The following is a 72089-nucleotide window of genomic DNA, read 5'->3' as shown; positions in this document are numbered from 1 at the left end:
AAGTCCGCCTGATTTTTGGCAAGCAAAGGTCCGATGGAGCCCACATAAGATCGAATTGTCCGACTGACTCGTTCTGTCGGACCTTTGCTGTCAAAAAGTCCGCTCGTGTGTACGCGGCATAAGTCAGCCTTTTCAACCTTTTTACTCCAGTGGAACCCTTAAAATAATTTTCTGGTCTTGTGGAATTCTTGCTAAAACCAATAAATTTGGAGTTAGTGAAAAGAATGTCCATACATTGGTGGTCAACGGTTAAATGTCTCCCTTACATTGGTGAGCAGTAAGAAGTGTAGCAATGACACTTTGGACAAGGTGTCTGTCATGTACAAATTTATTTTTTTGCCTCAGAACAGTAAAGGGGTTCGGAGGGTTAATTGTGTAGGTTTAACTTTGACATCAGTTTGGCTGGGCTGTGTTAGAGTTCTGCCTGGTCATGTGTACAGTGAGGTGCACATGACAGGCTCAGAACCAGGCCTGGTTGGACGTTTTAGGTATCAGGTTTCCCCGGAGCCAATCAGTGGGTGTGCCGGGCCCCGCTGAGGAGTCTGGGGAAGGGTACTTAAGATATGAAAGTCATGTATTCTAGGAGGTTCGTGAGGCCTTAGCGGTCTGTTCCTGATTCTGGACCGGGGTAGCCCCACGAGGGGTCCCGGTCATGGGAACGTTCGTTGCTCCGCAATGTGCTTCGGTTGGCTAGCCCCAGTGGACCCGCCTGGTCTGGGGTGGGGATCCGTCTGTTCTCGAGTCTCGAAACCGGCTGGTCCGAGGCGCAGTAACGGAGGGAGGATTCAAGGTGTCTGGGTGTGCTCTTGGCTTGGAGGGGCACCGCAGCTCATGTAAGTGACCGGAGGAGGGCCAACAAGCTGGCATCCTGAGAAGTGCCTGGTTGCTGAGTTCTGAAGGACACTGACTAATTCACGCTTTTTCCAGTACTGCCAAGGAGACAGAGAACATTCCAGGTACTGAGGAAAAAGGTTCCTGTTCACTTTCTGTTACCAGTTACTCAAGGTCAAAGATTTCACAAGTTCTGGATCAAAGTGCTGACTGCCATAATCTCTGGCTAGAGATGTGTTCAGCCTTGAAGTGCCCAGCTGCGAGTGGCTACTCTCTGGGTGGTACTAGGGACTTTCTGATATTAGCAGTTCAAGGTGCCTGAGTTTCTTCACCCTTGCCCTCTGTTCCCATATGAGACTGTGTTGTTGGATGTTGCCCCTGCAAATAAAAACCTTTTCTAAAGGACTTTTATGATGTCAGCGTCCAAAGTGTTGGGTACTAACTCTGGGAACCCCTAGATGTGGAGGAACCAGCCAAGCGGAGGTAACCGGTAAGCCCAAAAGTTCAGGCCGCCCTGCCAAGGGTTATGGCCGCTACATAAGAATGTTCTTTACATAAGTGGCCAATGAGAAGAATGCCCCTTACATTGGTGGTCAATTGCAGCCATGGTGTTGCAGCTTGTAGCAAAAAATCCACCAATTCACCCTGCTGCCAGACTTCATACATCACTTCCAGAGACAATGAACAGTCTTTTGCTGGTTTTGTTTTTGTTGTTTTATTGGGGGAAACAACTTGGATAGGGATTGGCAATATGGGATGCTCATGAAACAAATCATTGCCATCATATTTTAAGGTTTAAGCACAACAGTACAAAGTTAGAGCCAGAAGATTAGATGTACATTTAAACTGAGTATGAATTTCCTCCTGCATCTCCATGCAGACTGTTACCCCTCCTCTGCTTAATCTCTGCAGACTATTCCTTTAAGAATTCCCCATCCATTACCATGTGAGGGATGAAAACACCACTTTTGACTGTGTAAAAATGATGGTCTTAGAACTCCTTCTCCTCCTGCATAAACTTGTTTCCTCCTGCACGAACTTAATGTTACTGAGTTAAAGTATGTCACATCTTCTTCTTTTGATAGATAAGGACTCACTCTGAATAAGCCCCTCATCCAGCTGTGGTTGCTCATTGCTACTAGGCCTGAGGCCAGAACTACCCCTCCCCAGAGGCCAAGTAGTTTAAAAGCATGTATTTATTTGGTGGACTACTGCTCCCAGCCAGCCCAACTTGCAAATCATGTGCCCTCAGACCACATCGACTTAACACAACTCCCCACAGTCTCTTCTCTCATCTAGGACTCCACATCATTCACCGTGTGTATGATGGAGACTCTGCTAATGACCGTGTAGAAGCAGAGTTCCCTCACAGACTTCCTGGCCCATCCAGCCCTCCACTGTGGTCACACTCACTGACCTTTCACCACCCTGAGTCCTTGATGAGGAACTTGACTGGACCATACGTTCCGACAGCTTCACCTGCCCTTCCTGCTCCAGGAGTTCTTTATCACCGACCGTGTGGAGACAAAGACAATGCCAATGACCGTGTAGAGGCAAAGTTCCCTCACAGATTCTCCCTGGGCTTCCTCCTGCGATTGCCCCCCCTCCCCCCCCCCGCTGCTGCCTAGTATTTAGCTTATATATATATATATATATATATATAGGAGGCCCACCCCCTGCCAATACCAGATGGGGATTGGTGCTACTCTGACCACTCCCAGTCCCCAGATCAAAACAGACAGGCCTAGCTTGCAGCATAGGCCTGCCTAAATTTGCCTGTACTGACTGACCCTAGTAAAAAAAAAAAAATTACTAGCACGTACCTATTTGTAGAGGGTGCTACATTGGGTTAAGCATTCCCCCTACACTGGTGAGCAGTAAGAAGAATGTTCTTTACATCAGTGGTCAATGGGAAGAATGCTCCTTACATTGGTGGTCAATGGGAAGAACAACCCCTTTACAGTTGTCATCAGAATGTCACCCTTACGGACAACTAAAAAAGTCATTGGTTTCATACAGCTGTCCAGAAAGACCTGGATTACAAGGCTATTTGAGGAAAGGAAGGGTGGCTCTGGATCCCAAGGATGGCTCTCTTTTCTTTAAGGTAGTGTGGAAATGAGGGTGTGTAGCGTTTAGTCTGGCAGTTTTCACATAAAGAAGGGCTCCAAGAGCCACCCGGGAATGAAACTGAAGGAATAAGCAACGGGAGCACCACATCAGAATGTTAAAGTCTAAAAGTGGTAATTCCAGCAAAATATGTTTATTTAGCCAATGTATATAAGGGAATCAAAAGGGTCACCTCAGTCAATGCCTTGGACGGGGGTCCAAATCCATTGAGAGAAGGACTGTTCAGATGATACAGAAGCACAGGTGTCATGGAGGTACACCGAGCACACTTGGAGTCACTAGATGACACAGGATGCTCTAGGGTGCACTTTGAATCCCAGGAGTGTATAGGAGTCACAGAAGACCAGAGGCTAAGGTGAGAACATATGTTGCCAGCAAACCATGGATCTGTAATCAATGGCCCAAACGTTAGTTGAAGATATCACATCAAAAATAGTGTCAGTGCAACATTTCAAGACCACACAGGATCTCTTCATCTCTTCATCGGGCATGTGATGAGTCAATGGATCCCATGTCCTCATGACCCTGGGTCAATGAGCAGAAACAGACCCTTTGCTTTGATGGCCACCAGGGGTGTTGAGGGGAGAAACCATTCAATATGTCACACAATTGACTTGATGATCTAGGAAGCCCTTAAAATCATGGAGGCGCACAGAGATGCACTTGGAGTCACTAGATCAGTGGTTCTGAACCACGGGGCCATGGCATGCTGCCTCGCCTTGGTCTCCATGCCAGCTACAAATCTCTTGACTAGTGATGGACGAACTTCCGACGGGACGTTTCGCGAACGCGAAACGCGAACGGACACAAACGTTCGCGAAAACGACCGTTCGCCGCGGGCTCCATTGACTTCAATGGGAGGCGAATTTCGCAAACCTTTAGGTCGAATTTGCGGCCACGGGGTAATTATTAGGGGGTAGCACGTAGTCCCACCACCTGGACAATAGCATAATACATGTATGAGGTGAATTTGGGATCGATAACTACAAGCATTTTTTTTTTATTTGGGAAATTGTTCTGACAATTCAGGACTATGGAGCTAATGAAGACAATGGAGGAGAGGGAAGGTCAGGGACCAGGGTAGGCAAACAAGAGGGTGCAGGAGATACAGAGCACTGACAGCAGCACCGTAATACAGAGCACTGACATCAGCACCGTGACATACAGCGCTGACAGCAGCTCCGTGACATACAGCGCTGACAGCAGCTCCGTGACATACAGCGCTGACAGCAGCTCCGTGACATACAGCGCTGACAGCAGCTCCGTGACATACAGCGCTGACAGCAGCTCCGTGACATACAGCGCTGACAGCAGCACCGTGACATACAGCGCTGACAGCAGCTCCGTGACATACAGCGCTGACAGCAGCTCCGTGACATACAGCGCTGACAGCAGCTCCGTGACATACAGCACTGACAGCAGCTCCGTGACATACAGCGCTGACAGCAGCTCCGTGACATACAGCGCTGACAGCAGCACCGTGACATACAGCGCTGACAGCAGCTCCGTGACATACAGCACTGACAGCAGCTCCGTGACATACAGCGCTGACAGCAGCTCCGTGACATACAGCGCTGACAGCAGCACCGTGACATACAGCGCTGACAGCAGCTCCGTGACATACAGCGCTGACAGCAGCTCCGTGACATACAGCGCTGACAGCAGCTCCGTGACATACAGCACTGACAGCAGCTCCGTGACATACAGCGCTGACAGCAGCTCCGTGACATACAGCGCTGACAGCAGCACCGTGACATACAGCGCTGACAGCAGCTCCGTGACATACAGCGCTGACAGCAGCTCCGTGACATACAGCGCTGACAGCAGCTCCGTGACATACAGCGCTGACAGCAGCTCCGTGACATACAGCGCTGACAGCAGCTCCGTGACATACAGCGCTGACAGCAGCTCCGTGACATACAGCGCTGACAGCAGCTCCGTGACATACAGCGCTGACAGCAGCACCGTAAGCAGCCCCAGGAGGAAGTCAGCACAGCACAGGGATGGTGTGATCCCCTCATAATAAGAACCCCCAGGAGGAAGTCAGCACAGCACAGGGATGGTGGGAGCCCCTCATAATAAGAACACCCAGGAGGAAGTCAGCACAGCACAGGGATGGTGGGAACCCCTCATAATAAGCAGCCCCAGTAGAAATATGACACCGCTCAACCTCTTCAAAGAGGAGGGTAGGGGCATATAGTACGGTGTGCTTTTTTGGGTCAGGGAAGTGAGCCAAATGAATTAAGAAGGTCTGTGTGCTTGATTCCAAAAATTGTTTATAGACATATACATGGTCTACTGATCACATGTGTTGAATTCCTCCGAGATCCATGCCTCATTCATTTTTAGAAATGTGAGGTAGTTAACACTGTCGTGAGCTAGGCGAGTACGCTTATCGGTCACAATCCCCCCTGCTGCGCTGAACGTCCTTTCGGACAGGACACTGGATGAGGGGCAAGCCAACAGTTCGATTGCAAATTGGGCAAGCTCTGGCCAGAGGTCAAGCCTGCCCACCCAGTAGTCTAGGGGTTCATCACTCCTCAGAGCGTCCACATCGGCCGTTAACCCAATGTAGTCGGACACCTGACGGTCTAGGCGTTCCCTGATGCTGGATCCGGATGACACCTGTCGATGGGTCGGCTGAAAGAATGACCTCATATCCGAAGTCACCAACACATCTTCAAACCGGCCTCTTCTTGCAGGCGCTGTTGGATTGGTACCCGCAAATCCTTCTCTGGGAGTGGGAATTGCTCCTCTGCCAGCGCACGCAAAAGCAGAATGCAGCATTTCTCGAAGCAAGGCCTGGAAGTGCTGCATTCTGACAGCCCTCTGCGACGGCGGTAACATTTCCGCCATTTTGTGTTTGTACCGGGGATCTAAGTACGTTGCCACCCAGTACTGGTCCTTGACCCTCATGCTTTTTATACGGGGGTCCCTATTAAAACACTGGAGCATGAAGGCCCCCATTTGCACTCAAGCGGAAGGTATGTGGTGGTGGTGGTGTTGTTGGTGGTAGTGTCTTTGGGGGTGCACATAGCAGAGAGTGAAGAAGAGGGTGCAGATCGAGAGGATGAGGAGGGTGCAGAAGAATAAGGCTGAGTGAGCCACTCAACCAAGTCTGGTGCGTCCTTTAAAGTAATTGAACGCACCTTCTGCAACTTCCCACTTTGGCTCAAGGCTGTTGCTCCTGCCCTACCCCTACCACCCCTGCGGAAGGGCCTGCCTCTTCCTCTGCCTGTCATTTTTTAAATCACCCTGTGACAAAACTCTTAGTCCCTATACCGCTGAAGGACTGCTGCAGTATAGGGCAGCGGTCAGCAGTAGTGCACGTCAACCCTATGTATTGTGGACCGATAGCGGTCCTTACAGAACAGCAGACTGTACTGCACTCAGGCCTATGTACCGTAGCACCCTATACCAAGTTACCAGTCCTTATAAAAACTTTTGTGGACCAAGCAGGTTGTGTGTTAGTGTTTAGCAGACTGTGCGTCAGTCCCTATACCGCTGAAGGACTGCTGCAGTATAGGGCAGCGGTCAGCAGTAGTGCACGGCAACCCTATGTATTGTGGACCGATAGCGGTCCTTACAGAACAGCAGACTGTAACGCACTCAGGCCTATGTACCGTAGCACCCTATACCAAGTTACCAGTCCTTATAAGAACTTTTGTGGACCAAGCAGGTTGTGTGTTAGTGATTAGCAGACTGTACGTCAGTCCCTATACCAATGAAGGACTGCTGCAGTATAGGGCAGCGGTCAGCAGTAGTGCACGGCAACCCTATGTATTGTGGACCGATAGCGGTCCTTACAGAACAGCAGACTGTACTGCACTCAGGCCTATGTACCGTAGCACCCTATACCAAGTTACCAGTCCTTATAAAAACTTTTGTGGACCAAGCAGGTTGTGTGTTAGTGTTTAGCAGACTGTGCGTCAGTCCCTATACCGCTGAAGGACTGCTGCAGTATAGGGCAGCGGTCAGCAGTAGTGCACGGCAACCCTATGTATTGTGGACCGATAGCGGTCCTTACAGAACAGCAGACTGTAACGCACTCAGGCCTATGTACCGTAGCACCCTATACCAAGTTACCAGTCCTTATAAGAACTTTTGTGGACCAAGCAGGTTGTGTGTTAGTGATTAGCAGACTGTACGTCAGTCCCTATACCAATGAAGGACTGCTGCAGTATAGGGCAGCGGTCAGCAGTAGTGCACGGCAACCCTATGTATTGTGGACCGATAGCGGTCCTTACAGAACAGCAGACTGTACTGCACTCAGGCCTATGTACCGTAGCACCCTATACCAAGTTACCAGTCCTTATAAGAACTTTTGTGGACCAAGCAGGTTGTGTATTAGTGTTTAGCAGACTGTGCGTCAGTCCCTATACCGCTGAAGGACTGCTGCAGTATAGGGCAGCGGTCAGCAGTAGTGCACGGCAACCCTATGTATTGTGGACCGATAGCAGTCCTTACAGAACAGCAGACTGTACTGCACTCAGGCCTATGTACCGTAGCACCCTATACCAAGTTACCAGTCCTTATAAGAACTTTTGTGGACCAAGCAGGTTGTGTGTTAGTGTTTAGCAGACTGTGCGTCAGTCCCTATACCGCTGAAGGACTGCTGCAGTATAGGGCAGCGGTCAGCAGTAGTGCACGTCAACCCTATGTATTGTGGACCGATAGCGGTCCTTACAGAACAGCAGACTGTAACGCACTCAGGCCTATGTACCGTAGCACCCTATACCAAGTTACCAGTCCTTATAAGAACTTTTGTGGACCAAGCAGGTTGTGTATTAGTGTTTAGCAGACTGTGCGTCAGTCCCTATACCGCTGAAGGACTGCTGCAGTATAGGGCAGCGGTCAGCAGTAGTGCACGGCAACCCTATGTATTGTGGACCGATAGCGGTCCTTACAGAACAGCAGACTGTACCGCACCCAAGCCTATGTACCGTAGCACCCTAGACAGACCAAGTTACCAGTCCTGATAAAGAGCTTTGTGGAACAAGTGAGTTGTGAATGATTAGCAGACTGCAGCAGAAGGGCAGCAGTCAAGTATAATATTCTTTCTATATTTGGAAGAAAGAATATTATACGTGTACAAGCCTATTACCGTACCACTGATACCAGTCCTGAAAAGAACCTTTGTGGAACTAATAGTAACAGCAAGTCTTTAAAATTATCCTCACTGCCTGACACACTGCTTCCTGCCTGTCCCTATACAAATTGGCAAAAAAGAGTAGGCTGGAACGATTAGCTGGAACAGCTCTTTTGTGGACCTGATAGTAACAGCTAATGATGATGATGATGATGATGATGAAGAAAGACTAATCTGGCTGAGCTGTCCCTAAAATAGCAGCATACAGCGCTCTGTCCCTTTATCTAAACTGACAAAAGAAACTCAGGCTGCTGACCTAACACCTATACCAGTCCTGAAAAGAACTTTTGTGTACCAAATAGCTAGCGTTTTCTCTGTCCCTACTCCACACAGGATCCTTTCCCTACAGTGACAGAAGAAAGAATGTAAAATGGCCACCGGATCGGGTGTATTTATAGGTTAGGGGGAATGTCCAAGTGTCCATGAGCTGTCATGTCTCAATTGGTTGTCCTGTAACACATGATAAACGTGTCACGAAAGGTTAAAGTTCTTGTATACATTAAACACGTAAGTCCGCCGGGGCGAACGACGGAAAAAGGCGTTCGAACCCGCGGACGGCGAAAGTCGGAAATTCGCCGCGAAACGACCGCCGGGCGAAACGTTCGTCCATCACTACTCTTGACTTCCTAAAGTGTTTCCTAGCAACTGTATAGCCCCCCATCCTTCTATTATTTTTTTTAAGGGTAAATGTATTCATATTTCAAGTAAGAAAATTTACATTATTCAAAACATTCCTGTTACTGTGGATAATATCCATCGAATGAAGAATCAGTAACATACAGATTCGTAAGGATTAGCTTCAATGCCACAGTGCTTATATTACTAGCATGCTGTATATTCAGCTGTGTTTAATTCTGACCTCCTTTATCTCCGGGGGGAGTACCCCTGAATACAGAGCATGTAAATTAAGAAAACTAAACAAAACTCAACATTGTAAATGAAGTAATCCACTTTTGAAAGCACACTAATAAACTCAGTACCTTTGCTATGCAGAAGTATTTCTTTCGCTGATGAATATATGAACCATTCCTGGTCCCGTCTGACCTGCGTTTACACCTCTATATCTCCAGACACCAATTTAATCCAACTAGCCCATATTTTGTTAAAATTTTTTGGGCAACCCTTGGAAATGTAACCATTAACCAGGTCCACCCAGTAGAGGAGGGACGGAGGCCTTGTATCCTTCCATTTTAGGGCCAATGCCTTTTTAGCATAGAACAAGAGTATTATTAAAAGAGTCTTTTTTGGATTCGGACAATTCCTCCTCTCAAAGTCACCCAGTAGGCATCTGACTGGAGCACATATGTTTGGAAGGGATCATTTTTCCTCTAAGAATTTCATAATTTCTGCCCAAAACTTCCTCACTTGAGAACAATGCCATACCATATGAAAGTAATCCCCACCTCAGCCCTGCATCTATGACATTCATCAGGGTGAAGTAATATCTTGAGATAAGTTTTGAATGGCCTTCTTCTAATAGTAATTTCTCTAGCTCAGAGTGGGCGAGCTGGACCTCTTGAAGACCAAATTGGGCTGCCACAGCATGGCGCAATTGCAGATACCAGTAATAATAGGCATTGGGGCATTTATAGTCAGTTTGAATATACCTGAAGGTTCTAAAAGTTTGGTTCCTAAACAATTGATAAACATATTTGAGACCATACCAGGCACAACATACCCCATCAGAGATTTTATGTATTTCTTTTAGCTGGGGTCGTACCACAGAGGAGCGTTAGGAGAAGAAGTCAGAGGGCTACTCCACGCCCCATCCTTCTATAGTGCACCACACTGCTCTCAAATCTCCCACACTACCCCTATCCTCCCAGAGTGCCACCCAGCTCCCAACTTATATTGTGTGAGTATAAACCTTTTTTTTTTTTTTTTTTTACTGTGGGGGCATGGGAAGTTTTTGGAAGAATTGACTGGGCCCTTGTATCAGCAAGGTTGAGAACCAACTGCACTAAATAACACAGGATGATTCGGGGTGCAATTCGGAGTCAGTCACTGGGGCACACAGGAAGGGCAATACAATGACCATTAGCTACTGAAAAAGAGCAGAGAACACAGAGACTGGTGTCAAGGCCTTGATTGGAACCCAAGACGTTTACTGGCGTGTGTCTGTGTGCTGTGTCTCTTCTTGCTGAGCCACCTGGAATGCTGGACAGCACCCTGGACAATTCCTTAAATGATCCTGCCTTGTACCTTGTTTGTCTTCAATCTTAAACTCTTTGCTCCTCCCATGAACTTCCTGATTCAAGCCATGCCTGTGCACTTCCTGTTTGCCATATTATTGTGCTCTCTCCAGCCAATATTTTGCTCTTGTCCACTCTTATCTTCATTACCACTTGTTACTGACCTTTGGCTTGTTCCTTGACTACGTTTCTGCTTATCCCTGGGACAAGGGGTGGACAGCAGGGGAAGTTGCCCTGGTGCAGTGAAGCAAAGGGGCAACAAAAGGACACAGGGTGGTACACCCATTCTACAACATGTATTAAAAGTGTGTGTGGGGGGGGGGGGGGTATTCTGGATCCTTGCACTGGGGGCTGGACAACCCTGTCCCGGTACTGTCCCTACCTGCTATATCTGCGACTGAACCCTGGCTTCCTCGCCTTCTGGTTAATAGACGATGGTACATAGACAATGCACCTCAGGTGAGCCCACATCATCTGCCAGGTTGACCTGTTTGAATACCTGTCTTGCTGGTTAGTGACCGCTGCTCTGCTGCTATACCTACTGGCCTTCGAGCCTGACTCCAGTCCGTGACACTTGAAAGCTGGCATGATGGACAAGTAAGCTTATTGCAGAAGGGGGGCTCAACTTTGTTGTAGTGTCATGTTGCTTGAACATTGAGCTAAAATCGTTTTCCCAATAAATAGCAGCACCAATCAGGAGAGCTGTCTTCTCATTGAATGTGGCATTGATCAAGAGAACTGTCTCCTGATTTCCTGTAGAGCAATCCAGGTGAAACCCATGCGGCATCCATGCACCAAAAAGGAAACCCATGCTGGATCACAAGCAAGGGAGAGCGTGATCTATGAGTAAAATATAAAAAATATTCTCACTATACCCAGTACCACTTATAGTGCCACTCAAAGTGCTCTGGTAGATCAGGTGTCTCACAGAAATATAAGGATGAAGGCTGTCTTATGCTTACTCCAAAAAGCAGGGAAGTATGAGGCAAAGAGAGACACTGCTTACCACTAGCTCAACAGATGAAAAGAAAAGTAAACAGCCTCAGCCTTGAGCTCCTCTTGAGCCCCGTCACTGATGCATTTCACCCCACCGATTCTGGCCTAATCACAGAGGGTAAAGATTAATCTATGATTAAGCCCAGAAAGGTGGGGTGAAATGTATCAGTGACAGGGTTCAGCGGGAGCTCAAGGCTAAGGCCATTCACTTTTTTTTTTTACCTGTTGATCTAGTGGTGTGCGGCAACTCTCATCCCCTCATAAAAAGATGTATGTTGATGGATTGTCAAATGAAGAAAAACCTAATATATGCCTTAGATATGAAGTGAAACTCAACTTTCTCCACCCCAATGGCTTTTTTCCTCACTTACCTGTAGTGCTTTAGTGTTCTTCAAAGCACATACCCACACTGCAAATTCAGATTTGTTCCTCTGTTTGGATGGCACACAGTTGGTCCCGCGCCACCCTCTGGGTCCTCTTCAGCTGGTTAACACTTCTGTGTGTAGGCATACAGCTCTGGTGATGCACTGGACCTGCTCTCCGGAACACCCCTTGGCCAAGCTGTGTGACAATCCTGCAGCCTCCTGGGAGATGTGACATAAGTATCACAGGAGGCTCCAGGAACAGGTATACATAATTCTGATAACTGATACAAAGACAGAGCTGTGCCGCTCCAGGTGGGAATGATTTCTCCCTTCAACCTTGTGGTTACAGGCAGGGCCATCTTTAATATTGATTGGACCCAGGGCAAAACTTTTCTTGGGGGCCCCCTCCCCATGCAGTTTCACTCTACACCTGCTCTGAGACATACAATAAATAGCAGTTAGACTCTAAATCAGTTTACTGAATCAGATCAGGCAGCTATTGCGATTGGTTGCCAGAGGTTTCAGTGTATCATTACCGCTCACTGACTGGTTGCTAGAGGTTACAGAACACATTACAGCTCACTGGTTAGTTGCTAGAGGTTACAGCACATGATTTCTGCTTGTTGATTGGTTGCTAGAGATTACTGTGGATATGACCTCAGGGGGGGCATGATATACATATCAATGCCGTCGGCTGCCTCTATTTACATATGAATGCTGATATTTTACATGTAAACACAGGGTCTACAGGTGAGTCATCTGGGACTCAGCACAGGACTAAAACTTTAAGGGGCGAGCGAATTTAAACCAGGATAGTTGGCAAGTATGAAGCAGCTGCTTTGGGCCCCACAACAATGACAGGGCCCAGGGCAGCTGCCCCTTTTGCCCTGCCTTAAAAACGGCCCTGGTTACAGGTCCAGTCTGCAGCCTGGATAAGAGCCAATGGTTCAAGAAAGCTTGACTGCACTCCCAGGTATGAAGCAGCGACGATTACTTTATTGAAGATAAAAATCCATCAAGATACATCATAAGACATCATGAGACCTCTATGCAGGCATGGCAAGATTATCTTGCCATGCCTGCAAAGAGGTCTCATGATGTATGTATCTTGACGGATTTTTATCTTCAATAAAGTAATCATCGTTGCTTCATACCTGGGAGTGCGGTCAACCTTTCTTGAACCATTATACATAATTCTGATCTAGGCTGGAATGGTGGCAAGGGGCAGACCTAAACGTTTTTAAATATTTTTAAACTACGGCAAAGGCAAAAGCAAAAACATTTCAAGCAAATCTGTTTGCGGAAGGGGAAAGTGTTAAAGTGGAACAAACTCCCTTTTGGGAGTTTAGTTCTGCTTTAAGCAGACACACTGAGCATCTGGTTGATGTGTGGAAGTTATCAAGAAGGCCTATGGGCCGAGCGATTGAGCGGGTAACATAAAGATCCAGTCCATTGGATTGTGGCCAAATGCTAGTGTTGGCTCAGACACGGATCGCATGTAAAATATGTCTGGCTGGACATGAAACCCCGCACAGCTCTGCTTCTGATAAAGGTCACATGATACCACCATCTGAATTTGGCAAAGTCCAGTTTCATTATTTCTTGCAAACGTTTTTAATAAAAGCCATTGTATCAGCAGCGGGGTTAGAGGGGAGATGAAATGATCTGATCTCGCTTCAAAGCCACTCGTATTCTCTGTTTAGATTGGCCGACTCTCTCGAACTGTCCAAGTTGGCTGCTCTTGAGTCAGGACATGGTTTTTGCCCATCCCGGGAAAGAGGGGGTCAGTCCTGATGTGGCTTGAATGTTGTTTTTCTTCTTTCTTAAATAGAAAAACACGGCTCACAGCTGCTGCCGAGGAGACATTTGAAATCAGCGTTGAATTACAGGCCGGGGTCGGGGCGTGGGTGCCGGCCAAGGAATTAAAGTGGAGTTAACAGATGACGGCTATTACCCAGGACTTCTCAGTGGGGAGAGTCTGTGAGCGGCTGGATCACATTGCTGACTGGGGGAACGTGTTAGATTAATAGTATACCTGAGAATGTAATCCTTTTTTATAGGGAATCCAAAGATTTCCTGACTGTATCACATAAAATTTGCAATGAAAATGAACCCCTTTTTTTCACTTGGACAAGGTATATTCCTGATAATACCCAATTTTCTGGATAAAATATAAAAGAGCTTGCATCAAGTGAATACATACTAAACGTGTCAAGCCTTAAAAATATGAGCATCCTTGAAACAGTGACATCCTATGGTACCCAATATTTTCCATAGGTTACAAGCTGTTACAGGTCATCAGTTTGGAATTCAAGTGTTACTAAACCCAAAAAAGTAAAATCAGTCTTGACTATGGTAAGACAGATGCAAACTGCCTATACCTATAATACCATAAGGGCCGGTTCACACAGGGGGCGACACGAGGCGACACGACTTGCCTCGCCGCGACCTGACAAGTCGCCCCCGTTCTGTACAATGGAACCGTTCTGAGAGGAGCGACTCGAGTCGCTCCGACTCAGAAAAAAGGTTCCTGTACTACTTTTGGGCAACCTCGGGGCGACTTGCATTGACTTCTATACAGAAGTCATTTGCAAGTCGCCGCTGAGGTCGCGGCAGGTCGCGGCGAGGCAAGTCGGTGTCGCCTCGCATCGCCCCCTGTGTGAACCGGCCCTCACCCTACTTCACCTATAATAACTAGACGACAACCATTTTGGAGTAGTTGGCCGCACTGGCCATTTTATTAAAGCGGGGGTCCGCCGGGAGTCCGCCGTTTTTTTTTTTTAAAAGCCAGCAGCTACAAATACTGCAGCTGCTGACTTTTAAAATAATGACACTTACCCGCCCAGCACGCCCGCAATGTCGGCACCCGAAGCCGATCTCTCGATTGTCTCTCGGGTCCTGCCGCCGCCATCTTGGGTATGGGAATTTAGGAAGTGGAGCCTTTCAGCTTCATTTCCCGGTTCCCTACTGCGCATGCGCGAGTCGCGCTGCGCAATAAGGATGGTCCCCGCTGTCTCTGGGATCCGTGTGTTTCCCAGCAGGCAGCGGGGGACCTTCGGAAAGGGGCGTAGATTCTGCGGAAAGGGGCGTACCTTCTGCAGAATCTACGCCGGAAGTGGGTGCAGATACCTGTACTGTACCCCCCTCCCCCCTGAAAGGTGCCAATTGTGGCGCCGGAGGGGGGGAGGGTTCCAATGAGCGGAAGGTCCACTTTAGGGTGGACCTCCGCTTTAACATTTAACCATAACATTTATTTACAAACAATCCTTTCACAGATACGTTGTAACTGTGTTGAGGATCATTGAAGGCACTGACTAAATTTTCTTTGTTTCAGCGTGGCCACACAGGGTCCCCAGTTGCTGCAGATGACCAGATGGTCCCCAGTCATCTCTATAACCATCGGAGGCCCAGGCTCGACGTTACTTCCAGGCCGGTGGAAGTAAACAATGACGGGGATGCGCCTGGAAAGGCCGAGACTTTTTATTTATTTTTTGATATCGGTCTAGCCTGAAGGAGAGATGTGGGGTCTTATAGACCCCACATCTCTCTATAAAGAGGACCTGTTTGAGGAAAATAATGATCCATTTTGGAATAAGGCTGTAACATAACAAAATGTGGAAAAAGTGAAGTGCTGTGAATACTTTCCAGATGCCCTGTATGCTGCCAGTCATGCGAGGTAACACTAGCCACAATAAGCACAGACGGGTAGGTGGGCAGCTCAGAAAGTGGAGTCTATTATGGTAATAAATCCTTCTGTGTGGTTCAGATTGGAATAATAGTGGAAGTTATCACTTTTATTTTTTTCCGAGGAGTCACGTACAGGGCTCACCCCACATTTTGCATGAATTTCCCTTTCTTACAAGTTCACTTTGAGCTGTGTGTTTTATAGAAGTGAATATTTGCATGTGGGTAGAAGCTCACCTCAAAGACTGTCCTGTTTAGCGTGCCAAATCATCCAATAGATTAGAGGATAGAACTAGTCATGGAATTTCTATTTAGGGATCCCTTTAAATCTAGGGATTTAAAGTGTAATTCCACTTTTGTTGATAAAAATAAATAAAAATCCGTCCCCTCTGGGTCATCTACAGTGTGTATATTGCAGGGATTTTAACAGACTTTGCAGCAGGTTCCTACCTTTCTCTGTTCTGAAGAAATGGTTTCATCAGACTGATTGAAGACAGGTTCTGAATGGGAGGGTCTGGTTCATTCTAATGACCTGGTGCTCTTTAAGTGTTCTCATGAGAAACGTTTCAGGGTCTGCATCCAAATAGAAGTATTTAACCCTAGTGGAGTATCTCACCAAAACTGAAATTTGTATTGCAGAGGATGCCCTAAAATCTAACTTGTATCTTAGGAGTGGTGCCCCCCCCCCCCAATCCATGTTCCTGGGCCCTAATCTGGTGCAGGTTAGCTTTTTTTTTTTTTGGAAGCACATGATTAGAGCCTGAGGCTCTAATTGGCTTCAAAAAAGGATGGGCTCAGGGCACATAGCACTGCGCCCTGACCCCACCCAGTTGCGTGAGAATAGCAATTTGATATTCGCTATTGTCTTTCTGATTATCCTCCTGGTCAATCATGAAGCGGGTTCTGAGACCCGATTGGCCAGGGATTCTTAGGACTCCCGGCCAATCGGGTCTCAGGACCCACTTCCTGTTCGGCCAGTGGGAGAAGCAACGCGTGTTGGGCCGGGAAGCCTGGAGAGAGGAGCAGCTCCTAAGGCAAGGCAGGACTGGACGCCACCTTCCTGTCTGTCTCCTGATTAAGACCTGATAGGCCAAGAGAAGCGGGAAGGAGCCGAACTGGCCCGTGACCTAGATGGGGCAAGTGCGGGGCTGGTGGGCGGACGATCGAGCGACGGGGGATCCACCGAGTGACAGGGGTGGGGGCTCACCCCCTGGAAATTTTTTTTTTACTGTAGACTTTTGAGAAAATCAGTGAGCCAATCACAAATTAAAATTCAATTTTACTTGCTGGTAAATGACAGTTCCCTACCGCTACCTTCTGGTGGTAAGCAAAGGGGCCAGGGAATTCCTTCATCTATACCAGACTCTTATCCTATATGAGGGTCTGATATAGATGTAAATTGGAACCCTATCCAAAAAAAAAAACGTGGCACGGCTTTGAGGGATGGATCAAATATGGCCATGCTCAAATTTGGTACATGACATCACCCAGGACACTACACCCTCTTGTTTACTTTAGCGGTGAGGACTAGGAGATGTAATTTGGTGCCAGGAGTGGATCTTGTCTGGATTTTTTTTTAGCGCATTGGTGGACATTATTCATTAAGATTGGTGTAATTGATTGTAGATTGGGACTTTTTTTTTTTAATTAAAGGACTCGTGTTTTTTGGGTAATTAAGTACTGTGTGGCAGCCCGTCTATTGGGGGCGCCCAAGCGCCGAGCCCTCTATCCACGACTGACGCTTTTACTGATGCTTTAGAGGTGCTTTTGACCACCGCTACTGACCAAAAAAGGGTTAAAAGCGCCCGCAAAGCCCCACTGATGAGGAGCTTTGCAGGCACTTTGGTGGCGCTGCCCATTGATTTCAATGGGCAGGGGTGCCTTAGGGGTGGTGTATACCAGTGCAGTGCCCCAGTGTGAAAGCCCTTGAGCTTTCACACTGGGATTGCAGATGAGGCATTTTTCAGGCACTTTACAGGCGCTATTTTTAGCCTGAAAAATGCCTCCAGTGTGAAGGGAATCTAAAAGAAAACCTTCCAATGGGGACTCAAGTTGTGGTGACCTGGGGGGCCCCAAGGAATTCTGGAATTCTCTTAACCACTTCAGCCAGGGAAGGATTTCCCCCTTTCATGACCAGGCCATTTTTTTTGTGATACGGCACTCCTTTTTTCCCCACAAATAGAGCTTTCTTTTGGTGGTATTTGATCACCTCTGCGGTTTTGATTTGTTGCCCTATAAAACAAAAAAAGAGTGACAATTTTGAAAAAACAAAAACAAATTTTGTACTTTTTGCTATAATAAATAACCCCAAAAAAATCTCTTCCTTAGTTTAGGCGGATATGTATTCTTCTACATATTTTTGGTAAAAAAAAACTTGCAATAAGCGTATATTAATTGGTTTGCGCAAAAGTTATATCGTCTACAAATATGTTTATGGCATTTTTTAATTATTATTTTTTCACTAGTAATGTGTTTTTAAGCGGGACTGCGACATTGCGGCGGACAGATCAGAGACTTTTGACACTTTTTTGGGGACATTTATACAGCGATCAGTGCTATAAAAATGCTCTGATTACTGTGTAAATGTCACTGGCAGGGAAGGGATTAACAATCAAGGGGTTAAGTGTTCCCTGGAGTTGTTTCTAACTGTGGTGGGAGGGGCCTGACTGGAGGAGGAGAGAGATCATTGTTCCTAATCACTAGGAAGAGCAGACCTCTCTCTCCTCCTCTGTTGTAACGGGAATCTGTCTGTTTACACTGGTACATTTGAGCGATCACGGGTGGCTGGCGGTTTGCGCAGGTGTCCCAACCTGCCGCCGCATAACGATGTCGGCTGGTCGGCAACAGGTTTGTTTGTTGGGATTTCTTCTCACTCCCTGTTTGGCTGTGAGACAGGAAGTTAAGGGAAATCTCTGCAATCAAAGATGGCAGGAAAAAAAAGCCCTTTCTTGCTCTATCCAAATGGTTCATCTCACCCCTGTAACTGCAAGAGATCTTTTCTGTTGAAAAGCAACAGACTTACTGGTTGGATCACCAGATCAAAACAGAAGAAAGAAAGCTGGAATAAAATGTAAGCGAGTGGAAGGAACTACCAGGCTATACCAGGTTAAAGTTATGGGGTTGGATATAAAAGTCTAAGGGGGCTCTTACCTGATTGGACGAGCTACGGGGTGATGGGGTGGAGCTGGATAGATAGTAGTTGAGGGGAGGAACGAAGGGGCGTCACTTGCAGATTGGAAATCGTAGGAGGAACGTCCCTCCCTCCCACCCTGGTGAAGAAGTCTGTGTACAGTTATGGCAGAAGATGGTCGCTGGAGGTTGGGGTCCTTGACGTGGGTATACAACATGAGGTACATTGATGAAACAGCGGGACCCATCTCAGGTATGGAGTCCTCCCGGTTGGTCTGGTTCAGTCTAGACTGACCAGGTAGTTAAGGTGGTAGGGGTCTGTGGTCCTGTTAGGGTAGTCCTCGAGGCAATGTTTGGCGGCTAGGGACAGAACCTAACTTAGTGGTACCACAAAGTTTTAGGAGAGGGTGTCGTGAAGGATCTGCAACCAGTTGTTCATCTTTGAGCTGGAGTATTTAAAAAAAAATGTTTTATGTTAATTATGGTTTTTGGTTTAATAAAAGGCCGAACCGGCCATTTAACTCCAACACTGTTTCGGTGTCATTATTGAAAATAAAGGGTGGTGGTAGAGTACAATTTTGAGTTATGGTAGTAGGTGTGATCTGAACTACCCTAGTCATGTTGCTGACTGTGTCATCCCTTTATGACTACAGTGTCCCCATCTTCTGATGGCTCCTTCCAGCAGGATAATGCACCATGTCACAAAGCTCCAATCATCTCACCACTGGACAATGAGGTCACTGTCCTCCAATGGCCTCCACACTCACCACATCTCCAATGGCCTCCACACTCACCAGATCTCATCCAATAGAGCACCTTTGGGATGTGGTGGATCATGGATGTGCAGCCGACATATCTGCAGAAACTGCGTGATGCTATCATGTCACTATGGAGCAAAATCTCCATGAGGAATGTTTCCAACACCTTGTTGTATCTATGCCACCAAGAATGAAGGCAAAAGGGGGTCCAACCTGGGACTAGCAAGGTGGACCCAATTAAGTGGCCGGTGAGTGTAATAAATGTTTGCTTTTGGGTTTAATATCGCTTTCATTTTTTTCTCGCCATTTTTATTGGAAATCTCTTTAGGGTCTGCAGTTTCCAAGAGGCTGTAACTGCCACTTCTGCTTCTAACAATCACTCTATGATCACACTTAGATCAGGAATTTATCCCATTGTAATGTTTGATGGAATAACAATGAAACCACTTGACTATGTCTGCATGCTTTATGAATAGAACTAAGCTTTTTGCTATTTTTGCTATCAAAATGGTGCACATAATAAAATGTCCACGAAAATAGTTTTTTTATTTTTTTATTTTACTATCTGCTGGAGGGCTGAGTATTACTTCTTGTAGAAAAGTATTGTGTCACCTATCCCATCCTGGGTGGCACACCCTGATCTCCTCTATTGTAACTACTTCGGTGTACTTGTTCAGACTGTCTCATGGCCACAAAGCCCCAGGCTCTCCTGACTAAATCTGGACGCCATTAACATGAGCACCCATTAAAAGCAGCTGATCCCGGCCCTTTAAGATTCTAACACCAATTCTGCCAAATGAATCCCCTGATAACGGAAAAACAAAGGTGGGGACGGGATTAAAAAGGGATATGTTTTGTTCCAAGCCGTGAAACAGATCAATTAGTGACTTTGAAGATAAACTGTGAAGAAAAATAAACATGATCTCAGCAGAGCGGAGGGGGCTGCCAAATATTTTCACTGTGTCATGTAAACAGTGGGTTGGCGCGGTGCCACGCTGGGCACGGCTTATTCAGGCTCGGCTTCCTTGATTTCATATGGCTGACTCTGGGGTGTTCGCGACCCAGAGGACCAGGGTGGGGCAGGGGACTCTCAGGAGAACGAGAGGGTCCTCTAATCGTGGTACAATATTAAGGGGTGCGGTTTTGGATAGAACTATAGAGGCAAAAGACCCGGGGGTGCTCATTTCACGATTTAAAAAATTAACCAATGGTGCAGCCTTGCAGTGGGGAAAAAAAATACAGTCATGGGGTACATAACTAGAGGGGTCACCAGCAGGAGAAAGAGGTCCTGATCTTCCATACAGAACTTTATATAGAGGGATCACCAGCAAGAGGAGGTATGTCCTCCTGATCTCCCATATAGATCTTTATATCACTAGAGAGGTCACCAGCAGGAGGAAGGGGAGGTCCTGATTCTGATTCTTTTATTTATATATATATATATATATATATATATATATTTTTTTTTTTTTTTTTTTTATATCACTAGAAAGATCACCAGCAGGAGGAAGGAGGTCCTGATCCTGTAAATAGATTTTTATATCATTAGAGGGATCACCAGCAAGAGTAAGGAGGTCCAGATTCCTCTATATAGACCTTTATATCACTAGAGGGATCACCAGCAAAAGGAAGGAGGTCCTGCTTCCTCTATATAGATCTTAATGTCACTAGAGGGTTCACCAGCAGGAAGAAAGAGGTCCTGATTCCTCTATATAGACCTTTATATCGCTAGAGGGATCACCAGCAGGAGGAAGGAGGTCCAGATTCCTCTATATAGACCTTTATATCGCTAGAGGGATCACCAGCAGGAGGAAGGAGGTCCTGTTTCCTCTATATAGATCTTTATATCACTAGAGGGATCACCAGCAGGAGGTCCTGATTCCTCAATATAGATATATATATCACTAGAGGGGTCAGGGTCGTCTTATCAGCATCAAGGGCTCCTGGGAAAAGTAGTGCACTGGGGCCCCTACCAGCCCACTCCAAAGTAATGCACTGGGGCCCCTACCAGCCCACTCCAAAGTAATGCACTGGGGCCCATACCAACCCCCCCAAAGTAATGCACTGGGGCCCATACCAGCCCACTCCAAAGTAATGCACTGGGCCCATACCAGCCTGCCCCAATTTACGCACCTACTCACAAGAATTAAAGTATAAATAGTTGATAGAATTAAACATATATTTATTAGTACTTTAGAATTGATTTTAAACAGTAAGAAAACATGCCATAAATCAAAGATTAATCAACAAAAAGGGTGCAGAAAAGGGGGTGCAGAAGGGCACAGCACAGGGGGAGTCAATACTGGGGTCAGGGGGGCACAATACAGGTTCTGGGATGCTGTCCGCCATCCCGAGACAGCTTAGTAAAAAGCGTGACCGTCCTGGCAAATCTGGGACAGTTGGCAAGTATGATATAGTTCAAGATTATTATGGGACCCCCATGCACCTTGGGCCCCTGGGCACTGCCCAGGGGTGCCCATGCATTAAGATGGCCCTGAGAGGGGTCACCCGCAGGAGAAAGGAGGTCCTGATTCTTCTATATAGATATTTATATCACTAGAAAGATCACCAGCAGGAGGAAGGTGGTCCTGATCCCTTAAACAGATCTTTATTTTACTAGAGCGATCACCAGCAGGAGAAAGGAGGTACTGATTCCTTTACATAGATCTTTATATCACTAGAGGAGTCACCAGCAAGAGGAAGGAGGTCCTGGTTCTTCTATATAGATCTTGATATCACTAAAGGGATCACCAGCAGGAAGAAGGAGGTCCTGATTCCTCTATATAGATCTTTAAATCTCTAGAGGGATCATCAGCAGGAGGAAGGAGGTCCTGGTTCCTCTATATAGATCTTGATATCACTAGAGGAGGGGATTTACTAAAACATTTAATGTGAAAATGGCTTAATGTAGCTTAACGAAGTCTAATAAAGTGCCTAAACTTCAATCAATTGCCCTGAAATTTTGCTACCTTAAGCCATTTTCACATTAAATATTTTAGTATGTCCCCTAGAGGAGTCACCAGCAAGAGGATCAGGAGGTCCTGATTGCTCTATATGGATCTTGATATCACTAAAGGGATCAACAGCAGGAAGAAGGATGTCCTGTTTCCTCTCTATAGATCTTTATATCTCTAGAGGGATCACCAGCAGGAGGAAAGGAGCTCTGATTCCTCTATATAGATCTTTAGTTATCACTAGAGAGATTACCAGTGGGAAAAAGGAGGTACTAATAACCCTATATAGATCTTTAGTAAAACAATTTAGTGATAAGATAGATTTCAGTGGTGGGCAACAAAAATGGTGTAAAAAAAACAAAAATCCTATTTTACTATGGCAACAATGTATTGCGCCAGTCGCAGTGTGTAAAAAAAAAAAAATCTGAAAAAAAAGAAATGTAATAAAAAAAAGGAAAGGGCTGAGTATTTCTTCTTGAATAAAAAAGTGATTGTGTCACCTTTAGCTTTCTACAGCAGATCAATACAACAACCATGCTATGACACACAGACTCCAGCATGAAATATCAGCCACCGCTTGAAGAAGAATTCCAGGCTGTATCTAACTTGTCTGAAAAGTGCTCCCTCCCCGCTCCTAGCCAGGGCTGGTGCTACCACTAGGCAAACTTGGCCGCTGCCTAGGGTGCACTGCTGCTCAGGGGCTCCCGGCCACTGGCTTCCCTCTGTGTTTGCATACTCTGCAGGCTGCAGCATGTAACTAACTCAGGTAGTGTAATTAGAGGTGCAGCACAGCACTGGAGCCAGCTCTAGAGGAAGCAGAGCCGATGCTTCCTATATAGCGGTGCCCTTCTGTCACATGTGCAGGGCAAAGGGGGTGGAGTCAGGGGTGGAGCCAAAGACGTTTTGCCTAGGATGTCAAAAATTCTTGCACCAGCCCTGCTCTTAGCACCTATGCTGTCTAACCCGTGTAAGAAAGATGTACTGTGTATACTTACCTATTTTCAGACTGCTTCTGCCCTGTCATGTGAACCCCTGTGTCAGCCAGTGGCGGCTGCAGGGGAGAGGAGAGAGCTCCAACAATGGATGGGTGATGTCACCATTCCTGTAGTTCCCAACCCTTGTCAAACACTCGCTGTTCTCCCCTGCAGCTGTCATATATGTCAGAGTAATATAAATGTACAGTATAATAATAATAGTGTGTGACTGTGGTAGACATTACAATATGGTACCCATTCAAAAATAAATAAAAATACATGCAATCCTTCGATCACTCTATGACCATGGTATGTCCTCTCTGGGATGGAATTCTTCTGGTCTATGATGCTGTATATTAGGACTCAGCTGGTAAGTGCATTTTGCCATTCTTGTATATCCAATATAACATTAATACCCGTGGAATTACTGAGCTCTCTGGAGGATAGGGAGAGGTTTGCAAAGTACAGGACAAGGTCAGATTAAAAGGGGGAAATAGTTTAATTTGTTAAGGTCTTGGTCCCCCATTACATAATAAATATATATATATATATATATATATATATATATATATATATATATATATATATATATATATATACTGGATGTACCATTAGATGTGACCTTCAAAATAGCCTTGAAAATAATCCATTTGACGTACGATTCTCTAACTAACTATACATAATTCATTGGACATTGCATTTCAATGAATGTGCAGCAAAACCTTATTTCCTTCTGTCACTTCCTTCCTTCCTTCCTTCCTTCCTCTTCCTCCTTCCTTCCTTTCTCTCTTCCTTCCCCCTTCCATCCTTCCATCCTCCCTTCATTTCTACCTACCTTTCTTATTTACTTCCTCCCTTCCTTTCTCTTTTTCCCCCTCCCTTCCTTCCTTCCTTCGTTCCTTCCTTCCTTCCTTCCATTCCTTCCTTTCTTACTTACTCCCTCTCTTCCTTCCTTTCTCTCTTTTCTCCTTATTAAATTATTTCCTTTCTTCCTTCCTTCCTTCCTTCCTTTCTCTCTTCTGTCCTCTCCTCCTCCTTCCTTTCTCTCTTCCTTCCTCCCCTCCTCCTTCCCTTTTCTCTTCCTTTCTCCCTTCCTTCATTTCTCTCTTCTTCCCTTATTTACTTCCTCCTTGCTTGTCTTCCTCCCTTCCTTTCTTCCTCTCTTAATTTCTTCCCTTCCTTCCTTCCTTCCTTCCTTCCTTCCTTCCTTCCTTCCTTCCTTTCTCTCGTCCTTTTTCTCTTTAAACCAGGAAAGACGCTTCTGGTTCAGGAGTGGCTTGACACAAGGAATGCGAAAGTTGTAGCCCATGTCCTGGATGCGTGTTTGTGTGTGGTGGCTCTTGAAGCACTGAAACCAGCCGTAGTCCACTCCTTGTGAATCTTCCCCAAATTCTTGAATGGCCTTTGCTTCCCAATTCTCTCAAGCAGTGGCGGCCCATCCATTAGGGGCGTGCGGGCGCTGCCACCATCCATGCATCTGGCTTCCTGATCTAATTGCAGGGCGCAGGGGCGCTAACCCCCCATCCGTACGTCCAGCCCCCTAATCTACATGTGGGGCGCCAGACGCATGAATTCCAATGGGGGATTATTTTATTTGAAGCACCTGATTAGAGCCAGAGGCTCTAATAGGCTTCAAAAAAGGTGGGTTTGGGGCACAGAGCCCTGCGCCCTGAGCCCACCCAGTTGTGTGACAATAGCGAATGCATTTTCGCTATTGTCACACTGATTCTCCTCCCAGAACAGAAACAGAAAGCAGAATATGAGACCACATATCCTGATTAGCTGAAAGGAGGAGCAATCTTATTGGCCAAGGAGGAGGAGGGAGGAGACACATGACTGGAGGAGATGCACGGCCAGAGGAGAAGCAAGGGAAGCCCCTGGCGAACAGACCGACCAGCTGCCAAAGTGACTTCAGGGATGGCTCGCCAGCAGTGGCTTAGCCATTCAGCACTCCCCGGCTCGGACAGGGGAAGGAGGAGGAGGGTAGATTGAAAGGAAAGGTAAGGAGGTGTTGGTCGCCCCCCCCCCCCCAAATTATTTAGCACTAGCAGCCACTGATCTCAAGGCTGCGGTTATCTTTGTTGCTTTTGCACCTTTTTCTACCACACTTTTTCCTTTTACTCAACTTTCTATTAATATGCTTGGATACAGCACTCTGTGAACAGCCGGCTTCTTTAACAATGACCTTTTGTGACTTGCCTTCCTTGTGGAGGGTGTCAATGACTGTCTTCTGGACAACTAACATGTCAGTAGTTTTCCCCATGATTGTGTAACCTGCCATTACCACCATTGAGAGACCATTTAAAGGCTCAGAAACCTTTACAGGTGTTTTGAGTTAATTAGCCAATTAGAGCGTGACACCACGAGTCTACAATATTCAACTTTTTCACAACATTCAAATTAGATGAGATACTAAATTGTGGGTTTTCACTAGCTGTAAGCCATAGTCATCAAAATGAATAGAAAGAAATGCTTGAAATATTGTGTAACGCATCTATATATAATATATGAGTTTCACTTTTTGAATTGAATTATCTGAAATTAATGAACTTTTTGATGATATTCAAATTTTGTTGAGATGCACCTGTAAACTGACGACATATTTGTACTGTTGAGTCTTAGCACCATATTAGCTATAAATAAATTGTATCCTGATATCACTCTGCCTGCAGTTGGAATTTCAATGACTATCTATTTAAATGTTACTTTTCCTTCCTTTCTCCTGTAAATAATACTCCGCCGGTGTCAATGTGTCAGCTGTTATTAGTAATTATCATCAGCAACCAGTTTGTGGTTCGAGCTGATCTGGAACTTGGTCTACTCCCGGAGGACCCGCAGAATGGGCCCAGCTTAACTGTACTTGGAACTAATGCAGAAATGTAAAGTGGCGCTGAGCGGGAGCGAACTAAAACAGTCATAAGAGGAATCGACCGTACTTGGAGGTAATACGTGTTTAATATACACTGGCTTCAGTTCAGTAATCCCGACCTTTGCTGTCTATTAATAGATATATTCAGGAGGATGAAGGAGAGGGGAGACGAAGGTTCCCAGCTGCTGTAAAAGAGGGATATTAATAGAGAAGGGCGACCCGAGCAACTGTCTACACTGCACTCTTCTTTCTTCATGAGCCAGAACTGTGAATCCTTCTCTAACCTTAGATCAGTCCATTCATTAGTCTTATACAAATGGAACTACATCTGTTGTATATACACTCATCCTGGCCTATAAGTATGAACGTTGGCCACAAATGTGTTTATCCTCTTGCTGAGCATGTAAGACAGAAAGGACGAGCCTTACCTTCCACATGCCACACATATGCGTCTAGGGTGGCCGAGGTTTTGGAGGTTTCTAAGGCTCCCAGCACAGTGACCACGCTGTCACAAATACATTCCAGTCTCTATTTGTGATTGAATGTCCAGGATCCCCCTCATGTGACCACTGTGACAGCCAATCACAGTGATCGCTTTATCTGAAAGTCTGCCCCACCTCCTGAGAACCAGTGAAAGGGTCGCCACGAGGTGCGAAGGTTAAAAAAAATCACATGGGTTTGTCGATAAACAAAGTAAACCTCAATCCTAATGCCAGTGTTAGCATTAGGACTAGAGTCAGTATTAGAACCAGCGATAGAGTCAGTATTAGAACCAGCGATAGAGTCAGTATTAGAACCAGCGATAGAGTCAGTATTAGAACCAGCGATAGAGTCAGTATTAGAACCAGCGATAGAGTCAGTATTAGAATCAGTGATAGAGTCAGTATTAGAATCAGGGATAGGGTCAGTATTAGAATCAGTGATAGAGTCAGTATTAGAATCAGCGAGAGTTAGTATTAGAACCAGCGATAGAGTCAGTATTAGAACCAGCGATAGAGTCAGTATTAGAATCAGGGATAGGGTCAGTATTAGAATCAGGATAGATTCAGTATAAGAATCAGGGATAGAGTCAGTATTATAATCAGGGATAGAGTCAGTATTAGAATCAGGGATAGAGTCACTATTAGAATCAGGGATATAGTTAGTATTAGAATTAGGGTTAGAGTTACAGGTGCTCTGCACTGCATCCGCCCACAGTGCAGGTAAATCGCAGAGCATCTGTGAGTTGATCTAACATTTTAATAAACTGCCTATTGCTGCACTACATGGCGCTTCACTTTCTTTACTGGGTTCACACACACAGGAGCGGTGAGGGGAATCGTATGCAATTCGGACTGCAATTCGGACAGGAATCGCACTGCATTCCTGTTCAAATACAATGCAATTCTTTGAAAATCCATTTTCTATGGACGCAAATCGCAACGCAAAGTATCAGTACTCAGTATTGGTGAGTACTTGACCGAAAGTATAGCCAATATAAAAACAATATCAGTGCAACCCCTAGTTTCTACAGTATTAGAGGCTTGTGTGACAGGGTTACAACACAGGACCACAAATGGGAGACAATAGACAGAGAATTATCACCCTATAATAGGAAGTACCTGAACAAGGACCTCTTTCAATAAAGATCTGAGAGGGCTTGGTGATAGGTTTTGCTTCCTACCCCTAATGCATGCTCCTGTGTACCTTGCCATGCTATACTGTTGCTGATTCCCTTGCTTGGATTTTGGACTACACTTTAAAATCTCTTCCTGCCTTGACTTTGGACTATTTACTAGATACACTTACTTGCTGCCTGCCCCGACCTTTGATGTGTCTACTGGATTACTCTTGCTGCCTATCCTGACCAAAGACTGTTTTACTGGATTATGCCTAATTGTCACCTACCCTGACCTCAGAGAGTTTACTGAGTTTATTTACGTTGACTTTCTGCCTGCCCTGACCTTTGATTTGTCTACTGGATTGCACTTGCTTGCTGCTTACCCTGACCTCGGACTGTTTACTGCATTATACTTGCTTGCCGCCTGCCCTGACCTCAGTCTGTTTACTGGATTACGCCTGCTTGACACTTGCCCTGACTTCAGGCTGTTTACAGGACTATGTTTGCTTGCTGCCTGTCCTGACCTCATACTGTTTACTGGATTACACTTATTTTCCACCTGCCCTGACATCGAGTGTTTACTGGATTACGCTTGCCTGCTGCCTATCCAGATCCTGGACTGTCTCTGTATTACACAGTGAGCCACCACTAAGCCTCTGGATTGTTGAAAAGTACTCCTGCAGCACTTCACTCCTCATTAGATCTGCATCAAGATTTCTGGGACTTCTTTGTTTCTATGATTAGTCCGGATGCTCACAGGAACTGCAGCATCGCATACTAAGACTGCGGGCAACCAGGTACCGGTAGCCTGCTTGCCTTATGGGAATGGGGGCTGCTATAGATGGAAGAAACACTTCTAGCTATAGTTTCTGACCCATGCATTGGGCTGAGCATCACAGCCACATGGCTATATTAGAGTTGATGTCATTGACCACCTATTATGGTCCATGTGGCCATACTAGGGCAATGATGTCATAAGCATTTCCACACTTTGTGTACATGGCCACAGCTGATTGGGCCAGGGCTGACAGATTCTTTCTGGGATTAGCCAAACATGGGTTTGGACCGAATCCATGCTGAACCCAAGCCAAATGCCTACCCTATGGTCTGGTGGGCACATGTGGTAACTCAGTTGAGGTTGAATGCTGTGATCCCAGGGACATGGCCCAGGACACAGAATCTGCAGCACAGTGGGCTAAGATGCGGGACTGTTCTGAAAATCTGGGACAGTTGGCATGTATGGATTTGGATCCAGTCTAAAGATAAGAGCTAAGAACACTTGCAACTGTGGGGATTTGACTAGTAGACTACCCTGTCATGGCAGTTTATTATCAAGATGAAAATGATATCACAACGCCATTGTGATGTGTCCTCAGTGTCACTTTAAGTGGAAAACATACACGTTTGACCAGAAGGTTCCTTCAGCAAACTGGCTGTTGCAGCAGAGAAGTCAGGTTAGGCTCTCGGCGGCTCCTGTCTCCCTCCCCCGCCCCACTGAGAGACACTTTTATAAGGTTGATGCGGCCCGATCAATGTGAATTACAAGCAATCTGATAAAGACTAACAAAGGGGCCGCCACAAGTTCCCCGATGCCTACAAATGTTCAGGCCGCTCGTGATTCAGGGGTGTAAATTATTCATTGGCTTTATTGATCAGCTAAAGCTAAAAAAAAATACCAATCGCAGAGTGAGCAGCGGGTAAACGTCATCTTTTTGCACTACTGAACACGCCGCGGGATTGGGACAGAAGAGTCGTCACAGCCATTGAGCCGCTCCAGGGGGGAGAGAGACACTTCCAGGAGAAAATTAGAAAAGTCAGACATGTGCTTTAAAATCATTTGCAGGTACTATAAATCCCAGCATGCCCGGGAACAGAGCCTGCATAGTCTGCCATCTTTGTAAAGGGCATTTAAAGAAATGAAAGCTGACAGGAATGAAATATTACAGATCGAGGTCACATTGCCATCTACTTCCTTTCTTCAAGGTTGATCAGGTTATTGACAATAGAACAATTATGTAGCCAGTGGGCTCATAAACCTACCTTAAAGCGGACCTGTCAGTGACTTTACAAGTCTCCTTTTCTTACTAAAGAGCTATCTTTGAGCTCCATCATTGACTTGCCTAGGCTAAGACGATGTCATCAGTCTGTCGCAAAAGAAGGAGGACGTATTTCCTCAGTCTCCTCGGCCCCAGCGATCAGACTGCACATGTAACTTTGTAGCAAGTTACAAATGTATTTAAAAAAACAATACAATAAGATTTTTTTTTTAATAAAACCTTTCCGTTTCATTACATACCTTGGGGGTTATTTACGAAAGGCAAGTCCACTTTGCGCTACAAGTGCAACTGAAAGTGCAGTCGCTCTAAATCTGAGGGGTAGATCTGAAATGAGGGGAAGCTCTGCTGATTTTATCATCCAATCACGTGCAAGCTAAAATGCTGTTTTTTTATTTTCCGTGAATGTCCCCCTCAGATCTACATCGACTGCAATTCCAAGTGCACTTGCAGTGCAAAGTGGATTTTCCTTTAGTAAATTACCCCCTTATTTTAGACTCAGTGATGACATTCTCCAGATGAGCATTTCCCAACATTTATTTCAACCGCGGCACCTTTAAAACTATGCAAAATTTTTAAGACATCCCAGTCTACAATGTAAAAAATGTAAATGTTACTTATTAATGGAATACCTGAGCCTGGAACAATACACACAACTGTCTTGATGAAATTAAGTTTACATCAGAGGTTCCCATCACATCAGAGATTCCGCATCATATCAGGGGCCCTCCTCATCACATTAGAGGTCCTCTCATCACATCAGAGGGCCTCTGATGACATCAGAGGCCCTCCATCGCATCAGAGGTCCTCTCATCCCATTAGAGGTCCTCTCATCACATCAGAAGTCCTCCTATTACATCAGAGGTTCCTCCATCACATCAGAGATTCCGCATCATATCAGGGGTCCTCCTCATCACATAGAGGTCCTCCATCACAATCAGAGGGCCTCTGATGACATCAGAGGCCCTCCATCGCATCAGAGGTCCTCTCATCCCATTAGAGGTCCTCTCATCACATCAGAAGTCCTCCTATTACATCAGAGGTTCCTCATCACATCAGAGATTCCGCATCATATCAGGGGTCCTCCTCATTACATTAGAGGTCCTCTCATCACATCAGAGGGCCTCTGATGACATCAGAGGCCCTCCATCGCATCAGAGGTCCTCTCATCCCATTAGAGGTCCTCTCATCACATCAGAAGTCCTCCTATTACATCAGAGGTTCCTCCATCACATCAGAGATTCCGCATCATATCAGGGGTCCTCCTTATTACATTAGAGGTCCTCTCATCACATCAGAGGGCCTCTGATGACATCAGAGGCCCTCCATCGCATCAGAGGTCCTCTCATCCCATTAGAGGTCCTCTCATCACATCAGAAGTCCTCCTATTACATCAGAGGTTCCTTCATCACATCAGAGGGCCTCGTATTGATGTCAGAGGCCCTCCATCACATCAGAGTCCCACCAACACATCAAAGCCCCCCTTCACATCAGTCTCCCCCAACACATTAGAGTTTCTCATCACATCAAAGACCCCCTTAGACATTGGAGGCCCCCATCACAGAGTCAGAGGTCCCATCACATCAGAGTCCCCCAATCCAGAATCCTCTCATCCATCTCTTATTCATGGCAAACTGGGACTTATGCTCATGGCACCCTGAAGGAACCCATATGGCACCCCTAGGGTGCCCCAGAATTGGTTCAGAAACTTGGTTAAGAAAAACTGTTCTATACCAGTGGTTCTCAACCCTGTGCTCAAGTACCCCCATAGGCCATGTTTGCAGGTTTTCCTTTATCTTGCACAGGTGCTTTAAATCAGAGTCAATGGCTTGGTATTTTGGACAGCTATTTTATCTAAGAGAAATTCCCGAAACATGGCCTGTTGGGGGTACTTGAGGACAGGGTTGAGAGCCACTGCTATATACAACGCAACAGATCATAGCTGGTGGAGGAGCCAGCAGGGTGCTGTACATAGTCTTCTGGAGCCGAATTGGTTAATTGAGCCAATTCTTCACTATGAAGGGTTAATGTGCAGCATCGGGCGCTCCGCCCTGGGTACATCTTTGGACTGGAATCATTTTGCATTGCCAGCAATAATCGTTGCGCCAGTTGTAATCTTTGCAAAGTTTCACAGAAAGCAAAATGCAAAACAAACAGATCATCTATCTAAACAAATCGCAACCCAGCATGCAAAACCGCAGAACGCTCCGGGGGGGGGGTGGAAACGACACCTGCTGCTCTCCGCCATACGTCCTCCATTGGTCTGATCAATGCTCATAGACTGAGCAATGCCGGGAATAAATAATCCATCCCAGACTCTGCATGGAGGTCTATGGGGCGTATTCAGTGTCAGCTGACCATACAAGATATTATTAAATCCCTCCTCGCCTGCTAATTACACCAGACACTTTTATTTACTTATTGATTGATTTTTATATCAGTTTTGAAAATGTGAGGAAGTGTTATTTCTGTCAGCTTTTTATTTTTTTTCACACGTAAGGTTTTTCGAGAGCACCAGACAAGAAGGTCTAGAAGTCCAAAGTCTTCAAGAATTGGTATTAGTTCCTAGCAGGTTAACTTGAAACAGCCAACATGTTTCAGGGGGTTAAAGATCTCCCCTTCTTCAAGGCTATGAATTAGCTATAAAGATAACTATAAACATGAATTCCTGAATTGATTCAATTTACTATATATTGGGGTTAACAACTCATAAAAAAAATAAAAATAAATAACAACAAAATCATTTATGAACATATAAAAAAAATGTATTCAGTTATAACAGACAGTAATAGTAGTGGAGAATATAAAAAAATAAATAAAAAAAAAAACCTCAGTGAAAGCAGATGTTACTAAAACTAATAAGATAAAACTTGTTTTTTTTTTTTTTCTAAAAAATAAGTATATAGTCCATTTTCGAAAAAAATAAAAAAATAAAAAAATAAGTGTTTGTTTAGGAATATGAAGGATAGGAAAAAATAATATTTTTTCCTATCATTGCAACAAGCAATTTTTTTTTACTTGATAATTTTTTTTGCTTCTAAAAATTAGTTTTTAGAAGCAAAAAAAAAAATAATTATAAACATTTCTATTTTTCATTCTGCCATTCGTCATTTTTTTATTTCCCTTGAATGAGTGGACAGGTTTAAGATAGACTTTAAAGGGTTTGTTACCCCAGCATTTAATATTCCTGATATGTGCCTGCTGTACCATTTTTCTTGTATGAGAAAGTCTCCTGTTCTCTTTGTATTGCTTCCTTTATGTGACATTCCTGGTGCTCCTGGCAGTCCACTGCTTTCCTATTAAAAACTGACCACACTAGGCAGGAGAACACACTGTGGCCAGTTCTCTAGCTATGCCGGGAACTCAGTGTACTCTCCTCCAATGATCAGACTTGTCCTGACACCCCCCCCCCACCCCAGCTGCATAGTCTTTCACTGGGAAGCTCCGTGTGCTGTTGCTTCTCCTCCCCCCAGCTCCTATGTAGCTCAGAACAGCTCCCAGCATAGACATTCCATCACTCTATTTGCAGAACCTCATATTATTAATTTTAACCTTATGCAAGTACTCTACCAAAAAAGTACTACCTTTTTGCTGTTTGGGTCAAACACAAACACTAGACCTATTGTCATCAATGAAAAAAAAAAAAACACAAAATACCTGCGCTTGTTAAAGGACTATTAAATAAATCACTTATATAAGCAGCTATCACAGTTTTGGGAAAATTTAATAACATAAATAACGACAGAATGCAATGCTTATTCTAGTAGAAACAGAATCCACCAGGTGAGTAAAAGATTAAATAAAATGGATATTTAAATAAAAATACAGTCCATAATATCATGAGCCATAAAGTTAATTAACAGTCCAGTGATGATTTTCCAAACAACGGGGGTCACAATGAAGAACCACCACCGATAGGAAGGACACACACTGACCCTTACCTCAAGTGTTGGACTACCCGGATAAAAGTAGTCCATAAAACCATTTATTACAATGGTAAGCCCGAAGGCCATCAAACTCCTGAAACTTCTTAATAGCTATAAACATCAGGTTATATCTTCTTCCAAGATGTTGAATCGAGTCTCCTGTATTGTAAAGGCAAACAGAAAACACTTCATTGCGCAGTATTACTGATAAAAGTGTTTTAATGGAAAAATGTCAAGGTACTCACAAACATCATAGGTAAATTTCCACATGTGTCCAACTGACAACAGAAGAGAATGAAAGCGACTGTTTCCAACCAGCAGGATGTCCGACTGAAACACGTGGTGACGCCACGTAGCTCAGCTCTCTCTGACACGTTTCGTCATCATAGACGTCATCAGGGGTGACGTGTATGATGACAAAACGCGTCAGTAGGAGCTGAGCTATTGTGACGTCATCATGTCTTACAGTCGGACATCTTGTTGGTTGGAAACAGTCGCTTTCATTCTATTCTGTTGTCAATTGGACACATACGCAAATTTACCTATGTGAGTACCTTGACATTTTTTTCATGAAAACACTTTTAACAGTAATACTGCGCAATGAAGTGTTTTCTGTTTGCCTTTACACTACGCGAGACTCGATTCAACATCTTGGAAGGAGATATAACCTGATGGTCGCTTTTAGTGATGGACGAACTTCCGATGGGACGTTTTGCGAACGCGGCCAAAAGTTTGCGAACCACAAAGTTTGCGGCGGACCCCATTGACTTTAATGACAGGTGAACCTTAAAACCTCCAGGTCATATTTTCAGCCAAAAATACTTACTAGCTGTGCACACATAGTCCCACAACATGGACACTGACATGGTGCTGGCACTGCCTGCTGATTGGCTTATCCACTGCTATCTCCCTCACTGTCTGAAACCAGCACCGCGATAGAGACTGAGCACTGACACCAGCACTGTGATAGAGAGCACTGACACCAGCACCGAGATAGAGAGCACTGACACCAGCACCGTGATAGAGAGCACTGACACCAGCACCGAGATAGAGAGCACTGACACCAGCACCGAGATAGAGAGCACTGACACCAGCACCGAGATAGAGAGCACTGATACCAGCACCATGATAGAGAGCACTGACACCAGCACCGTGATATATAATATGCTTTCTATATTTGAAAGAAAGTATATTATACGTGTACAACCCTATATACTGTACACTTATACCAGTCCTTAAAAGGACCTTTGTGGACCTAGTAGCTAGTGATTTGCAGACTGTCTCTGCTCCAAACACCAAACTGTCCCTCAGTCCCTACACTGATAAAAGACAGCTGCAGAATCGGGCAGCAATCAGCTCAGCAGTCAAGTATAATAGGCTTTCTATATTTGAAAGAAAGTATATTATACGTGTACAACCCTATATACTATACACCTATACCAGTCCTTAAAAGGACCTTTGTGGACCTAATAGTAATAGCTAGTGATTAAATTGACTGTCCCTGCTCCACACAGCATCCTGTCCCTACACTGACAAAAGACAGAATGTAAATGGCCGCCAGATCAGGTCTATTTATAAGGTGGGGGAATGTCCAATTGTCCATGTGCTAAAATGTTTTAATTGGCTGTCCTGTACCCCATGATGGATGTGTCATCATGGGTCAAAGTTCTTCACAATGTAAACAAATAAGGCCAGCGCCAGAAGTCCGCCGATTTGGCGAATCGTGAACTAGCAAAATTTGCCACGAACTGACCGCCGGGCGAACCGCAAGGCCATCTCTAATCGCTTTCATTCTCTTCTGTTGTCAATTGGGCACACACACACATCTATTGGCAAAGTCTAATTTCAGCTAATACTTTTCTAGCAAATATATTTTTTTCTTTTCTCTAAAAGATTTAAATCCTAAATAATAATATTAATAATAATAATAATAATAATATCTTAAAAAATTAAACCATAAATCTAAACCATAAATTAAATTATTATTAACAAAATAATAATAATAACAATGAAATACACTCAAACCATACATTAAATCATCGTTATTATTATATTATTATCATCATTATTATTACTACTATATATATATATATATAATATATATATATATATAATATATATATATATATATATATATATATATATATATATATATATATATAGATAGATATACAGATATATATGTATGGATATAGATATATATATCTATATCTATCTATCTATCTATCTGTCAAGATTATATATATATATTATATCAAACCATACATTAAGCCATACATAATATAATTTTTTATTAATAATAATATTAAAAACAATAAAACAATAAGAATAACAGAATACAACTATGCATTTAAACCATAAATAAAAGCTGACTTGTTTATAACCCCCACAGGAATGTTATATGGTTTGTTCCAACCCCTGGAACTTTCGCTCATCAGCTTGGTCTGCACTGCAGCAGGGTTGCCAACCAACCACTGCATTTTTTACTGACACAGAATGGGAAATTTACTGACAGAGCACTTTTCTTTTTTACTGACAACCTAAAAAAAAGACAGAACTCCTAATAAAAAGACAATCAATAGTTAAACAGTATAAAACACAATACATAAACACTGACGAATACCCATGACAAGTAATTTGCTTGGTTTACACTAAAATGTCAACACAGGATGACAATTATCAGCCCCTGATATGTACAGACAGTTGTAAAAATTCTTGATTTTTTTTACAAACTGTCCATAAATTTACTGATGGTTGGCAACCCTGGTCTGCAGGTAAACGTAGATAAAAATGTAAATAAAAAAACCGGAATATAAAAAGAAATTCTTATGCCGCGTACACACGACAAGCTCACATTGAACATTTCCTGTCGCTGTGTACGCTGCATTAGACTAAATATTAACCACCTACACTTTCCAGAATACAATATTTTTCACTATAGGGGACATTTATTAATTGGTAGGAGGTGCCAGGATTAAAGGGGGATTACCTGAGAAGCAGTATATTCCCGAGGGCGGACTGAGCGGGATCCAATTGCCCCTTTTCCATTTCACGAAAAAAGTCGATCAACTCTCTGATCGGCTGAATCTCAGTTTGGGAAAATTGATTACTACTGTACTATCGATCACTGTACTTACAATCTCTAATAATGTACTTGACGTCTAGATAACCCGCCAGCAGTACTTAGCAGCATCAGACCAATGAAAACTCAGTCCAGCTAAATACATCAGAAGACATTAAAACAGAGATTGAGTATTAACTTGTCTGGGGATGGTTTGCTGTGCGATAAATTGGAAATAATAGCCTGTTTATATTGTTTAAGTGGTATTGAGTATTGATACCCGGAGAGGACGAACCAGGCCCTTATGAAGATGCGATGAGATATCTACATCATCTATTATTACACACAACTGGAGCATGCTGAGTAATTGATGTTGTGTCAATGTAAGTTGTATATGAGCCCGGCCTTGTTTGATTAACTGTCTCCATCTTGTCCTGTCTGTATTGATCGCCGGTGGCAGCGATAGGGAAATCTTATGTCATTCTATAATAGCCTGGAAGATCAAACGTTGTCCTTTATAGATAGAAATATGTATAGAAAAGACCATGCGCATAGCAACTGTGACATCACAGGGGGAGGAGTTAAAAGTGTAACTAAACTCAAAAACAAAAATGTAGTATATTGCATCATACCAGTCCTTATGGGGGCCATATACATTTTTGTGGGGGGGGGGGGGGGGGGATGTTAATGCATGTTGAAATAAATGGGCTTCCAAACTTGCTATAAATTGGACATGCACAATTTTTGGCACCACAATACATTACCATGATTTACCGTAGTGTATTGGGGTGATGTAGTGCATTGGGGTGCCAGAGTGCATTGGAGTGCTGTAGGGTATTGGGGTGCTATAGTGTATTGGGGTGCTGTAGGGTATTGGGGTGCTGTTGGGTATTGGGATGCCATAGTGCATTGGGCGCTGTAGTGTATTGGGGTGCTGTAGTGCATTGGAGTGACGTAGGGTATTGGAGTGCTGTAGTGTATTGGGGTGTCGTAGTGCATTGGGTGCCAGAGTGCATTGGAGTGCTGTAGGGTATTGGTGTGCTGTAGGGTATTGGGGTGCTGCAGTGTATTGGGGTGCCATAGTTCATTGGGGTGCTGTAGGGTATTAGAGTGATGTAGTGTATTGGGGTGCTGTAGTGTATTGGGGTGCCATAGTGCATTGGAGTGCTGTAGTGTATTGGGGTGCCATGGTGCATTGGGGTGCCGTAGGGTATTGGAGTGCCGTAGTGCATTGGGGTGCTGTAGGGTATTGGAGTGCTGTAGTGTATTGGGGTGCCATAGTGCATTGGGGTGCCGTAGGGCATTGGGGTGCCGTAGTGTATTGGGGTGCTGTAGTGCATTGGGGTGCTGTAGGGTATTGGAGTGCTGTAGTGTATTGAGGTGCCGTAGTGCATTGGGGTGCTGTAAGGTATTGGAGTGCTGAAGTGCATTGGGGTGCTATAGGGTATTTGAGTGCTGTAGTGTATTGGGGTGCCATAGTGCATTGGGGTGCTGTAAGGTATTGGAGTGCTGTAGTGCATTCGGGTGCAGTAGTGTATTGGGGTGCTGTAGGGTATTGGAGTGCTGTAGTGCATTGGGGTGCCATAGTGCATTGGGGTGCTATAGGGTATTGGAGTGCTGTAGTGCATTGGGGTACCATAATGCATTGGGGTGCTGTAGGGTATTGGAGTGCTGTAGTGCATTGGGGTGCCGTAGTGCATTGGGGTGCTATAGGGTATTGGGGTGCTGTAGTGCATTGGGGTACCATAGTGCATTGGGGTGCTGTAGGGTATTGGAGTGCTGTAGTGCATTGGGGTGCCATAGTGCATTGGGGTGCTATAGGGTATTGGAGTGCTGTAGTGCATTGGGGTGCCATAGTGCATTGGGGTGCTATAAGGTATTGGAATGCTGTAGTGCATTGGGGTGCCGTAGTGCATTGGGGTGTTGTAGGGTATTGGAGTGCTGTAGTGCATTGGGGTGCCGTAGTGCATTGAGGTGCCATAGTGCATTGGGGTGTTGTAGGGTATTGGAGTGCTGTAGTGCATTGGGGTGCCGTAGTGCATTGGGGTGTTGTAGGGTATTGGAGTGCTGTAGTGTATTGGGGTGCCGTAGTGCATTGGCGTGTTGTAGGGTATTGGCGCATTGCTCTGAGTTGTGAAACATAATTACAGACTTAAAAATTGGAGTCTCAGTCTTCAGAGTAAAGCGTTCATGGCCAACAAAGAAAACAGGAAACTTTTACTATGCATCGCATAGTAGCCCATTATGTGTCACATACCTGAAACTGAAGCCTGCAATGTAACCATTGTCCCCACAAGCAGGGAGTGTCGATCTTCGTCCCTCTTCCTTCCGGGGCCGTGAACTCTGTGACTGGCCGGAGTCGTGTGACGTCACTCCCGCGCATGCGTGTGGGTGCCGCCAGTCACGGCATGACCCCTATTAGAAATGCCACGATGTGCCCTTTCTAAACCGAGCATGTGCCGTAGTCATCGGCGCTCCGGTCTTTCGTAAATATCTCCTAAACCATGGAGGTTTAGGAGATATTTCAAGCACCTACAGGAAAGCCTTAATATAGGCTTACCTGTAGATAAAAGTGGTTGTACAGGGTGTACAATCACTTTAAGGGTACTCCAGACTAAAGCAAGGCCCCCATACAAGGGGAGTTTTAAATATTTCCCAGAGTCCAGCTTTTAAACTTTTCCCCAAACTTTTAAAAGTTCTCATATGTCTCCTCCAAGAGTTTTTTTCTGATATATGACCAGACCCCCGAACCTGAATGGTGAATCAATTTATAGACAGTACAAAGTACAGGAGCCCGCGAGTGGGCGGGAAATTGTCTCCCTTAATTAAATTCGGCATAAAAAGACAAACCCCGGCAATATCAAATATCATCAGTAATCTTTACAAGGACAGGAAGATGAATGGCCTCATCCTCCCTTGTTTCATCCAGACAAAGGGAAGAAAAAAGTCTCCAGAAAATCCAGCTTATTATCAGACTCCTGTCAAGGTCTAAAATATGTTTCCATAAATCTCTGTACTAAATTAACCTCTGGTTATTCAAGTTGCAGATTAACAGTCATCAATTATCCATTACTTAATGACTTTTTAAGCATTGGAATGTTCAAATGGCATTTTTAATGCAGCGTTGATTGAGGAAGATTTGCAAGAAGGGGACGAGCCGTGTGAATCATTCATTGAATGGAAAGTGTCCCATGCATATTTTATGGCACGAAGGTATTTGTATGATGCTTGTGTTGTTTTATCCATTATCACCCACATCAGATATTAAAAGACATTAAAGTCCATATTGTGTTCTTTTCCCATCGCATTTGCCTGGTCGAAATATTAAAGTGAAAATGTTTATATGTTATTCTTCCAGCACTTCTATTTTTCTTTTAACCCCTTCAATACCGGGCCAGGGGCGGACTGACCATTCGGGCACTCGGGCACTGCCCAAGGGCCCCATGCCACTAAGGGGCCCCATCAGGGTTGCCAGCCTCAATAAAACCAGGGACAGTATGTAAAAATCTGTATTTTTTTTTTAAATCCCAAGATTATAGCTGCCCCACCTTTCCAGTACCTTTTCAGTGTGCGTATGTGTATTCTGTGTGTGTATACTGTGTGTGTATATTGTGTGTCTGTGTGTGTATACTGTGTGTGTATATTGTGTGTCTGTGTGTGTATACTGTGTGTGTGTATACTGTGTGGCCCCATAATCTATTGCCTGGGGGCACCATAATCTCCTATTGCCTGGGGGCCCCATAATCTTGTCCTATTGCCGGGCTGCCCCATCATCTTCTCCTATTGCCTGGGGGGCCCCATGACTTGTCAGTCCGCCCCTGTACCGGACACTTTCACCCCCTTGCTGCCCAGGCCAGTTTTCAGCTTTCAGCGATGTCGCACTTTGAATAACTATTGCGCGGTCGTGCAACACTGTACCCATAATGCCCTGTACACACGGTCGTAAATTCCGACGGAAAAGGTCCGATCAGATTATGTCGTCAGAAAATCTGATCGTGTGTGGGCTCTATCGGACTATTTCAGTCGGAAATTCCGACGGAAAAAATTTGAGAGCTGGATCTAAAATTTTCCGACAAAAAAAGATCCGATCTGACTTTTTCTGATCGTTTGTAGAGAATTCCGATGGACAAAGTGCCACGCATGCTTAGATTAAATTACGAGACCAAAGCTATTGGCTACCAGCCTCTACGTAGTCCCGTCGTACGCAACGAACGTCACCTTGTTCCGAACGATCAGATGTTCCGACAACTTTGTCCGACCGTGTGTATGCAACACAAGTTTCGGCCAAAATCCGTCGGAAAAAATCCGACGGATTTTGTGGTCGGAATGTCCGACCGTGTGTACAAGGCATAAGAAGTTTTTTTTTCCCCACAAATAGAGCTTAATAAAAAGGCTTTTTAACGTTAAATTCAATAAAACATTGTATTTTTATTCTATATTTTTTGGTTGGATATATTGCTTTCATCCTTTTTGGTATCGCAAAGTCCCAATCAAGTCTGCGGGACCCGTGGGCACAGTCACGAATTACGTGGCGCACCCACTAGCCCTGCAAATTAAAGGGGACGTACAGGTGCACCCATTTGCCCACTGCTGCTATTGTGCCGACGTATATCGGCATGCGGTGGTCGGCAAGTGGTTAATCACCACTGAATATTTTTGCTAAGAAAACTTTTTTTTCTTTTTTATTAAATTTTTTTCTTTTTTTTTTACATTTTTTTTTCCTAATACACTGTGACCAGAGCAATATATGACAATTGCCTGAATTACGATTGCACGGTTATGCAACATCCATAAAAAAAAGTATCATTTTTTTTCACCCAAATAGAGCTGAAAAATTTGGTCTGAATTTAAGGTCATCCAAAATTCAGGAACAACTCTATTCTGTACACAAGAAGGCAAAATGGGGTTATTTCCTGGAGTGGGCAAAATCTGGTGCAGCTCTGCATAGAAACCAATCAGCTTCAAAGTTTTATTGTCAACGCTTAACCACTTTAATACCAGACACTTTTACCCCCTTCCTGCCCAGGCCAATTTTCAGCACTGTTGCTGTCATGCAGCACTATACCCATATGAAATTCCTATAATTTTTTTCCCCACAAATAGAGATTAAAAAAAGGCGTTTTAACTTTAAATTCAATAAAACGTATTTTCATTATATATTTTTCAGTTGGATATATTGCTTTCATCCTTTCTGGTGTCGCAAAGTCCCAATTTCCCCCCTTTTTTCCCCCCTTGTGGGTTTATTGGACAAATAGAGCTTTTTTTTTTTTTTTTTTTGGTGGTATTTAATCACCGCTGGGTATTTTTGCTAAGAAAACATTTTTTTATTTTTTTTTTTATTACATTTTTTTTCTTTTTTACATTTTTTTTTTCTAACACACTGTGACCAGAGCAAAATATGACAATTGCATTAATGACGATCGCACGGTTATGCAACATCCATAAAAAAAATTTTTATCCTTTTTTTTTCACCAAAATCTGAGCTGAAAAATTTGGTCCAAATTTAAGGTCATCTGAAATTCAGGAACGATTCTATTCTGTACACAAGAAGGCAAAATGGGCGTTTTTCCTAAAAACTGGAGTGGGCAAAATCTGGTGCAGCTCTGCATAGAAACCAATCAGCCTCAAAGTTTTATTGTCAAAGCTTAACCAGTTCAATACCAGAAACTTTTACCCCCTTCCTGCCCAGCCCAATTTTCAGGGCTGTCACTGTCATGCAGCACTATACCCATATGAAATTTTTATAATTTTTTTTCCCCACAAATAGAGATTTAAAAAAAAAGGCATTTTAACTTTAAATTCAATAAAACATTATATTTTTGTTCTATAATTTTCGGTTGGATATATTGCTTTCATCCTTTCTGGTATTGTAAAGTCCCAATTTCCCCCTTTTTTCCCCCCTGTGGGTTAATTGGACAAATAGAGCTTTTTTTTTTTTTTAATCACCACTAGGTATTTTTGCTAAGAAAACAATTTTTTTTTTCTTTTTTCTTTACATTTTTTTTTCTATCACACTGTGATCAGAGTAATATATGACAATTGCACTAATGAGGGTTGCACGGTCATGCAACATCCATAAAAAAAATGTAGCATTTATTTTCAACCAAATAGTGCTGAAAAATTTGGTCTGAATTTAAAGTAATCTGATTTTTGCTAAGAAAACATTTTTTTCTTTTTTGTTACTTTTTTCTTAATTTTTTTCTTTTTTTATATATATTTTTTCTAACACACTGTGACCAGAGCAATACTTGACGATTGCACAAAGGACAATTACACGGTCACGCAACACCCATAAGAAATTTTTAGTATTTTTTTTTTCACACAAATAGAGCTGAAAAATTTGGTCCGAATTTAAAGTCATCCAAAATTCAGGAACGACTCTATTCTGCACATCACTGTGTGTTTTTGCTAAGAAAACAATTTTTTTTTTCTTTTTTATTAAATTTTGCACGATCATGCAACATCCATAAACATTTTTTATAATTTTTTGTCACCCAAATAGAGCTGAGAAATCTGGTCTGAATTTAAGGAACGACTCTATTCTGTACACAAGAAGGCAAAATGGGGTTAGGGGTGGTGTCAAACTAATGCCACCCCCAACACCCCCCTTCCGGTGGTAGAAGGACTGACCTTAACTTACTGTAGGAGGCAGTGCTCTGCACCCCGAAGCCCACCGTTTTTTTAAGCCAATTAGAGCCTCAGGCTCTAATCATGTGCTTAAAAAAAAAAATTTTTTTTTTAAATCCATGCACCCAGCGCCCTGCATGTAGATTAGAGGCCAGACACATGGTTTAGGGGGGCAGTGCCCCTTGCACCCAGTATGGACGGGCCACCACTGGTGGTATTTAATCACCACTCTATTTTTTATTTTTTGCCAAATAAACTAAAAAATTCTTTAAATAAATAAATAAAAAACAGCACATTTTTCTTTGTTTCTGTTAACATTTTTTGCAAATAAATAATCTTTGTTAATAAATTGAAGTCAAAATGTATTCTGCTACATTTCTTTGGCGAAAATATTAACCCAAATCGTGTGTATTATTCAGTATGTAGGAAAGTTATAGAGTCCACAAACTATGGGATATACAGCGAGTATAGAAAAGAATCACTCCCCTTTAAAATAATCACATGTTGTTGCTTTGCAGCCTGAAATGAAGACAGAAACTGTTTTTGTTTTATCCAGCTTTATTTACTCAGTGCAACTTAGAACATCAACACATCAGAAAACAAACAAGAACAAAACTCAAAAACAGAATTATTGAGTTGAAAAAAGGATCCCCCCCCCTTGTGTCAGTATTTTGTCGAACAACCTTTTGCTTCAATTGCAGCCTTTAGTCTGTTGGGATTTATCTCTACTAACTTTGCACATCTAGACTTTGCAATATTTTCCTGCTTTACTTTGCAGAACTGCTCAAGTTCAGTTACATTTGATGGTGACCAATATGGTCTGCAGTCTTCAAGTCTGAGCTCTGACTTCGCCATGCAAGGACATTCACCTTTTTCTCCTTCAATCACTGTGTGCTCATTGTTGCTGTGTGCTTTGGGTCATTGTCATGTTGGAAGGTAAACCTTCTTCCCAATGATAACTTCTTGGCAGAGGGCAGCAGATTTTCCTCAAGAATCTGACTTTTTTTGCCCCATCTATATTTCCTTCTATCCTGACAAGTGCTCCAATCCCTGCTGCAGAGAAACACCCCCATAACAGGATATTACCCCCCCTCCATAACAGGATATCACCATCCCCCCCATAACAAGATATTACCACCCCCCCATAACAGGATATTACCACCCCCCCATAACAGGATATTACCAACCCCCATAACAGGATATTACCAACCCCCATAACAGGATATTACCCCCCCTCCATAACAGGATATCACCATCCTCCCCATAACAAGATATTACCACCCCCCCATAACAGGATATTACCAACCCCCATAACAGGATATTACCAACCCCCATAACAGGATATTACCACCCCCCCATAACAGGATATTACCCCCCCTCCATAACAGGATATCACCATCCTCCCCATAACAAGATATTACCACCCCCCCATAACAGGATATTACCACCCCCCCATAACAGGATATTACCAACCCCCATAACAGGATATTACCAACCCCCATAACAGGATATTACCACCCCCCCATAACAGGATATTACCAACCCCCATAACAGGATATTACCACCCCCCCCATAACAGGATATTACCAGCCCCCATAACAGGATATTACCACCCCCCCCCCCATTACAGGATATTACCACCCCCAATAACAAGATATTGCCACCCCCCCATAACAGGATTTTACCACCCCCCCATAACAGGATATTACCACCCCCCATAACAAGATATTACCACCCCCCATAACAGGATATTACCATCCCCCTCATAACAGGATATTACCACCCCCCATAACAGGATATTACCACCCCCCTATAACAGGATATTATCACCCCCCATAACAGGATATTATCACCCCCCATAACAGGATATTATCACCCCCCATAACAGGATATTACCCCCCCTCCATAACAGGATATCACCATCCCCCCCATAACAAGATATTACCACCCCCCCATAACAGGATATTACCACCCCCCCATAACAGGATATTACCAACCCCCATAACAGGATATTACCACCCCCCCATAACAGGATATTACCCCCCCTCCATAACAGGATATCACCATCCTCCCCATAACAAGATATTACCACCCCCCCATAACAGGATATTACCAACCCCCATAACAGGATATTACCAACCCCCATAACAGGATATTACCACCCCCCCATAACAGGATATTACCAACCCCCATAACAGGATATTACCACCCCCCCCATAACAGGATATTACCAGCCCCCATAACAGGATATTACCACCCCCCCCCATTACAGGATATTACCACCCCCAATAACAAGATATTGCCACCCCCCCATAACAGGATTTTACCACCCCCCCCATAACAGGATATTACCACCCCCCATAACAAGATATTACCACCCCCCATAACAGGATATTACCATCCCCCTCATAACAGGATATTACCACCCCCCATAACAGGATATTACCACCCCCCTATAACAGGATATTATCACCCCCCATAACAGGATATTATCACCCCCCATAACAGGATATTATCACCCCCCATAACAGGATATTAACACCCCCCCCCCATAACAGGATATTACCATCCCCCTCATAACAGGATATTACCACCCCCATAACAGGATATTAACACCCCCCCCCCCCCCATAGCAGGATATTACCACACACCATAACAATATATTACCACCCCCCATAACAGGATATTACCACCTACATACTTTACTGTAGGAATGGTGTTATTTGGATGATGAGCTGTATTGGATTTCCACTAAATAATTCAATTTTAGTCTCTGTGCAGTACAGCATTATCATATAAGGGGCGTGGTGGTGATCAGGGACCCTGACTGGTGAGTATGTAAAAAAAAAAAAAAATATATATATATATATATATATATATATATATATATATATATATATATATATATATATAACATTTTGTTTCAGTTTTTAATTTTCTTTCTTTTTTATTACATTTGTTTTTCTTTTTTTTCCCTTTTTCTTTCTTACACACTGTGACCAGAGCAATACAGTGTTACCATAGTAACACTGTACAACTCTTGGGAAGTGAGCAGGATTTTTTTTTAAACATTAAGATTGTTTATAATTTCATTGGTATAAGCAACCATTTTTACTAAATGAAACTGGTTCATTCAGTGTATTTTGTTGTGATTACCTGTGATTGGCCAAAGCTAATTACATGGTATAGATGGGCTGTGATTGGCCATGTCTGCACCATGTGATCACTGTGACCAATCACAGCTAGAAACATCATACCACCCAACATTTTGAGGAGGCAAAACGTTCATTGTGGAGACACGGCGTGGCTAGCCATCAGCATTGGCGTCTGTCCCCTCTCTCCCCTGACTACTGTTGGAACCCTTATCCTTAATCCTTATCCAATAGTTTAATGGACTTTATTCTTGTGATTAGGGATGAGCCGAACACCCCCCTGTTCGGTTCGCACCAGAACCTGCGAACAGACCTAAACTTTGTGTGAACTTTAGAACCCTATTAAAGTCTATGGGACTCGAACGTTCACAATCTAAAGTGCTCATTTTAAAGGGTAATATGCAAGTTACTGTCCTAAAAAGTGTTTGGGGACCCGGGTCCTGCCCCAGGGGACATGGATCAATGCAAAAAAAAGTTTTAAAAACTGCCGTTTTTTCAGGAGCAGTGATTTTAATAATGATTAAAGTAAAACAAAAAAAGTGTAATATTCCTTTAAATTTCGTAGCTGGGGGGTCTATAGTATGCCTGTGAAGGGGCGCATGTTTCTGGTGCTTAGAACTGTCCCTGCACAAAGTGTCATTTGTGCAGGAAAAAAAGTCTTTTAAAATCTCTTGCGGCTAAATTGTCGGCTCCCCGTAATACAGAGAACACTCAATGAGTGTTCTCTGTATTAGCCGACAATTCATTCATTCATTGAAAAAAAAAAAAAGCGTGGGGGTTCCCCTAAATTCAATTACCAGGCCCTTCAGGTCTGACATGAATATTAAGGGGAACCCCGTGTCAAATTTAAAAAAAAAAATTGACGTGGGGGTCCCCATAAATATCCATACCAGACCCTTCAGGTCTGATATGGATATTAAGGGGAACCCCGCATCAAATAAAAAAAAAAAAATTGACGTGGGGGTCCCCTTAAAAATCCATACCAGACCCTTTATCCGAGCACGCAACCTGGCAGGCCGCAGGAAAAGAGGGGGGACGAGAGAGCGGCCCCCCTCCCTCCTGAACCGTACCAGGCCACATACCCTCAACATTGGGAGGATGCTTTGGGGGTCTGTGACCCCTCAAAGCACCTTGTCCCCATGTTGATGAGGACAAGGGCCTCATCCTCACAACCCTGGCCGGTGGTTGTGAGGGTCTGCGGGCGGGGGGCTTATCAGAATCTGGAAGCCCCCTTTAACAAGGGGACCCCCAGATCCCGGCCCCCCCCTGTTTGAAATGGTAAGGGGGTACAAAAGTACCCCTACCATTTCACAAAGAAAGTGTAAAAATGGTTAAATAAGACAAACACACTTTTGAAAAATTCCTTTATTAAAAATAAAAAAAAAATAAAAAAAACATTCCAGCGGTGCTAATCCACTCTTGCTATCCAGCGACGAATCTCCGGGGTCCAGCGATGGATGATCATATCCAGCGACGGGGGATCTCTCAGTCCAGCGCTGTCCATACATCCGTCTTCTGTCTCCAGTGCGGAGACACTGTGGAGATCCCAGCGCTGACGTTTCTTATATTAGGAGGACGGGGCCACCCATCACCCGACCCCGCCCCTCTGACGCTGTAGAGGGAAGCCAGGGGTTCCCCAGGGATGTGTGGGTGACCCCGCCCCCTCTGATGTAACGCAGGTTTACGTTACATCAGAGGTAGGCGGGGTCACCCATACGTCACTGGGGAACCCCTGGCTCCCTTCACCAGCGTCAGAGGGGCGGGGTCAGGTGACGGGTGGCCCCGCCCTCCTAATATAAGAAACGTCAGCGCTGGGGCCCCGCAGTGTCTCCGCACTGGAGACAGAAGACGGATGTATGGACAGCGCTGGACTGAGAGATCCCCCGTCGCTGGATATTCATCGCTGGATAGCAAGAGTGGATTAGCACCGCTGGAATCTTTTTTTATTTTTTATTTTTAATAAAGGAATTTTTCAAAAATGTGTTTGTCTTATTTAACCATTTTTACACTTTCTTTGTGAAATGGTAGGGGTACTTTTGTACCCCCTTACCATTTCAAACAGGGGGGGGGGCCGGGATCTGGGGGTCCCCTTGTTAAAGGGGGCTTCCAGATTCTGATAAGCCCCCCGCCCGCAGACCCTCACAACCACCGGCCAGGGTTGTGAGGATGAGGCCCTTGTCCTCATCAACATGGGGACAAGGTGCTTTGAGGGGTCACAGACCCCCAAAGCATCCTCCCAATGTTGAGGGTATGTGGCCTGGTACGGTTCAGGAGGGAGGGGGCCGCTCTCTCGTCCCCCCCTCTTTTCCTGCGGCCTGCCAGGTTGCGTGCTCGGATAAAGGGTCTGGTATGGATTTTTAGGGGGACCCCCACGTCAATTTTTTTTTTTTTAAATTTGATGCGGGGTTCCCCTTAATATCCATGTCAGACCTGAAGGGCCTGATAATTGAATTTAGGGGAACCCCCACGCTTTTTTTTTTTTTTAATCAATGAATGAATGAATTGTATGTTCTCTGTATTACGGGGAGCCGACAATTTAGCCGCAAGTGATTTTAAAAGACTTTTTTTCCTGCACAAATGACACTTTGTGCAGGGCCAGTTCTAAGCACCAGAAACATGCGCCCCTTCACAGGCATACTATAGATACCCCCCAGCTACGAAATTTAAAGGAATATTACATTTTTATTGTTTCACTTTAATCATTATTAAAATCACTGCTCCTGAAAAAACTGCCATTTTTAAAACTTTTTTTTGCATTGATCCATGTCCCCTGGGGCAGGACCCAGGTCCCCAAACACTTTTTAGGACAGTAACCTGCATATTACCCTTTAAAATTAGCACTTTAGATTTCTCCCATAGACTTGTATAGGGTGTTCCGGCTTTTCGAATTTGCTGCGAACAGCCCAAATTGTTCACTGTTCGCTGAACAGGCGAACAGGCAATGTTCGAGTAGAACATGAGTTCGACTCGAACTCGAAGCTCATCCCTACTTGTGATATGAGTAGCCTGGACCTGGACCACTGAAGGAGATAACACTGTGCTCAGCCATCCCACCCCTTCCTGCCTGGATCTGATGTGGTGCCAGCCTGAGTGAATCTGCCCTGACTGACCCAACGACATATAAACTAACGAGTGTATATATGTGTACATATATACATCCCTCTATCTCGGCCCTTGGACTATTGGGTACTGTTTTCTGAGGTATCTGTGTATTGCGCCTTTTTACTTGTTTTACAGCTTATCAGTTCCACCTCATCAGTGCCCATCAGTGCCATCTCATCAGTGCCCATCAGTGCAGCCTATCAGTGCCCATCAGTGCGGCCTACCATTGTTCATCAGTGCAGTGTATAATTGCCCATGAGTGCCCACCAGTGCCCACCAATGCAGCGTATCATTGCCCATTAGTGCAGCATATTATTGCCCATCAATGCAGCATATCATTGCCCATCAATGCAGCGTATCATTGCCCATCAGTGCAGCGTATCATTTCCCACCAATACAGCGAATCATTGCCCATTAGTGCAGCATATCATTGCCCATCAGTGCAGCATATCATTGCCCATCAGTGCAGCGTATCATTGCCTATCAGTGCAGTGTATCATTGCCCATCAGTGCAGCGTATCATTGCCCATCAATGCAGCGTATCATTGCCCATCAGTGCAGCCTATCATCAGAGCAGCATATCATTGCCCATACGTGCAGCATATTATTGGCTATCAGTGCAGCATACCAGTATCCATCAATTCTGACGTCTGCATGGGCGTCAGCATGGGCGCCTGCATGAGGGGCCCCCCTATGCAGACGACCATCCTGACTAAGTTTGCCTGAAGGCTACTGTACCTTAACCTCTGTCTGGACAATGACTACTCTTGCCTGATGGCTACCTCAACCTATGCCTGGACACTGACTACGCTTGTCTGACGGCGAACCCAGCTTCCACCTGGACACTGACTACTTTTGTCTGATGCCTACATTAACCTCTGCCAGGACATTGACAATTTTTGCCTGATGCCTACCTGAACCTCTGCCTGGACACTGACAACTCTTGCCTGATGGCTACCTCAACCTTTAACTGGACACTGACTACTCTTACCTGAAGGATACCTCAACCTCTGCCTGGACACTTACTACTCTTTCCTGATGGCTACCTCAACCTTTAACTGGACTCTGATGCCTCTTTCAACCTCTGTCTGGACACTGACTACTCTTGCCTGATTCCTGCCTTGACTTTAGCCTGCACCTCAACCAACTATAGTGCCTTTACCTTTCTCTGCATTGTAGCTACGCTCTTCCTAGTTGGGTGATCCTGAGGGTTACAACAGCAAAGTGGCCTGGAGTCCATTGGGGTCACTAACCCATCACTCCTTGTAGGGTGCTCTGGTGATGACTAAAGTACAAATTTAGACTCTTGTGCCCATTGCTAGGAGTGTCACTCATAGCAGTTGTGTTTCCAGCCCCTTCATATTTGCTATGGGTCTTTTTTCAGGCAGTATTAGGATCCAGGCACCCCTGCCAGACAGCATAGCAGGTCAGTGTCTTCATATTTCTCTGCTGCAGTTGAGTAATACTGCTTGGTCACAAAACTGCTTCCAGCTTACTGTCTGGAGAAGGAAAGCGCTTTAGAACATCAATGAGGTCATCAACACAGTGATTTTCGCCTTTCACTGTATATGATTGAGCTTTGTGTCACTCATTCCTGCTCTCCATATCCTCACTCCTTAGAACAGCCAGTGCAGGCATGCCCACTATCAACTTATATTCTCAGGAGGTGAGCAGGGGATGGAGGATTATATATAATTACAATAATCACATTTTTAAAATACGTTTTAAGGCGAATTTCTGATTTTCCTGGAGTAGATTTGGCTTAATAAATGACCAGCAAACCCCAAGATGCTTGTCCTTGCAGTTGTCAGTCTCATTTTAGATCTATTAAAGGATTGGTGCAAATTACCGCTCACTGTGACCTTTCATATCTGTCCGATGACTCAGCTGAAATAAGCTGATTTGAGATATATTTATACCGGCCATGGATATCTGAAGCTTATTTACACTTCATTAAAAAAAAAAAAAAAATGAAACAAATTAACATCTGTGATGTCTGAGATTTCTGGCTGGTGATGACATGTAGAGATTGGCTGTGGTGCCCCCTCCCCTGGTTGTTCTGACTCATGCTGCCAATATCTACCCAGAGGGTTAAAGTGGACCTTCCATGGCAAACAAAAGGTCCACGATTTTTGTCAGCTCCTTGCCCACCCAACACAAATGGCATTTAAAAAGCCAAATATGCAAAAACAAGTTAAGCTGGACCCAACAATGCTACTGGGAGGCACCAGTGACATCACCATGCCTCCCCAGCCTCCAATAGTACTAGGAGGCATGGATGACATCACCGTGCATTACCAACTTCCAATGCTACTGGGAGGCATAGGTGACATGACCATACCTCTTCAGTCTCCAATGCTACTGGGAGGCAAGGGTGAAATCACTGTGCCTCCAATGTTACTAGAAAACACAGGTGGCACCACTGTGCCTCCCCAGCCCCCAATGCTACTGGGATGCAATGGTGACATCACCATGCCTCCCCAGCCTCCAATGGTACTAGGAGACATGGATGACATCACCATACCTCCCCAGCCTCCAATGGTACAAGGAGACATGGATTACATCACTAGCTTCCAATGCTACTAGGAGGCATGGGTGCACTCACCACACTTCTCTAGCCTCCAATGCTACTGGAGGGCATGTGTGACATCACCACACCACTCCAGCCTCCAATGCTACTGGAGGGTATGTGTGACATCACCACACTTCTCCAGCCTCCAATGCTACTGGAAGACAAGGGTGACATCACCACACTTCTCCAGCCTCCAATGCTACTGGAAGGCAAGGGTGACATCACCACACTTCTCTAGCCTCCAATGCTACTGGAGGGTATGTATGACATCACCACACCACTCCAGCCTCCAATGCTACTGGGAGGCAGGGGTGACATCACCACACCACTCCAGCCTCCGATGCTACTGGGAGGCAAGGGAGACACCATCATGCTTCCCGAGCTTCCAATGTTGCTAGAAAACACGGGTGACATCACTGCGCATTCCCAGCCTCCAATGCTACTGGGAAGAGCAGGTGACCTCACCATGCCTCCCTATCATCCAACGATACTGGGAAGCATGGGTGACTTCACATGATACCACAATGCCCAGGGCAGCTACCCCTCCTGCCCACCCCTTGTCTCGGCCCTGATTCACGCCTTTAGATTTTGTTCACTGCCTAGGTCCATCGGGGGTCTTGTTCAAAATGACAGGGTCTGTTTGATTGGAAAACTAACTGTCTGCAGTCACTACTAATGTAAAATATCCATACTGCTCACACAATTTTCTGTGAAAATTATTGGCAGTGCAACACACCGTGTTATTGCACATAAAGTGAATAGACCCTTAGGTTATAAGCATGCATGTTGTTTTTATTTGATCTTGTGTTGTTTATTGTGTTCAAAACACACATGTTGGTTTCTGTTCTATTTTCCCTTCTTTTTCTCTGTGTTGCAAAAATATAATTAAAAAAACGATAAGAAATACAACACACTAATAATCACAATAATCAGATGCTAATTGCAAAAGAAACAAAAGACTGAATGTTTGGTGCAGAGACCGTGCCGTGCCTCGGTGATAATGCCGCCGCCGGTTGATGAAAGGGTTACGCGGTGTACTCGCCATGCTGTTTTTCTTTTTTTTTTCCATCTTATCTTGTAGATGAGATGTTGTTCTCCCCTGCTGGGCTGATTTGCATGTTTCAGAGAATTATATTTACATTCGTGCGCTTTGTAAATACAAACCTATTTATATCCAGTGATGACCTCCCATTGTGTGCGCTCATTTCTTACTGGAAGGACCAAAGTCACAGCCCGGGAACATGACATGCAACTTCAAATAAATACTTTTCCCAGGATGATTGGGGAGCCGGTGTGAGGTCACAGAGTGTAAAAATCAGAGATCCGTCTGTACACCCCTCCATTCATGCATTTGTCCAGCTGTCCATCCATCCATCCATCCATCCTTTAGACCATATGTCTGTCCATCCATCCATCCATCCTTTAGTCCATATGTCTGTCCATCCATCCATCCATCCATCCATCCATCCATCCATGCTTTAGTCCATCTGTCTGTCCATCCATCCATCCATCCATCCATCCATCCATCCATCCATCCATTTATCCATCCTTTAGCCCACCTGTCTGTCCATCTACCAATCCACCAATTAATTCATCTATATACAAACTGACCTGCCCACCCATCCACCTCTCTATCCATCCATCCATCCATCCGTCCTTCCATACATCCTCCCCTCCCTTTCAAGCACCCATCTGTCTTTTCTTCCATTTCTTCATCTTTCTATATATCTATCTATCTATTTGGCCGTCTGTCTAACCATCCATCTGTTCACTAATCCACCCATCCATTTATCCTTCCACTGGTCTGCATGTCAATCCACTAATCCATTTGTTAATTCATCTATGCACAAATCCACCCATCCATCCATTTAACTCTCCATTCATCCATCCATCCATTCATCTATAAATCCATCCTTCCCTCCCTTCCATCCATCTGTCTTTTCTTCCATTTATACAATCTATCTATCTATCTATCTATCTATCTATCTATCTATCTATCTATCTATCTATCTATCTATCTATCTATCTATCTATCTATCTATCTATCTATCTATCTATCCATTAGTCTGTCTAACCATCAGTCTGCTCACTCATCCTCCAATCCCTCTATCATCTCACCCATTCATCCATCTATCCTTTCCGCTAGTCCGTCTGTATGTCACTCAACCAATCCATCTGGTAATGCATTTATACACAAAATCCACCCATTCATCATTCCATTCATTCATCCTTCCTTCCATTCATCCCTCCATACATTCATCCACCCATTCTTCTTTCAGTCCATCCATCTATATGTCCCTCTACCAATCCATCACTTAATTCATCTATACACAAACTGACCTGTTCACCCATCCATCCATTCATCCATTCATCCATTCATCCATTCATCCATCCATACATACATACATTAATTCACCTGTCCATCTATCCTTCTATCAATTCATTCATCGTTCCCTCCATTCCATCTATCCATTTCTTCCATTTATCCATCCATATGTAAATCTATCTATCTATCTATCTATCTATCTATCTATCTATCTATCTATCTATCTATCTATCTATCTATCTATCTATCTATCTATCTATCTATCTATCTATCATGCTGTCTGTCTAATCATCCATCTGTTCATTCACTCATCCATATATCCTTCCACTGGTCTATCCACTGTACCAATCCATCAGGTATTGCACCTATACATAAATCCACCCATCCGCCTCTCCAGTCAATCCATCCATCCATTCATCCATCCACCCATTCATCTCTCTATTCATCCTTCCGTCCATTCACCCACCCATCTATCCGGCTATCAGTTTATTCACCCTTCCCTCCCATCCACCTGAACATCTATCTATCTATCTATCTATCTATCTATCTATCTATCTATCTATCTATCTATCTATCTATCTATCTATCTATCTATCTATCTATCTATCTATCTATCTATCTATCTATCTATCTGTTTAGGCATTAGGCTGTTTGGATAACCATCCATCGTTACACCCAACCATCTGTTCACTCATCCACCATCCATTCATCTGTCTATCCATCCATCTATCCTTCTATTAGTTTGATCTAACAATCCATCTGCTAATTCATCTATTCACAAATCCATCTACCCATCCATTCACCTCTCCATTCAATCCTCTGTCCATCCATACATACATTTATCCTTTCCATCATTCCATACATTCATCCCTTCCATCCATCCTTCCCTCCTTTCCATCCACCATTCGTCTGTCTGTCCGCCCATTTGTCAGTTAGTCCGTCTGTCTGTACACAGGGCTGGTTCAAGGATTTTTGATGCCCTAGGCGAAACCTAATTTTGCCTCCCCCATTGGCTCCACCCCTGACTCCACCCCCTTTGCCCTTCCCATGTGACAGGAGATGTCGCTATACAGGAAGCATCGGCTCTTCTTCCTCCAACGCTCGCTCCAGTGCTGCGCCTCTAATTACACTACCAGCCAGACAAAGCAGCTGCCTGAGACCGAGTTAGTTACATGCTGCAGCCTGCAGAGCATGTAGACGTGGAGGGGAAATCAGTTGCCAGGCGCCCCTAGGCAGCAGTGCTCTGATGAAGAGGAATCCCCTCGAAACGTGTTAACCATTGATTCAGCCTATACCCTTGCATGGGTTTTCAAATCATTTCCACTATTTTATCAAATGAGAATATTGTAACCTGTTTTTATGAACACGTATTAATTTTTGTTGTATTCATTAATTTGTTTCGAATAAAATAAACTTTATTTTATTTATTTTACTTTATCAACTTGATTCATGCGTTAGGACACGTGCCTCCTTTCTCCCTCATCACCCAGCTTTTCCAGACTTTCCCCCAGTCAGTTCAGGCAGCGGGACACGCATGTTCTCTTCACATAATATATTATATCATTTGAAAATACTAACATTTTGTACTAAAACCGCCAGCACAAGCGCAGGAGAATATATTTTCTGTCTACACCTATAGCAGTGCGCCCTAGGCGGCTGCCTAGTTTGCCTAGTGGTAGCACCGGCCCTGTCTGTCACCTGTTCACTCATCCATCCATCTAGCCATCCAACAGTCCATCTGTCCATCTGTTTGTCCATCTACCAATCCGTCTGTTAATTCATCTTTACACACATCCATCTGCCCACCTCTCCGATCGTTTTTCTTTACATTTATCTACCCTTTCATCACTTCACTCATCCTTCTCTCCTATCCATTATTATCAACCAATATTTTTAGATATTTATGTAAAGTAAGCACCAATACAGATAAAATTGCCATATACAATATTCAACATTGACAGAGATAACTATACTGTAAAGGAACTTGGTATAGTGTTATTCAGTTCTTAATATACCAGATAAGTCCACCCCTAATGGGTCCATCCATCCATTATTACTATATCAGCAACATGTGACTTGTAAAAAGATCTTCCTGTACCTGGCTGCGGTTCTTTGGATCGTTTTTCTATATGGATGTTATTAAAGTGGTTGTAAACCCTTACAAACCACTTTGACCTACAGGTAAGCCTAGATTAAGCCTTACCTGTAGGTCCAAGAAATATCTCCCAAACCTATACGGTTTAGGAGATATTTGCCCGAAGAAGGGCACCGCTATCTACGGCGCATGCGCCGTAGACAGCGGCGCGCAGACGCACTGAGTGGGGCATCGTCGATGACGGCAATGCCGCGAGTCTCGGCTCCCGTGCGCATGCGCGGGAATGACGTCATCGCTGCTCCGGCGAATCACAGCGCCGGAGCAGCGAGACCCACGGAGACCCACCAAGAAGATGGACGCTCGGAACTACAGGGGACAGCGGTGACTTCGCTGGCTCCTGTGTCAGGTAAGTGACACATAATGGACTACTATGCGATGCATAGTAATCCATTATGCTTTACCTTTACAGGGAATGAAAGAGGAAGTAAACTCATCAGGGTTTACTTCCTTTTTAATGAATGATTATTGTTACGTTTATACACATAGAAAGATGTTGGAATATTTGTTCTGAAAAGCAGATAAATATTTCTTTCAAATGAAGTGAATTCAGTTAAAGCGGTATTAAACCCAAAATCCCAGATCTCTCTCTCCACTCCTCAACTCACCCCCTCGATCTCCTCACGGATCTCAAACTTACTGAATGACATGTCAGTATGGATGTCACACCACTTCCTCAAACTCAATCTTTCTAAAACTGAGCTTGTTATATTTCCTCCTTCACGAGCCCCCCCCCCCCCCCCTCATGACTTCACCATTCATATCAACAACACAACTGTTGGTCCCTCCACCCATGCCAGGGTCCTGGGTGTAATCCTTGACTCTGACCTCTCCTTCAGCCCCCATATCCAATCACTGGCTAAATCCAGAATTCGACCCTTCCAGACTAATGACACCACAAAACAACTTACTTACTCCTTGATTATTTCCTACAACTCTCTCCTTAATTGCCTACCCTAGGCTAAATCACCAACCTCATCTGCAGATATCGCCCAAATTGTCCCCTCCGCTCCTCTCAGGACCTCCTGCTCTCTAGCTCCCTTGTTACCTCCTCCCACGCTCGCCTTCAGGACTTCTCCAGAGCTTCTCCCATCCTCTGGAACTCCCTGCCCCGGTATATTCGATCAGCCCCTAACCTGTCCACCTTTAGGAGATCCCTGAAAACTCATTTATTCAGGGAATCCTATCCCACACCCACCTAACTGTCCCCGCCCCCCCCCCCATCAAATCCTTCTCTGCAGCTATTACCTTTTGTACCACCACCCCCTCCCTTTAGAATGTAAGTTCTATGAGCAGGGCCCTCCTGTACCTTTTGTATTGTACTGTAATTGTGTTGTCCCCCCTATACATTGTAAAGCACTGCATAAACTGGCGCTATATAAATCATGTATAATAATAATAATAAATAAATAAATATATATATATATATATATATATATATATATATATATATATATATAAAAATATAAATATATTAGGGCTGTCACTGATTAAAATTTTCATTTCCCATTTTTTTCAATCGATTAATCGACTAATTTCGATTAATTATAACGTACATACAGATCCAACTACTTTTAACTGATCTCCTTGCATTACAACTCTGCATTAGTCAGTGGCAAATGTGGTATACACTATATACAATCACCCCACTCGTTAGTTTCCACAATCCATGACTTAACTTCACAGTTCACACAAATACGTTTTAAATTCAAACTGTAGCACTGACATAAGTCATTTTTTTTCTCACAGTAGCGTGACAATCCCTCCACCTCCGGTCTAACTAATCACTCTTACCTTATGGCATGGACCCCTGTGCAAACAGGTGGTCATGCAAGCGGGTATCAAAAGGGCTAACGCGGACCATAAACTTCTCTCAAGTCTCCTTAGATCTCAGCAAGGATGGCAGGTCATGGGTAGAAAGAAAAGATCTAAGTGCTCACCGCTTAAGTATAAGATTTAAATTTTGTGTTCAAACACAAACTACTCACATAAAGATGATAAAAACGCAGCATGTAAAGCCGACAATCATGTTAGTTCCTTAGGGCAGCAGCGTAGCTCCTCCCCCATACCCGTTACATTAAATCAGAACTTCAACATCACCGGACTCCTCCCCCTTCCCTTTGTTAGCAGACGGAGGCACTTGGGGAAGGGGGAGGAGTCCAGTGACATTGATGTCCGTGACATCCCCGGATCTCCGATGGAACTCCCTGAAGACCTGGAAGCCGGCGGAGAGGTGAGTAACGATCAAAAGAATTTTGATTGATCAAAAAAAATTAACAATTATTTAAGGAATTAATCTTTAATTTCCACAGCCTAATATATATATGTAGCACTTACCCCCGAAGGAGCGGCTGAATTTTTCTGGGCTTACCGATTACCTCCACCAGCTCGTACTCGTTGTCCTTGTCTAGGGGTTCCCAGGGTTGATGACCCAGTAATTGTAGAGACCGACACTTGAATTCCTTGTTAGGATTTTTATTTTGCATAAAACAGTTGAACAAACTCAGTCTCTAAATTGGGAATAGAGAGTATCAGGATAAAGTTTAGCTCAGGTGCTCAGAACTGCTGACTTTAATAAAAGTCTCTCTCTGTACGTAATCCAGGGAATAGCCACTCGCAACTGGACTCTTTAACTGTTGGATAAATCCTTGACCTTGGATTTAGCAGCCAAGGGGTAATTCTAGCTTTGCAAAGTCTCTCAAACAGACTTGGTTGAAGAACTTAGTTGTAACTAAGTAGGAACTTTTCTTACTGTACCAGAATCTTTCAGCCGGTCTGGCGATACCGTAAGAAATGTGGATTCAATCAATCTCCATGGCAGCTCAGCCTCCAGGCTCTTACTGAGCAGCCAGCCTTGTGCATGGCTCTCTTACTGAAGAATCCTCCCCTGGTCGCATGTAGAGTTGCTGGGCCTCTCCAAACCTGAGACGGCACCAGAACACCTTAGAATCCTCCTTCCAGTTACTGCACCTCGGATTAGCCAGTTCCGAGGCTCGGAAATGGATGGATCCACACCCCAGGCCATGAGGGCCCCTGGGGGCTGGTCAGGAGGACCAGGACCACGGAGTCAGCAACAACTTCTGGACCGGAACCCAGAACCACGTGACTTCAGCACCTTAAGTACCCTCTCCCAGAATACACAGAGAGACAAACTCCCACTGATTGGCTCAGAGAGAGAGATTGGTACCTAATGCGTCCAACCAGACTGAGTTCTAAGGCCTCTCACAGGTGCGAACCCCACCTATGATCAGGCAGAACCATAATACAGCCCAACCAAACTGATGCCAAGCACAATTTATAACAATTAACCCCAAAACTCAAGTACGGTTTTGGGCAAAAACTAAATTTGCAAACATAGCGCGTACTCATTAGGAGTACCGGCACTACATATATATACACACACTATATTGCCAAAAGTATTAGGACACTCCTCCAAATCATTGGATTCAGGTGTTCCAATCACCTCCATGGCTTCAGGTGTATAAAATCAAGCACTTAGGAATGCACACGGCTTCTACAAACCTTTGTGAATGAATGGGTCGCTCTCAGGAGTTCAGTGGATTCAAGCCTGGTACCATGATAGGTTGCCACCTGTGCAGTAAGTCCATCCGTGAAATGTCCTTGCTACTAAATATTCCATGGTCAACTGTTAGTGGTATTATAACAAAGTAGAAGCAACTGGGAACAACAGCAACTCGTAACGTAAAATGACAGAGCGGGGTCAGCGCATGCTGATGCACAAAGTGCACAGAAGTCGCCAACTCTCTGCAGATTTGGAATGGGCTTCTATCGCCAAGCAGATGCCTCCAAGCCTTACAAGTGCCAAGCAAGGCATCGAATGCAGTGTTGTAAAGCACGCCGCCACTGGACTCTAGAGTAGTGGAGATGTGTGCTCTGGAGTGACCAATCATTAGGGTTGCTAACTCATCCCTTTAAGCCCAAACGCATTACACAGGTTCTGAGGCTAATTTAATGCAGATAAGGCTGCAATGAGTTTAATTACCACCTTAATCAGCTTCAGAACCTGTGTAATTATTATGTATACGGGTTTAAAGGGATGAGGTGGCAACCCTACGAATCACACTTCTCTGTCTGGCAATCCGATGGACATGTCTGGGTTTGGCGGTTGCCAGGCGAACAGTACTTGCCTGACTGCATTGTGCCAAGTGTAAAGTATGGTGGAGGGGGGATTATGGTGTGGGGTTGTCTTTCAGGGTTTGGGCTTGGCCCCTTAGTTCCAGTGAAGGGAACTCTTAAAGCGTCAGCATACCAAGACATTTTGGACAATTTCATGCTCTCAATTTTGTGGGAACAGTTTGGGGATTTCCCCTTCCTGTGCCAACATGACTGCACACTAGTGCACAAAGCAAGGTCCATAAAGACATGGATGAGTGAGTTTGGGATGGAGGAACTTGACTGGCCAGCATAGAGTCCAACATCATTGCCTGCCCTCACAAAGACATAGACACACTCCTAAACCTTGTGGACAGCCTTCCCAGAAGAGTTGAAGCTGTTGTAGCTGCAAAGGGTGGGCCAACTTAATTTTGAAGTTGGGGGATTACCCCTTCCTGTGCCAATATGACTGCACACCAGTGCACAAAAAAAGGTCCATAAAGACATGGATGAGTAAGTTTGGGGTGGAGGAACTTGACCAGCCTGCACAAAGTCGTGACATCAACCTGATAGAACACCTTTGGAATGATTCAGTGCGTAGACTGTGAGTCAGGCCTTCCCTTCCAACACCAGTGCCTGACCTTACAAATGCGCTTCTGGAAGAATGGTCAAACATTCCCATAGCCACACTCCTAAACCTTGTGGACAGCCTTCCCAGAAGAGCTGAAAATGTTATAACTGCAAAGGGTGGGCCAACTTAATATTGAACCCTACGGACTAAGACTGGGATGCCATTAAAGTTCATGTGTGTGTAAGGGCAGGTGTCCCAATACTTTTGGAAATATAGAGTGTATATATATATATATCTATACATATCTATATATATATATAGATATATACATATATATCTATATATATATCTATATATATATATATATATATATTAGGGCTGGGAAAATGAAAGATGAATTCCTCGATTAATCGTAAATTTTTTTGATCAATCAGAATTCTTTTGATCGGTACTCGCCTCTCTGCCGGCTTCCGGGTCTTCCGGGAGTTTCGGCGGAGATCCGGTGACATCACAGAGATCGACGTCACCAGACTCCTCCCCCCTTCCCCAAGTGCCTCCATCTGTTAATGAAGGGAAGGGGGGAGGAGTCCGGTGACATTAATGCCTGTGACATCACCGAACAGCCTGGACAGTGATGATAAATATGGATGCGGTTAACTGGGATCATTCAGTGAGCTAAGTGTAGGCAAGTTTGATAACCTCCGTTTTTAACATTGTTGTAAAAAAAAAAACAACAAAATGTAAACACTCCGGTATGTCTGCGTGACTGGCTAAAGTGATGCCTACTTGCCTACTATAAAGTGAATGACAGTCAATATACTAGATATGTTTTATAATTAAAGTTAAACTAACTTTCTACATTTTTCTTAAAGTTTAATAAAAAAAATGACTTACGTCAGTGCTACAGTTTGAATTTAAAACCTATTTGTGTGAACTGTGAAGTTCAGTCATGGATTGTGGAAACGAACTAGTGTGGGGTGATTGTATATAGTGTATACCACATTTAGAAATGGACTAATGCAGAGTTGCAATGCAAGGAGATCAGCTAAAAGTAGTTGGATCTGTATGTGCGTTATAATTAATCGAAATTAGTCGATTAATCAATAAAAAAAAATTGATTAATCGAACACGAAAATTTTAATCAGTAACAGCTCTAATATATATATATATATATATATATATATATATATATATATATATATATATATATATATATATATATATATATATATATATATATATATATATATATATATATATATATATATATATATATATATATATATATATATATATATATATATATATAGGTTTATAATCCCTCCATTTTGGAAAGTATGTTCTTCATATAATTGATGACATACAATTATGCGTTATTAGATTCCACAAAATAAATGATTCTCGAGTTGTCACTAAAACTAACTCAAGAAAATATTCTGGAGACACAAAGAAAGCCATGAAAGGCAAAGGATTTGAGACTCGCCATTCAATGACTTGTGATCATTGCATAGTCCGGGCCATGAGGCGCATTTCGAGTCTTTACAATGTTAACAAATCCACTGGGGACACAGCGGCAGAATATGTTGTAATAGCATTGAGTGGTGGTGGGGAGGGGGTAATAATTAGCAGCCTTGTCTGTCATAGAGTGTCATTGTCCCCTCATCAGGCAGACACGGAAGGTTGAGGAGGATAATTAGTGAATATTAGAATGAAAGGGAATTTTCCCTCAGGGGGGAATCCTATCTTAGAGGTCTCAGGACTACTTTAAGTCTTTATTATTATCTCTTTGGAATTCGGATTGCAAATGCACCATAAGAATGCCTGGACACACATTACATTCCAATGACCAGCCCTCCTGCGCCATTCGCTGGAGAACTAGAAGGTGGGGTTTGTTTTTGTTTTTTTCAACAAGTAATCAAAATTCCTCATTGGATGGACTACATTAACCAGTTCAACACCAGACACTTTCATCCCCTTCCTGCCCTGGCCAATTTACAGCTTTCAGCGATGTCACACTTTGAATGACAATTGTGCGGTCATGCAACACCCAAATTTAATTTTTATCCTTTTTTTCACACAAATAGGGGTTTATTTTGGTGTTTTTTTTATTTTTGTATTTTTTTGAAAAACAAACAAAGAAAGCTTTGAAACAAAAAAAAAAGTTTTTCCTCATTTCTGTTATACGATTTTACAAATAAATAATTCTCCTTCATAAATTTAGGCCAAAATTGTATTCTGCTACATTTCTTTGGTGAAAATAACCCAAATCAGTGTATATTATTTAGTCTGTAGGAAAGTTATAGAGTTCACAAACGATGGGATATATCTGAAAATTAATTAATGCTGATGTACTGATGGCCGATCTTATTTCTTGAGGCCCGAAAACGCCAGGAGAGTAGAAATATCCCCCCAAATGACCCCTTTTTGGAAAGTAGACAGTCCAAGGTGTTTAGTAAGAGGCAGGGCGAGTTTTTTGAACTTGTAATTTGTTGTCACAATATTTTGGAAAATAAAGAAATTCTAAATTATATATATATTTTTTAAAAATGTTTTACATGTCACCAGTGTGGTACAGCATCATTATATAACTGGTTTGGCCGTGATTAGGGACACTGACTGATGACAGTATGTATAAAAAAGTGATAGTTTTTTTTTTCTTCAATTTTTGAAATCATTTTTATTACATTCTTTTTTTTTTTTTTTTTTTACAATTGTTTTTTTACATACAGTGACCAGAGCAAAACAGTGTTGCCATAGTACCACTATACAACTCTGGGGAAGTGATCAGGATTTTTATTTTATTTTTTTTATTTTTTTGCACACTTTGGTTTCTTAAACAGTGCATGTTATAGTTATATGCAACCATTTTTTCTGAATGAAAATGACTCATTCAGCGTTTACTATTGTAATTAGCTGTGATTTTGTGTCAAAATATTTTGGGAAATGAAGAAATGAAGAAAAAAAACATTTTTTCTAAATGTTTTACATGTCACCAATGCAGTACAGCGTCATCGTATAACTGGTGTGGCTATGATCAGGGACACTGACTGGTGACAGTATGTAATAAAAATGTAATTTTTTTTCTTTTTTCTAAATAATTTTTATTACATTTTTTTTTATTTTTTAGAGTGGCTAGAGCAATACAGTGTTACCATAACACTACACTACTCTGGGGAAGTGATCAGGATATTTTTTTTTACACACTATGGTTTCTTATACTGTGCATTTTACATTATAAGTAACCATTTTTCCAAATGAAAACTACTCATTCAGCATTTATTATTGTAATTACTGCAGCGGTGATTGGCCATAGTTAATCACATGATACAGATGGGCTGTGGATTCCAATTGGGGTTTTACTGACTAGCATGACTAAGCCCTTTGGGTATATCAGCTTTGATCGCCTCTATTGCCTTGGAGGACTGGAGCCACGTCATAATGTCACTTCTGGTCCAAAGTGGATGTAAATATTTTTTTTTTAAAGCAAAAGATCCAAAAAAAAATTTTTTTTTTTTAATCTTTTGCTTTTAAAGATAACGAAGAGATTTGATGTCTTTTTGACCCCAGATCTCTCCATAAAGTGGTCCTGTCATCCTTATTTATATTACAAAGGGTGTTTACATTCCAAATAATAGGAATAAAAATGATAAAAAAAAAAAAAAATGAAAAAAAAAGAAACGACCCGTGTAAAAAAAAAAAAAAGGAAGAAAAAAAGATTTCAAGCTCCCCCCCATCCTTTCGTACTCGTGCGCAGAAGCGAACGCATACGTAATTTGCGCGCGCATATGTCAAACATGCTTGGGTATAAACATAGATCTATAGTCAGACAACAAAGTTAACAAACAAAAACAAAAAAAAAAAGAAGAAAACAGAGACCCCCCCCCCAAAAAAAAAAGACTGACTCAATGGACTACTCTTTTTCTGCCATCACTTTTCTATGTTTCTATGTTTCTATATGTAAATGGTGATCACGCCACACATGTAAGGAATTACCGTGAACGTCAGAGCGTGAGCCGTAATACTAGCCAAGACCTCCTCTGTAACTCTAAACAGGTAACCTGTAAAGGCATTCAAAACGTCCCCTATGGAGATTTTTAAGTACCGTAGTTTGTCACCATTCCACGAGCGTGCTCAATTGTAAAGCATGACATGTTAGATTTCTATTTACTCAACATAACATCATCTTTCATATTATACAAGAAAATTGTAGAAAAAAAAAGAAGAAAATTGGGTTATATCTCGTGTTTTTTTTTAATTTTAATTCATTAAAATGTATTTTTTCCCAAAAAATTGCGATTGAAAAAATGCTGAGCAAATACTGTGTGACCTAAGAAATTTCAAAGATCGCCATTTTATTCCCTATGGTCTCTGCTAAAAAAATATATAATGTTTGGGGGTTATAAATAATTTTCTAGCAAAAAATTACTGATTTAAATGTGTGTCACAGTATATGTTGGCATTCATGGTTCCCTCAATGAACTGTAGCTCCTCAGTGCCGGCAGCACTCATGCAGCCCCAGACCATGACACTCCCACCACCATGCTTGACTGTAGGCAACACACACTTGTCTTTGTCCTCCTCACCTGGTTGCCACCACACACGATTGACACCATCTGAACCAAATAAGTTTATCTTGGTCTCATCAGACCCCAGGACATGGTTCCAGTAATCCATGTCCTTAGTCTGCTTGTCTTCAGAAAACTGTTTGCAGGCTTTCCTGTGCATCATCTTTAGAAGAGGCTTCCTTCTGGGACAACAGCCATGCAGACCAATTTCATGCAGTGTACGGCGTATGGTCTGAGCACTGACAGGCTGACCCCCCACCCCTTCAACCTCTGCAGCAATGCTGGCAGCACTCATATGTCTATTTCCCAAAGACAACCTCTGGATATGACGCTGAGCACGTGTACATAACATCTTTGGTGGACCATGGTGAGGCCTGTTCTGAGTGGAACCTGTCCTGTTAAACCACTGTATGGTCTTGGCCATGGTGCTGCAGCTCAGTTTCAGGGTCTTGGCAAACTTCTTATAGCCTAGGCCATCTTTAGGTAGAGCAACAATTCTTTTTTTCAGATCCTCATAGAGTTCTTTGCCATGAGGTGCCATGTTGAACTTCCAGTGGCCAGTAAGAGAATGAGAGCGATAACACCAAATTTAACACACCTGCTCCCCATTCACACCTGAGACCTTGTAACACTAATGAGTCACATGACACCGGGGAGCGAAAATGGCTAATTGGGCCCAATTTGGACATTTTCACTTAGGGGTGCACTCACTTTTGTTGCCAGCGGTTTAGACATTAATGGTTGTGTGTTGAGTTATTTTGAGGGGACAGCAAATTTACATTGTTATACAAGCTGTACACTTACTACTTTACATTGTAGTGAAGTGTAATTTCTTCAGTGTTGTCACATGAAAAGATAGAATAAAATATATACAAAAATATGAGGGGTGTACTCACTTTTGTGAGATACTGTATATAGATGAGTCCACACACAGTTCAAGGTCTAAAAAAATGTATTTATCCATGCAAAGGCATATAGCTAAAAGCCTGTCTGAGCTAACGCGTTTCAACCGTAACAACAGGGAGCATTAGGATTGAAACAGATTAGCGGACGCAGACTTTTAGCTGAATACCTTTGTATGGTTAGATAAAACTTTTTGAAACTTTGGACTGTGTCTATATATACACTCCACAATGCAAAAGACCCTTACAATCTAAAGTATATTTGCAAATGTTCTAAAGGCAAATGATAGGAAAACAACGACCAATCACCTAAAAGGATATCAGTTGCATGAAGCAATCACAAAATTTATATTCCTGTTGTTCCATTACTTACAGTCATTCAGAGTAATGCAGAGCGATGAAGATATGCTAAGTGCTTTAGACTTTAATGTACTGCAATACGCTCAAAGTGAATTCTGATTGGCTATGAGAGTTTTTAGCACTTTGCAGTTTTGTTCTTTACCTTATTGATTTAGTTTGATTATCACCTATTTAACTCTTTTATAGAACCTGTGTGGCTATTGTGTACCAGAATATTCAATTGAGTGTTAGATGTTTCCTTTATCTAGTATCAAAATATTACACAGTACAGAGATTTTTCATGGCAGTCTCAGATCTAGAAGACCGTACAATCTACTCTATGCACCACATCCCTAAATACAAATACTGCGGGTAGGATTGTAGTGGAAGCCAAAAATCCACACAATCTACTTGGAGGGTCATGTTGGAGGTGTTATATCCTAGTAGGGATTGTAATCAGAAACAAGAAGAGAAGGTCAAGAGCAAAGTGTTTTCAACCTAATGGAGGGTCATGTTGGAGATGTGAGTAAAGAGTAGGTCAGAAGGAGATTATTTTCTACTTTACAGGGGGTCGTGTTGGACGGTGTAATATTTTGGTGGTGGATGTAATCAGAAACGCAGAGAGAAGTACAGTATTTTCTAACTTATGGAGGGTCATGTTGGAGTTGAGATATCGCGGTGGTGGTCGTACTCAGAAAGTTAGAGAGAAGGTCAGGAGAAGAGTATTTCCCACATTTTTGAGGGTCATGTTGGACATGTGATATCCTGGTGGTGGGTGTACTCAGAACGGTAGAATGAAGGTCAGGAGTAGAGTATATTTGCTATCTTATGGAGGGTCATGTTGAAGGTGTGATATCCTGGTGGTGGGTGTGTTTAGGTAGAAAAAGGTTAGAAGGAGATTATTTTCCACCTTATAGGGGGTTGTGTTGGACGATGTGATATCTCAGTGGTGAATGTCATCAGAAAGAGAGAGAGAAGATTGGGAACAGGGTGTGTTCCATCCTATGGAGGGTCATGTTGGTGATGTGATATCCTGGGGGTGGACATATTAAGAAAGGTAGAGAGAAGGTCAAAAGAAGAGTATTTTCTATCTTATGGAGGGTCATGTTGGAGATGTAATATCCTGGGGGTGGGTGTAATCAAAAAAGTAGAGAGATCATCAGGAGTATATTAGTAGTAGGTCAATGTTAGAGGTGTGAAATCCTGGTGGTGGGTGTATTTGGAAAGTTAGAAAGAAGGTTACAGGAGATGAATTGCTACCTTATGGAGGGTCATGTTGGACTGTGTAATATCTCAGTGGTGGATGTAATCAAAAAGTTAGAGAGAAGCACAGGAACAGAGGGTCATGTTGGAGATGTGATATCCTAGGGGTGGACTTACTAAGGAAGACAGAGAGAAGGTCAAGAAAAGAGTATTTTCTATTTTATGGAGGGTCATGTTGGACATGTGATATCCTGGGGGTGGGTGTAATCAAAAAGGTAGAGAGAAGGTCAGGAGTAGAGTATTTTCTACTTTATAGGGCAGTGATGGCGAACCTTGGCACCCCAGATGTTTTGGAACTACATTTCCCATGATGCTCATGCACACTGCAGTGTAGTGGAGCATCATGGGAAATGTAGTTCCAAAACATCTGGAGTGCCAAGGTTCACCATCACTGTTATAGGGGGTCATGTTGAAGGTGCGATATCCCAATGGGGAGTGTAATCAAAAAGGTAGAGAGCAGGTCAGAAGTAGAGCATTTTTTTTTAATGAAGGGACATATTGGAGAATGTGACATCCTGATGTACGGTAATCAGAAAGGTAGAAAAAAGGTCAGGAACTGAGTCTTTCTACACTATGAAGGGCCATTTTTGAAGGTGTGATATCCCTGTAGTGAGACTATTCAGAAAAGTAAAGGGAAGGTCAGGAGAGGAGTATTTTCTTACATATGGAGTCATGTTTGGAGATGTGATTCCCTGGTGGTAACTGTAATCTGAAAGGTTATTGAGAGTTGCTTATGAAAAGCTGAACTTGATGAATGTACTTATTTTTTCATCCTACATAACTATGCACTTGCATGGCAATGTAATTAAGTCTTTTCATAAACTGGGTTTAGTGGAAACTGGCTGACTGCTTGTTCTTGCTGGCTCAAGACATATCCGTAGGAGATTTTGTGGTCCTAATCATTTTTTAATTCTTTTGAGCTTTTTGGATTATAGGTCTCCTACAGGCGGTATTGGTCTCTGCTTTTCTTACCTACAAATGTTCTTGTCTGTTTTTGCCTGTTTTTGCTACGCATATACATATTCATTTTTATTGTTATGTATGAAGCTCTTTGGTTTTATTATCTGTCTTTAACCACTTGCTTACTGGGCACTTAAACCCCCCTCCTGTCCAGACCAATTTTCAGCTTTCAGCGCTGTCACACTTTGATTGACAATTGCACGGTCATACAACACTGTAGCCAAATTAAATTTTTATAATTTTTTCTTTTGGTAGTATTTGATCACCTCAGCTGTTTTTATTTTTTGTTAAAAAAATGTAAAAAGACTGAATTAAAATTTTAAAACAGGTAATTTTTCTCCTTCCTTGATGTACACTAATGAATTGTCACTGATGGGCACCGATAGGTGGCAGTGATGGGCACTGATGGGTGGCAGTGATGGGCTCTGATGGGTGGTAATAATGGCCACTGATTGGTTACACTGATAGGCAGCACTGCTAGGTGGCACTGATTGCCACTACTGGTGGGCATTGATAGGTGGCATTTGTGGGCATTAATAGCTGGCACTCGTGGGCATTGTTAGGTGGCACTAGTGGGCACTGGCAGGTGGCAATGGCAGGTAGCACTGGCAGGGGGTACTAGTGTGCACAGATGAAGCATAATTGCCTCTTCCTATTTGGGACCGATGTTCCTTGCAGGTGAGCCGGTGATCTCCTTTTTTTTCTGATTACCGAGCTTTTGTTTACATCACGTGATCAGCTGTCATTGGATTACTTGGATCGGTGATCAACCGAGTCTCATTGACTCAGTGATCACAGCGTGTTCTACGCGCGCCCTGCAGGACATTCAGGGGAGGCCATCATATGACGGCCTCCCGGAAATTCAGTTCCACGCTGTGGCCGTCATTCGGCTATTGTGAGGACATTAAGTGGTTAAAGTAAACCTGTTTCCAGATCATGCACACTAAAGTATTTACAGTACATATCCTGAACAAGCATATATAGTTACATACAGTTACATAGTAGGTGATGTTGTAAAAAGACACAAGTACATCAAGTCCAACCTATGTGTGTGATTATATGTCAGTATTACATTGTATATCCCTGTATGTTGTGGTCGTTCAGGTGCTTATCTAATAGTCTTAAAATTTGAATGAGTGGCCATGTGTCTTGTTAAACTCTCTTCTGCGAAAAAGTTTTATCCCTATTGTGGGGTCACCAGTACGGTATTTGTATATTGAAATCATATCCCCTCTCAAGTGTCTCTTCTCCAGAGAGAATAAGTTCAGTGCTCGCAACCTTTCCTCATAACTAATATCCTCCAGACTCTTTATTAGCTTTGTTGCCCTTCTTTGTACTCGCTCCATTTCCAGTACATCCTTCCTGAGGACTGGTGCACAGAACTGGAAAGTATACTCCAGGTGCGGCTGGACCAGAGTCTTGTAGAGAGGGAGAATTATTGTTTTATCTATGGAGTTGATCCCCTTTTTAATGCCAATATTCTGTTTGCTTTGTTAGCAGCAGCTTGGCACTGCATGCCATTGCTGAGCCTATCATCTACTAGGACCCCCAGGTCCTTTTCCATCCTAGATTCCCCCAGAGGTTCTCCCCCCAGTGAGCAGCAAAGTTAAAACAAACCCCCATTCATCTCTATGCAATATTTCTCAACAGAGGCATCAGCATCTTAGGTCTTCTTTATTACTTACTGAGATCTTAAGTCTTTTCTTATTAATTGACAGGGGTATTTCACAAGAAGCCCACTACGTCCACTAGGACATACCCCTTACCACCTGTGCTCACCCAGAACAAACTAGGACCACACAAATCATTAGATGTAATGACCAAAGCAGCCATTTATTGCAAAATCCAATTGCAATATTTAGCAAGAATAAAGAATAGGTTAAGGTTTCTTGAAGGCACCAGAAAGAAAGAAACATCCAACCAAAGCAATGTATCTGCGGCCCAAATTCTGCAACCTGGTAGACCACCAGTCACATTACATTACCTCGAGATGATTACAGAGACCTATTGCAGAATACCCATCTGTACATTAATTCTGGGGTTTCAACAACTGGACCACACTAAAAGGGGACACCATTCCTTAGATGGGTCCCCACCCACTTTTGCACAATTAAGTGCCTTCAAAGACCCTCAAACCATATTCTAGCTGCCATAACAGTCTAACAAAGAGTAAATAACAGCTGGTCAACCTGAGAAAGTCACTGCCCTGCACCTTCCTGATGCCCAGCCCAGAAGTCCTCTACCCTTTTGGACCCCAATTACAAATCAGGTAAGAGGTTCGTGTAGACAGGGGTATTGATGGGGGTAGTAGAAACTCCCACTCTTAGCCCTTGTACATACGGTCGGACATTCTGACAACCAAATCCATTGGATTTTGTCCGACGGATTTTGTCCGAAACTGTTGCATACACACGGTCGGACAAAGTTGTCAGAAAATCCGAGTTTACATAACGTGATGACGTTATTTTGTTACGACGGGACTACGTTCAGGCTAGTAGCCAATAGCTTTGGTCTAGGAATTTGATCTGAGCATGCGTGGCACTTTGTCCGTCGGAGTAGGCTACACATGATCGGAGTATGTCCGATCGGAGCATTTTGTCTGAAAATTTTACCAGCAAGTTGGAAAAGTTGGTCCGTCGGATATTCCGACTGAAATAGTCCGATGGAGACCAAACACAGTCGGAATATCTGACAAAACGTTCCGATAGGACACATTCCATCGGAATCTCCGACTGTGTGTACAAGGGCATAAAGAGCAACTCCTGTTCAGCAGGTT

The sequence above is a fragment of the Lithobates pipiens genome, unplaced genomic scaffold (assembly GCF_037356315.1).
Source record: "Lithobates pipiens isolate NorthernLeopardFrog02 unplaced genomic scaffold, aLitPip1_a1.2 Scaffold_30, whole genome shotgun sequence".
NCBI classification, from domain to species: Eukaryota; Metazoa; Chordata; class Amphibia; order Anura; family Ranidae; genus Lithobates; species Lithobates pipiens.
The sequence above is the reverse complement of the archived record's forward strand: the minus strand, read 5'-3'. Positions refer to the sequence as shown.